Genomic DNA, 72,089 nt, shown 5'->3' with positions numbered 1-72,089 from the left:
CATGGCCATGGTGGACGGGCTGCCTGCGGGACATGTTCAGGGGTGCAGGGTAGTCCCCTGTGGTGTGGACTGCCTGCAGGGGCTGTGGAGGGGGTAGAGGGGACACCTGGGAAGACCCACACTGCCAATTCACGTGTAGGACTCCCCCGCGCACCACACTGGATACACGTAACCCGCTCTGACAGCAGATTTGCGTGTGAAAGTTCCTGCGCACCCCAGTTACACACGTACCCTGCTCGCACAGGGCCAATCACTTGTGAAAGTTCCCGCGCACCCCAGTAATACACGTACCCCGCTCGCACAGGGCCAATCGCGTGTGAAAGTACCCGTGCACCCCAGTAACACACGTACCCCGCTCGCACAGGGCCAATTGCGTGTGAAAGTTCCCGCGCACCCCAGTAACACACATACCCCGCTCGCACAGGGCCAATCGTGTGTGAAAGTTCCCGCGCACCCCAGTAACACACGTACCCCTCTCGGACAGGGCCAATCGCGTGTGAAAGTTCCCGTGCACCCCAGTAACACACGTACCCCGCTCGCACAGGGCCAATCGCGTGTGAAAGTTCCCGTGCACCCCAGTAATACACGTATCCCGCTCGCAAAGGGCCAATCGCGTGTGAAAGTACCCGCGCACCCCAGTAACACACGTACCCCGCTCGCACAGGGCCAATCGTGTGTGAAAGTTCCCACGCACCCAGTAATACACGTACCCCACTCGCACAGGGCCAATCGAGTGTGAAAGTACCCGCGCACCCCAGTAACACACATACCCCGCTCGCACAGGGCCAATCGCATGTGAAAGTTCCCGTGCACCCCAGTAATACACGTATCCCGCTCGCACAGGGCCAATCGCGTGTGAAAGTATCCGCGCACCCCAGTAACACACGTACCCCGCTCGCACAGGGCCAATCGTGTGTGAAAGTTCCCACGCACCCCAGTAATACACGTACCCCACTCGCACAGGGCCAATCGAGTGTGAAAGTACCCGCGCACCCCAGTAACACACATACCCGGCTTGCACAGGGCCAATCGCGTGTGAAAGTTCCCGCGCACCCCAGTAATATACGTACCCCGCTCGCACAGGGCCAATCGCGTCTGAAAGTACCCACGCACCCCAGTAACACACGTACCCCGCTCGCACACGGCCAATCGTGTGTCAAAGTTCCCACGCAGCCCAGTAATACACGTACCCCGCTCACACAGGGCCAATCGCGTGTGAAGGTAACCGCACAACCCAGTAACACACGTACCCCTCTCGCACAGGGCCAAAACTGGCGTTTTCGTGGTTCGGGGCCTGTGCGCCATGTACGGGATTTGTGCGCTGTGCATGGCGCACGGGGAGGGGTTGGGGGCGTAACTGGTGCTGCTGCAGGGTCGCTGCGACACTGCGCCACGGCTGGTTTTGGAGGCTAAAATCCATGAATACGCTGTGCGCGGAAATGGATTTTAGCGCATGCGGCTGGCGCAGAAAGTCACACACGCACACTGTGCGCCAGCCGCATGCACCACTTGTGTGCTGAATTCTATAAATTAACCTGTGAGTATTGTTCCAATTCCTGGGTCAAATCCCGATTGGTGTCTGTCTAGTAAGTTATTATCTGCAAGCCATCTTAAGAAACCTCGTAGTATTAGCTTTGCCATGAATTTACCTGGTGCATCTAAGAGAGCAATTGGTCTATATTTTCTCGGATCGTTCCCGTCCCCTTTTTTGAATATTGGGATGATTATTGACTCTTGCAAAGACGGAGGGATGCGACTTGAATAGATAACTTGTTTGAATAAAAATTCTAACGCAGAAGCCCATGCTTCCTGGTGCGCTTTTAAAATGGCATTGGTTAAGTTATCGGGGCCTGCCGCTCTTGACGTTCTACGTTTTTTGATTGTTAGCAGGATATCTAAAGAATCAAATTCAAATTTTGCCAGATTTGGGGTTTGAGAGTACGTCATTGGCAATATTGCCCCTGGCTTAAATAGAAGGTTTTGGAAGTGGCATGTCCTTTTTATCTCCCCTATAGGTATGAGCTCTAATGTTTTATGCGTGTTCGTGGGCGAGTTGTTGATTAATCGACAGATCTCTCCGGCAGATTTGATCATTAGGGCGTGTAACAGCTCTTCCGCGTCAGCCTGTTTTTGGAGTATTAGAATCTCTTTGATTTTATTGCTCGACTGGGTCTTCAGTTGGATCTTCTGCTTCACCTGCGTGAGCGAAAGGAAGGCGATGCAGTGCCTGGCACAGCTGTTTCTTCAGTTCATGGATAGTTGTACTAAACACATGCTTGTGTCTAAAAACAGGAGCAAAGGGGGATTCTCTTGTTTCGGAAATCTCCTGTATGTGGTCAGTATAAAATGCTTGAATAGCATTGATACTAGATGTACTGGCTATTTTAATAGATTGTTTAAAGAGTCTATTAAACAAGGGTTCCATCGTAGCCAATGTGTACCATTGTTGCGCTCCTATAGGCCCTTGTGTAGCGTATGCAGCCTCCATCGCATGTCCAGTATGCTGTGATCACTAGCAGTCTTTGGTATAACTTGAAAGGAAGCAATATACGTGTCGAGAGTGGATGAGGCGGCTCCTCTTGTCCATGTAGGGGCAGGTGGACTATGGATTATCTTCTTTTGAGGAGCCGTTTAATGTACAGGAATTTCTCGTTTCTATTAGGGCCATCCACTCCGCTACTCAGGGCTTTTGTTGCTTATTGCTTGCAATTAGACAGTTCATATTAAAATCACTGGCAATAATAGTGTTTTTTACTTGCTCATCAAGAGCAATGAGGTTGAGAATTGTTTCCAGTTTAGTAATAAACTGAGATTCATTCGAGGCTAATGGATTCCAGTAAATATTTATTGTTATAGCAATTGGAAACAATGGATGTGCAGTATTTGTGGTTGATATTTTCACAGCTTGTATTCCAGGATCTGGAGAGAGCCATGGCTCTAGATTCAGTTGAGAGTCAGATCTAACAGCTACCAGAAGACCTGCGGTCGGACGTCCTATGTTGGGTTTTAATGCCAATGTTGATGCAATTTGATGATCAGTTCACACTGGGATGGATGTTTACCAAGTTTCCTGCAGGAGTACAATATCGAAATCGTTCACAGGGGGAGTCTTTTTCATTAAAAGATGGGAAAAGCCCCTCGTATTCCAACCTGCCATTGAGCATGTTCGCGTTTCAATTTGTGACTCAAGCTATTGTGAAGGTGATATGTGTATATTATCTATTGCTTTGGAGACCCATAACCACTTGGATTTGGGTTTCTCCAGTTGTTTGCTCTCTATTTACGTCTCTTTCCCACAAATGCAGCAGGTTTGATTAGTCGGAAATACTTGACCTTGAATTTGGGTGAATTATATATTGCACTGATTATTAAGTATTAAGGGTTTCCTTGCTTCAAGAAGAACACCCTTGGCACGTAGCGAATCTTTTGCCCCCCAAACTATATTCTTGACTATCTTTGAGGGAATATTTGTTTCCACAATATCCTGATGGGCTCGTATAGGGTAGCTTATTGATTCAATGTCTCTTGACTGAATATGTTGTAAAGCTGGGATAGAATTGAATATAATTAACAGAGTTTTCCTATTGGGATAGGGATCGAAATGTTGTCTATTGAGCATTGTTATAACTATCAGCTCATTGTCTAGTTGTAGAGGGGGGATGGACTGATGGTTTGGTTAATCAGCTCTGGCATTCGGTCGGGGAGCTGCTTGCCCAGTTGTAGTCATTGAGGGACATTTAAACGTGTGCAAAGGTTGAGCAACGGGCATAATAGTCTGTTCATTCTTATTAGCTGTTGGTCTGCATAGCTCTGAACATTTTTTCATCTAAGGTCTTGAACGTCGAAAAATCTACATTCATGTTGACGCAAAACGTTTGTTTAGGTTTTTCAGAGGTTGTACATGCACCATGCAAACTTTGATGAACTACTTCTGTTATTGGTATTGAATGAGTTGAATATACAGACATGCTCATCAATTCATCGGTATTGTTATGAATAATTTCTACCACCTTGTCAACAACAGGCACATTAACAGGACTAACAATTGGCTGCACGGGATTTGTGTCCATCTCTTACCTTGGGGTGTGGCCAGACCTTGTTCAGGAGGGATTTCTGCCAAGGACGGCTGACATGGGGTGTCTTTTACTTGCACGTAGTCTTTTGCACCAGAGGCAATTTGTGTAGATTTAGGGCTGTTTAAATTTGAAATATTGGCTATAAAAGCTTTAGCCCTTGATTTACGTTTTTTTTGTTAAGTGGCTTAGCCATGTTTTTTGTTGTTTATATTATTGGATTCAATACATATCATTGAGGTACGTTTCCTGTTCCTCTTTCTTTTTTTCTTTTGGTTTTGTTCACCTAGGTGAAATACCTCGAATAATGGAATGTCCACATTCGATCCCTCAACCTCTACCAGAGCTGCAGGTCCGTTGTTAAATACTTCCTCTGTAGGTTTAATACGAGAGTGTAAAGATTCAGCAGGAGAGGGCTCGTCTTTGTGCAAGCTTTCAGTCCTGGACTTTGGCGTCCCCAAGGCATTTTGACTGTCTGGGTATAAGTTGTGGACATCAATGACTTTAGACGGGTGTACAGAATTCAACAAAGTAGTTAAATTCCATACCAGCCAATCTAATTTATGTAAAAGAGAGTGTAGAAGGTTTGATTGGGATGCAGATTTCTGATCCAGCACATCATATAATTTCGTTAAAGAAAGTATGTTTGAATTAACAGCTGTTAGGGCACTTTCTATGTTTGAGGATTGGGGGGGGGGGGGGCAAAAAGATGGACGAGGAGTAGGTTTGGAAAATGAAGCCATTCGTAGTGAATCTGCCGAGGGAAAATTGTGTTAGTTTATTTGTTCATTGGAATATAAAATTGGAGAGGTAGAGAGTCTCGTTGATGCGTCGCCTAGATTAACATGGTTGGCTGTAGGCGCTGTATGCTGTATATCGTACGGCATAGCCTGTGTAGAGTGGCTGAAGGCAGTTGGGCGGCCCTGAATTGGGATTTCAAAAGTTCTGTGTTGCGTGCTTGTCATGGTCGATGCTATGCCTGATTGCACTATTTGAGAATAGAGCGGGGGAATTGCAGAGGAATCGATGGTGTGGATCGAGACCGGCATTGGAACGCCTCTTAGGTTCTCAGTTGTACAGATCGGGACAAGATTAGTGGTGTAAAAGATGTCCGTTGGGTTGTTGGGTGAGCGCGATGAGGCATAGGTTTGCATAGTCCGGTCTGACAATATGAGATTAAAGTCACTTTCAGAGCCTGTGTTGAGAGCTGGCGAGAAGGTGACAGAAGTAACATTTGGCTTCAGAAAATGTCTATTGTCCGACTTCAGGTTTGTATTGCGCGGCAAGTCAGAGGACCCCGTTCTCACTTGCTCTAAGGCCCCGCTTTGGGCGTGGTGTTTGATGTATAATTAATTAAAGGAGGCTGCATTTCTGGCATGCCTGACGTCAAGTGATACATTGTCATAGTGCTGTGTTCCTAATTCAGATGAGCTAGCAATAAGTGGTTGAGTTGTTAGCTGGGTAACTGAGTCGGAGTACCATGAAATGAGTGGAAGTTAGAGGCTTAAGCTAACAAAACGAAACTCAGTGATGAGCTAGTTCATGAAGAAAAGAGCAGAGCAGAGTATCGAGCCGCCGAGTCTGTACTCGACGGATACTCGAGTGGGTACGCACGCGCTGGTGCGTGCAGCGAGGTGATTTTGTAGCTGTCCACGTGATAGTGGGCGTGTCTAGGTAAAAGAAAGGAAATAAATTAGTATTTGCTTCTTTTTTTTTTAAAAGAAGACAGTGAAATAAGTCCAATGTAAATTATATTGCTAGTAGCTTCTGCTGGACCTGATTTTTTCAAGTTGCCCTGGCATGGAAGTGCAGTGGTTCCAGCAGACGGCAGACAGCAGTCTGTAATCGAGCTGGTGCTGATTTCTTATGAGGACGTCTGTATGTTGTCAGTGGCACTGCACCTCTCTAATACAATAAGCTGTGTGGACATCTGTAAGTTGTAGTTTACTGGAAAGGTGCTGAGGACATCTGTAAATTGTAGTTAATTGGAGAGGTGCAGTACCACTAAGAAATGTTTTCTCCTGCTGACAACCTGTTTCCATTTCTATTTCATGTTTCCTTGATTCCTCTTTATTTTGTTGTATTTAATTATTTGGAGCATAGTAGTACCACTGACAACATACAGATGTCCTCATAAGAAATCTCAATATTACTTTGTATGAGGGTATGTGTATGTTGTCAGTCGTACTGCACCTCTCCAATCCTAATGTGATTTCTTAGGAGGATATCTGCATGTTGTCAGTGGTACTGCACCTCTCCAATCCTACTGTGATTTCTTAGGAGGATATCTGCATGTTGTCAGTGGTACTGCACCTCTCCAATCCTAATGTGATTTCTTAGGAGGATATCTGCATGTTGTCAGTGGTACTGCACCTCTCCAATCCTACTGTGATTTCTTAGGAGGATATCTGCATGTTGTCAGTGGTACTGCACCTCTCCAATCCTAATGTGATTTCTTAGGAGGATATCTGCATGTTGTCAGTGGTACTGCACCTCTCCAATCCTACTGTGATTTCTTAGGAGGATATCTACATGTTGTCAGTGGTACTGCACCTCTCCAATCCTAATGTGATTTCTTAGGAGGATATCTGCATGTTGTCAGTGGTACTGCACCTCTCCAATAAAAAATGTTGTGAGGACATATACAGGTTGTACATTGGATAGGCGCAATACCACTGACAACATACAAATGTCCTTGTAAGAAATCACATTGAGATCAAAACTACAATATAAAACAATTAAGACCAAAGGTTGCAATTATACATACAACCAACAAGAGTCACTCCCCACTTGTGCTGTTGCACCTTTACCCTTATGCTGTCCCTCCTCCCCCTTGCTCTGTTCCTCCTCCCCCTTGCACTGAACCTCTTCCCATCCCTTGTGCTGTCACTCTTTCACCCTTGGGCTGTTGCTCATTCCCCATAAGCTGTCACTCTTTCCCGCTTGTGCTGTCACTCCTTCCATTGTTCAGTCTCTCCTCTCTCCCTTGTACTGTCCATCCCCACACCCCAGCACTTACTCTCCCCCGTGCTGTCCCCATTCCGCTTTCCCACCTCCCCCTTGTGCTTTCCCTCCTTCCCCCTAGTGCTGTCCCTCTGCCTTGCGCTTCTCTCCTCCCCTTGCGCTGCCCCTCCTTCCCCCTTGTGCTGTTTCTCCTTCCCCCTCATGCTGTTGCTCCCATATGATGCACCTCCCATTTGTGCTGTCACTTCTACCCCCTTGTGCTGTCCCTGCCCCTTATACTGGCCCTTCCCCCATTGTACTGTAATTCCTTGCCCCTCTACCGCTGTCGCTGTGCCCGCCTGTGAGCTGTCAATCAACCTCCCCTTGTGCTGTTGCTCCACCCCCCTTTTGCCCTGTCACACCTTCCCCCCATTTGCACTGTCACTCCTTCCTTCAAATGTTGTACAATGCTCCTGTGTACTGTTGCTGGCCTACCTTTCATCTATTGGACTTTTGTATTCTTCTCGTGTTGCCATTTATTTCTCATTTGTCCCCCCCACAGTGCTTCTCTCACCCCCATCCCACCCATGGCACAGCCCTTCATTCCCTCTCATGCTGTCCTTTGATCGCTCTGTGATGGCTTTCCTCATTCCTTCCATCCATGCTAAATGTAAAATGCAAAAAACTACAAACACCAAAAACTATTGGCTTTGCCAATGCTTGTTAGTCGATAGTTCAAGGATTGAGCTTGTCCATGTTTTTACTTCCCATTTAATATTTCTATGTATTGGCTTTCCTCTGAACTGTCCGTTGTGCAGTGCTCCACATCATTTTTCATTTGTGTCTTGTCTGAGCCTCGCCTGTCTTATCTCTACGTGTATTTCATACTTGCCAACATGAACAGTTCCAATCTGCAGGTGCTCATCCAGTCCTGTGTTTTTTCTTTGCATTCTGGGACTTGGAGTTCTACTTTTGAATTAATAAAACTCAGACTACAAGTCCCAAAATGCAAAGAAAAAAACATGACTGGATAAGCACCTACAGATTGGAACGGGACATGTTGGAAACTTTGTATCTGGCTATTCGGGAAGTGACTTGGCAGCCATGCAGTAGGAGGCACTGCTCGAGAGCTCCTAACAGATCCTGAAACAACATCCGTGTAATCTGGCATAATTCATGGTGGGATGCCACTAAAATCATAAAAGCTAGTGTTGGAACGTTCACAGATCAACTGGGGAGCTTGCCGTGGAAAATAGGGAATCGAGGAGAAATCTGCTGGATGAGATCCCACAAGTGAGATTCAAAATGGCAGACGCAAGCTCCGAAACCAGCAGAGAAGAGCCGGCGCACTCCGGAGCCTGAGGGCAGATGCTGGGAAAGAGGGAGGTGAGGTGAAGCGCTGCCAACGGGACCCCGGCGGCAAGTGTGGTCCAAGCACGCCAGGAGCAACAAGGACTACACTAGCCCCGGGGCGAGAGTGGGACTGGGGCAGGTGGGACGAGCCTTGCCGTTGGAGGGGAGACCGCCGGAGCAAAAGTGGTGCCCAAGTTGCCGGAGCGCCAGGAGCCGGAGAAAGGAGGAGGACCGGGTGCGACCCCAGAGCTTTATGGCTGGGTCAACACGCCAGAGATCTGATCCGGTCGAGTTGCTGCAGAAGACGCGTGGAGGGAGATGCAAGATCCGCAGAGCTCCCTTTTCATTCCAGGAGGTGTGAGCGGATAACTCTGGGCGCAGCACAAGTCCACGCAGCGCCCTGTTGGGGGCTCACACTACCCTGGTGATCCTGGCGTGGGCTGGCACATTGGGAGCAGAGCCCAACAGCCCAGAAGGCGTGGGAGGAGCAGCCCGCACTGACAAGTCGTCGGGTCACCAGGATCATCCGGCCAGCTGAACCAGGGCCCTGGATAAAGTGCTGAACACTGGTTGCCTCCATTGGCTGACAGGTGTGGCCATTGCAAGTCCCATCCAGCGGAGCAGGAATGAGGCCCAGCAAGGAGCAGACCCCTACAACAGAGTGGGGGGGGAGTGAAGGTACCACAACACGCCACAGAAGACATTGAGGCATTAGAACAAACAGCTGACATGGGAGAACCACTAGCTACAAAGAGCCAAAGACGACATATCAGAAGGGGGCCACACAGCATCTAGATTGGTGTCCGGTCATCGTAAAAAAAACATTGAATGCATTTTTTTAAATGGCAAAGGGTTTAGATTAGTAAAAATTATTTTTTAAGGTTAAAAAAAGGGGGTTTGGGGTGGGAACCCCCTATAAAAAATGTTTTTAAAAATGCGTTCAATATTTTTTTTTGATTCTTTTTGTGTCAATGATATGGTTGTCGATGGTTTGGCTGTCGATGGAATCACTAGGAACCATCTAGATTATATGAACAGCTGTTGGAATCCAGCAACGCGCAAGAGCTACGGATGAGAGAACGTTGGGAAGAGGAGCTCCAAAGGTCCTTTAGCGAACCAGAATGGGCCAGAGTGCTGAGATATCCCAAACAAGTGTCCAGAAACGCACGATTCAGACAAGCACAATTATATCTTACGCACAGGGCATACCTCACGCCCAGAAGGATGACCATGATGGCATTAGGAGAACCCCGTAAATGCCCCCGCTGCTTGGAGGAAGAAGCATACATGTTGCATATGTTTTGGACTTGTTCAGCGATACAGACATTTTGGGAGGGAATCAAGGAGAAGGTGGCAGGGGGCGGAATCCAAATGCAACTATGGAATCCGGAGTTATACTTGTTGGGCCTTTTTCCCAAAGGAGGCAGACAAAGGACGCAACTGGCCAAAATGAAGGATTTGGTGTGCATATTGGCCAAACGTCGGATAGCAATGGCATGGACCTCCAGTGCTAGCCCAAGTGTAGAATCATGGTGGTCAGACCTCTGGAGATGAGCAGTGGCAGAAACAGTGGCATGGACAAGAGCGGTGCAGAGGGGGGAAGGGGAAAGTGAGCAAAAGATACTGGCATGGAACTCCCTGATGCAAGACCTATTCGGACAGGGGAAGGAGAGCAATGCAGTTGACCCCAGTAGAACGGAAGAACATTAACTAGATGAGAGACAGAGGTACGCCGTACCCCCTAAATGAGCCGGTGCGCAAAAGAGAAGGATCTGGGACTGACCAATTTGACAGCGGAAGACCATGGTAGCATCGCTGCAGAATCGCTCCATGATGGGAATGGAAAAGGCGGAATCCACGGAAAAGTGCCAGAGTGACTGTTATGTTTTGTTTGTTTGTTATTATGGTTGGTATTGTTAAAAAAGAAAATAACAAAGAGTTTTAATAAAAAATGTATCAGACCATTCAACTCACAACAGAATCATCATGCTCCTTCTATATGAATAGGCACACATGGTATTCCCACAACATTGCAGTTTTTAGGAACACTCCACCACACTGCCATGTTTTTCCTATAGGTGGATAATGAGTTGCAAATGGTATTTAACAAATTAATGATAGATCGTTCAGAGTGGAAATGTATGGCAGATCTGCACGAATAACAAAGACTGGAGCGGGGGCATGGCTTGGTGGCCATGCGGTAGGAGGCAAGGCGAGGGAGCTCCTGAGTTATCCTGAAGAACATCCGAGCAATCTGGCGTGATTTGCCATAAAACACAGCTAAAATATAAACGCAGGTGGCGGAACATCAGAGATCAGCTGGGGAGACTGCTGTGAAGAATCGGAAGAGGAATCGAAAATTCGATGTTAAGACTCCACCCGCCAAATCCAAGATGGTGGGCGCAAGCTGAGGGGTCTGCTGAGAAGTACCGTCACACGTAAGGACCTGATGGCGACCACTGGGAAGTAGGACTGCAAGAAGGAAGCCCACCAACAGAAGCTGGGTGGCGGGCCTGCTCCAGGAATACGCCGGGAGCAGCAGGTGCAGCGCTCTCCCCAGGACTGGGGGACTTGGGCCAGAGAGAGCAGCTGCATCGTCAGCGGTGTGACGGCCAGCACTGGAGTGGTGCACGGGTCGCTGGACCACCAACTGGAAAGAGGAGGCAACCCAGCAGCGGCCCCAGGCTTCGGGCGCAGCGTGCACCAGTGCTGATCTGGCTGGGGCGGCCCTGGGCTGGGCTGCCGGGAACCTCCAGCAGGAGGCAAGAAGATCTGCGATTCCCCCCCTCGGGGGAGGCTGGCTCTGGCCTGGGCAGACCCATCAGTGGAGAGCAGCAGGGCCCCCCCCTGGAGGTGAGAGTGAGAAACGCCCGACACAGGCATAAAACATCACAGCACCCGAGCGAGTGGCCCGCGTCGCATGGAAGACCCTGGTGGGGGTCCACCTATTATGAGATACTTCCTCTGGCCCGCACCGTGAGAGGGGTACAGTGCAGGGCTGCCACATAACTGGCATATACTGGCCCTGACTTGAAGGGCAGCGTAGTGCTGGACAGGGGTGCTGAGAGAGGGAGACGGGGACACCGTCATAGCGGCCCGGACCGGCAGGGAGAGGGGTGCTCACAACGGTGTGACACGAGGAGTCTGCATGGGCCCTGGCCTACTCCTGAGGCAAATTAAGCCTGCAAGCATATCCAGTGACAAGGGAAAAGCAACCTACAGTGCTGGAGAGAATAAATAACAGATTCAAGGACCTACATTCGGTAGATACATGGGAACACAACCCACAGTGTTCACACAGCGCACTGAACTATATCAACAGGACTGAGCTCAGAAACACAGAACACATGCACATAATAAATAAACACCCCATGTGAGCAGGCAGATACAGCTGCAGGAGCAATGCTGCTAAGGAGCCACCTTACAAGACACATACACATCAAACTGCCACCCTAGAGGGCTCAACAAGAAAAGAAATGAAGGTCAGTAGCTAGTTGACGTGGGAGAGCACAACCCACTCGCTGAGCAACATAGCAGGGAACTGAAGGCATGGATATTGTATGAGATATCCTGAGGTGAAGGGGACAAGGCCTGGTAAGGAGACGACCACCGCCATAGAGTTGAAAAGTGGGGGAGAGTTCCACAGGGGACTGCAATAGCACAGAACTGAAGAAGGAAGACTGCTAGACATCGGGCAAAGCAACCCACTCGAGGCGCAATGCAACAAGAGCCAGAGCAGAAGAGGGCATCTGGGCACTGCCCCTCACTGACCCAAGCCACAGAGCAGATCAGGAGAGAGTGGAGCACGCTGTGAGCACAACATTCAGGCGGGCCCAATTCTGGGGTAAGCTGGTACAGACACTGGGGCGGGGTGTGCTGGATAGCCCACAGGTCCATCACTGGGCGGACTTTCACATCCCACACAGACCCACAGACAAGGCCAACAAGGAGGGAGGATACAATCCACCTACTGCTGCGGCACATTGGTGCTGAAGGGGGTCTGGTACAAAAGGGAGGGCCAGTAGTATTCCTGAACAGGAACTGTGCGCAGGGGAGAGACATTGGAGCAGAAACACATAGGAGTGCTATAGCACCTCAACGGAAGTGGGCAACTGCAATTAGACATAAAACAAACCTCCACGCTTAAAGGCACAGAACCTAGAGCGCTGCCTTCAGGGGAACGGCGGAGAAGACAACGCTTACGCCCCAGAGAGAAGAATGCCAAATAGATCAAAAGGGGGAAGAGGCAAACAAATCACCTTTGACTCCTTCACCAGAAAGTCGGACAAAAGGCAAGACGCCCCACCGGATGCAAATATGGCTTTGACGAGTTCTACACAGCAGTTGGGCGGTGAAAGTGAGGGCACAATACTCAAAGCTATAGCAGCCCTGAAGGCATTCCTGGAAAACAAGCTGGATAGAGTCATGGTTGATATGGGCCTAATCCGGCAGTACTTACGGATCCTGACAGACCGAGTGAGTACGGCGGAACAGCAGGTACAGCAGAACACCTCTGATGTTGCCACCACTCAGACCCAAATGTCAGACATATTGCAACGAGTGAAAATTCTGGAGCATAGAGCAGAAGATGCAGAAGGGAGGGCCAAAAGGAACAACATCCGGATTGTTGGACTGCCGGAAGGAGGAGAAGGCAGGGATCCCACTAATTATGTTGAATCTCTGCTATTACAGGAGATCGGGGCTGGAGCATTGTCCCAAGGCTTCATGGTGGAGAGTGCCCACAGAGCCCTGACCAGGAAACCCCAACCGGGATCCTCCCCATGATCAATGATCACTCGGAACATGAACTTCAAAGAAAGGGAGAAGATATTGACAGTTTCCAGAGAAGGGGTCGGGGGCGATAACCATGAACTCCTCCAGAATAAACATCAACCCGGACTATACTGCCATGGTTCAGAGACAAAGGGCGCAATTTGGCCCCACAAGGAACGCCTTAGAGTGGCGGGCATACTGTACATGCTGTTATATCCGGCTAGACTGAAGGTGAAACCTGAGGGTAGATCGTCTTTCTTTGAGACGACGGTGGAGGCCCAACAAGCATGGATGGACCAGCAGGGCATCCCTCAACAGAGACCCAGGATTGCCAATAACACTGAAAACGATATGGCTTAACCCAACAAGGGGGAAAAGGTTCCGACACCACAGACATTTAGCAACCCGGAAGAGGCAATAAGGGTGCAACGAGCTTTGGTACTGCTGCAGAGGCCGACAGGACACGTAACCCCAAGAATTCAATTAGTTTGGATGTCAGTTTAAAGTGGGACGAGCCAGTCCCACTTCAGTGGGTAGAGCAAGAGAAGCAGCGGGGCTCGAGCAGGTGGAAGGTGGCTGGGCATTTGTTTTATAGTTATAGTTAGTCAGTTGTTTGGTTGGTTGGTGGAAGGCACGAATAGTGGAGGAAGCAGCATACAAAAAAGTACAAGGCACAAGTGTTAGGGAGAATTCTCCAAATGTGCTCATTTCCCTTACCTATTGAGACCCCCAGCAACTTTGCTGGATTTCTAGGATTTAATTTTTTACCTGGGAAGAGTGTGAGCCTTTTTTTCCCCCACTCTTCCATGTATTTTGTGTGTGTTTTGCTTTTGTGTTCTTTGGTTATGTAGATTTAAAACAACTCCAGTGGCATCATCTTTTTCTGTGTGTCAGACAGCACCTTCAGTGCAGTGGCACAGGGGTGTCTTTCAGACTCCCCAAGGTTTAAATACCTTCTCTGGGACTGACTACTGTCTCCCAGAATCTGAAAAGTTAAATTGACTTTACTAGTCTGTTTAAATTTACTGACCCAGCACACCCTATCTTACTATAGAGTGCTGGAGGGGTTGCCTAGCTTCCGCTGAGTCAAAAACACTCATGTAGCAGTCAAATGTTACCCTTTCCTACTTTAAATGGCTGGTGGCAGTGGTTTAGATCAACTAACGAGATGTTTCCCGACCGCTAACAACAGTAGCTAAAAATCAGGGTCAGCCATGTTTTTCAAAATGACGGCCAAGACCTATCTGTAAAAACAGACTCCGGTCATCTTTTTTCACCATTTCTTTTAGGAAAGGTCTTTCTTGTGTTTGTCTCTGCGGGCCAAACCAGGTTTGGTCACTTTGTTTGGCGGCCTTTGGCGGGCTTCAGTGCTGAAGCCCTCCTCTGGCGCCAGAGTGTCTGCGGTGGACATGATGTGAGGGAGGTGCCCAAAACTCCCTGTGCCTAGTCTCCTAGGAGACCTGAATGCACTCTGGCGTGATTGGCCGGCTGGCTGTCCGGCAAGGACAGCCACCATGCTGTGTGAGTGACAACCAGGCTGGAATGAATGAGGGAAAACTCTTTAAAAGCAGGTCTCTGGGGCTTGGGAAGCAGAGTTGACCACTGGAACGAAAGAACTGAAGAGGAAAGGAAGGAAGAGGACTGCTGCAACTCCTGGACGACCGGTGAAGCCCTGCTGCAGGTCCGAATTGCCTGAAACTCCGACGACAGAGAAGCCCTTCAAGGTTAACTTCTTCCCTTAAGTTTGGTGGGAACAACCAACTCGTAAACCGCCTGGACACCGTCCAGTCCTGGTCGAATTTTATGCAGAGTGCTGTGGAAAACCAGATAGCCAGTGGGAAGGATACCAGTTTGCGGTCTTTAAGGCACTCACACCTTAAACCGACGTTTTGCCAAGCTTGTGGCCTCATCCCTGGGCAGTGCAGGAACCTCCCGACGTCTTCCTTCTTGTCCCCACGACTGAAGCTCAGGAACAGCGAGATCTGCTCGAACTGCCAGGAACAACTGCCTCAACTACAGCTTTCTTCATTGACAAGGTACTGTGCAAACGCGGTCCGGAAATCTTTTCGGCCATCGAGAAAGTGCATGAAACTTTCCTCAACTACGAAGGCTTGTCCTTCCCTAAACATTCGTCAAACTTTTCGCCTAGCCAAATCCTTTAAAGATATGTGGCAAAGACTTAACCATTATTTACCAGAACTGTGCTATCCCATACAAGAGACTCTGAACCGTTGACTTTGACCCAGGCCTATTGAGTAGAATTGCGGGTTGTATTTAACTGAAACCCTTTGCCCTGCCTATGAATGTATTTGTGCTGTCTATTCTTATAACCTTGTCTTTTCCCTCCTTTATTAAGTATTTGAAGGGTCATTTTGCTCCTACTTCATTTTTGAGCTAAACTGGTTCAGTTACTTACCGGTTGGATTTTTGTGGTGTATTAGTGTGTGATATTGAGCTGCTTGTGCCTGCGTGATGTTTTATAACTGACTGAGTAAATACATGTATATTCTTTTACCAAGAAACCTGAGTAAGTATTTGCTTGAATCACTGTATTGGTTGGTCTTTTGTGTAACTTGTTCAACTGCTCACTTAAACTCTTGAGATAAGTCTGGCTGCTCAGCCATTGCTACCACTTTACTGTGAAGTACAGGCTTGTACCAAAGGTGAAATTGTGCTTACACTTGCAGTCCTAATTGCCTGTAGTGTTCCCAAAGGGTACTGCAGGTGATTCTGCCTAAGACTGGTGGCAGCAATGGGGTGAAGTATACTTGTTACATTTAGAGTGCTAATTTTACTTTTGTTCAAGTAATCCTCCCAAGACAAAGCAGAACTAGTAAAGCAATTCTTTATCATGACTGATATGGAAAGCTACAGACAGGAGACCCTAGTGACTTAAACTGTTGATCAATTGAGAGATATGTGTAAAGCTAGGAATCTCACTGTAAAAGGCAAAAAGGTTGAATTGATAGAAAAGTTGTTAGAATACCAAAGTCTGAGGAGGGGGTCTGAATCCCCCACACCTACAGCAAATTTGGAAAATGTTGACGAGGATGATAACGTTTCTGAGAATAACTTAAATGTTAAAGATGAGTTACATGAGAAAGAAGAGTCTTCAAATGTAGGCCCTGTTTTACCTCTACCTGCTCATAGGCCCCAACCTCTGACCACAGGGACCCCACCAGGTCCAACATTAAGTCCTGAATTTGTCTCTTTAGAAAGAATGAGACTTGAGTTAGAGTTTAAAAGAATCTAAGCTCAAACTGAATGCAAACATCAAGAACTTAAACTCAGAGAGATGGAATTGAACCATGCACTAGAGATGAAAAAGTTGTCTGTTGAAACTGGTTCTCTCCCAGAGTCTTCTAGGTCTTGCAGTCCTAAGAGTTCTTGCATGCCCAAAGATGCAGTAAGTATGTATGAGATTAAGCTTGATATTTTGGATTGGTTGGCTGCTTTTGAATATAACCATGAGATTCAAGACATTGCAGGGAATCAGTTGATTCCTTGGCTTTTTTCTAGGCTACCCCCTGTTGCAATTGATGTGATAATGTTGTTGGGGATATAGACAGAAAGGAGTATGAAACTGTGAAGCTAGCTTTGATAGCTAGATTTGGGAAGACCCCTTCTCAGTATGTTAAGAGGTTTAGAACCCTCAAAAAGCATGATGGTACCCCTTGGGCTACATGGGTGACAGAATGTTTGAAAAACCTAGATGGTTGGGTTAAGGGTTACAGATTGAACACGTATGAAGGTATGAGAATTTTTTTTATGTTGGAATCTCTTTATGATGTCTGCTCTCCTGAGCTGAGACAGCACTTGGCTGACTCTAAGGAAATTGATCCAAAGAAGTTAGCAAGGGCTGCTGACTTGTGGGTTGCCAACAGGGCTACTCACAAAGATTATGGGGCAACTCAGAAGAAGGATGAGGGAAAGCAGCACAAGAAAGATACCAAAGAGAATTCCAATACCTCAAATCCAAAAGAGGGCCACAAACATAACAAGGGTAAGCCCCAGGGAAATCTGAACCAGGCTAGTGTACCTTCTGGGGACTAACCACAAGGCGGTCAGAACAAACCCCCTTTAATAAAAACTTTTGGTAAATGTTATGCGTGTGGGTCAACTGACCATGTGAAAGGGGATCCCAGATGTAAGGGTAAACCTTCAGGGGTCCACACTGTCTCCTTAGCCTTCTCCTCAGTGGATGAAGTACCAATGGCAAGTGGAAACTTTTACTTACTGGCTGAGGAACCCATGAAAGTCTCAGCCAGTGTTTCTTTAGTGTCCCTGGGTCTGTGGGAACAACAGAATTTAGATGTGTCTAACTCTATCCCAGATAATACTAGAGAGTATTACAAAGACAGTGTTCTTGTCAATGGCCTGGAGACCCCTGCCATTCGAGACACTGGGGCCAGCATAACTATGTGCAAGCAGTGTATCTGGTGATGATGTGAGGACAGACCACTGATTCACCGCTCTCTCTGAGCATTACAGATCGCTATGTGGACCCTCCTGCTGCAGTCCGCTTTCTATTGCTCTAAGAAAACCTGAGTTCCACCTTCATATACACCGCGCATGCGCGGAGCGCTGCACGGTGTGCAAGCAGTGTCTAGTGTCGGGAGGAGCGGTAAGTAGTCCCCCCCTTCCTTTTCCCCTTGCGGACCCCCATTAAAGGAACTGTGTCATCAGCACCACCAACGTACCTAACAGTACCCCTAATTTGTACAGCCCAGTATCTAAGCAAGGACAGCTTGAAAGGGGCAATGAACTTTGTTTTTCCACCTCTCCCCCACCCCCCCTCGCCCTCCAATTTCCCGGACCAACCTAAATCAACATGGCCCCGCCTACCCCCAGCGAGGTCGAGTCGGGGAAACGCTGCTTGAGAAGCAGCAAATTGTCAACAGAAATCGGGGAAGGGAAGGGTGCACAGCCGCCACGGCCTTCAGCCACCCAGGTTCAGCCAGCAGGAACAGCAGTAGGAACAGCTTTGCCTGCCCCAGAGAACCTGGAGGTGATAAGCAAACCCCAAGCGGCATCCCCCCCAAATCCACTGTGGACCGCGGAGCTGACTGTGCCACGGACTAGACCCGTTGATGGAGCCGAGGGTGCCACGGCCCCTGTAACAACATTGGCTGAGGTCCTGGCGCCAACATTTGAACCACCAAAAGCGCTGCCTCACCAACTTGGACCATTTCCAACGCTGTCCTCAACCCCTGGCCGTTTCACCGTGTTGATGAGCGGCTCCCCGCCTAAGACTGTCAGAGGACGGCCTCAGCGGGGGTCTAAACGGCCAGGGGCTACTAATCTGCATGTTGCGACAGACGTCGGATCCACAAACTCACAACCTGCGTGCGACCTACCACCTGCCTCCAATGGGGGAGCAGATGGGGGATTAGACGGGCTGGCACAGGCCCCTCTCTTGTCATGGGACTCGACTACAGCACAGATCCATAGCAGCAAGATCTAATCTACGGGCAATCTGCCCTTGAACATTAGCATGGACATGCCTATAAGAATCAGCTCAAATGACTCCTTGAATTCTGATCAGGAAGATCAGGCGATCATACAAGAACTGCGGAGCACAGATGACGCTGTTTTTGAAACATGCGACGACGGAAAGTCCAATCATCTGGACTCCTCAGTGGAGTCAGTGGGGCTGGAGGAACAGGTTCACGATGTCGAGGAACCAGAAACGGTGAACCCACTGCAGAGCCTACCACAATGTCGGTGGCTGACCCTCCAAATGTGGCAGGCGATTTGCAGATCAATGAAAAGGGGATCTCTGCCAGCACTACAGGGAAAGTAAACCCCGCACCAAAGGGAACAAACCCAAAAGGAATTGTGAAAACAAAAATTGCATCAAACAAAATACTCATAAAAAAACCCTGCAAGGTAGGCCTCAAAATACAGGGGGGGTCAAAGTGTTTTCTGACTCCACTGATATCGTCTTCCTTAAAAGAATACTTCTTGAAACAGCATAAAAGGAAATTGGATCAAGACTCTGAGTTATCAGACGCAGAGATCTTGGAGGCCATACAAGAGCCCCCTCCGGCGAACAAATCACGCAAAACTGACCAAAGCAGCCCCAGGCAGGACTCAAACCCAAAATCTCGAGCACAGAAGGCTCCTAACGCCGAAGCCATAGCTGAAACAGCTCCCCTGAAGCATCTTTCAGATACTCGTATGCAACCAGCTGCCAACACTCGGACCCCGGAGAGCACCCCGGCCACAAACATCGAAAAGATGGAAAAAAGAACAGACCCACAACTGGCCCAGGGTGCAGTGCGCCCGTCAGTATCCAGCACACCTGTACTCGACCAGGCCAGGCCAGTAACAGGTCAGGTCCAAGTTGAGGAATGTTACACATGGACTCAACCTTATTTACAAGGAAAGGCCCGTGGAAACCCTTTAGCCCAAGTTGCGGGCACAGGCCATCTACAAGAAATAACAACACCTCAAGAGAGTATACACCAAGATAGACTCTCGTAGCAATCAAGCGATAGGGGTATACATACATCAGCCAAAAGTAGACGGCTAAGCCAAATCTCAGCATCAGCTCAAAAGGAGTCTCCTAGCAAAAAAGAGGACTTACTATCAATAATGTCAGCAGTAACAATTGCACTAAACCCGTTTGGGAAACTTTACGAGTCAATCAATGAGGCCTTAAAAGACAATACTACAATGACAGCTACAATGACTGATAAACTGACTTTCATCGAAGGCTACCTAACAGCCTTGGAATCTAATGCCAACAAGACACAGGCGGCCTTGGAGGTAGAAATCGCCAAACAAGATCAGCTTAAGGAAAGGTGCCCAATGGCACAAATCACCACTATTTCATCCTCCAAGGCTACTCAAACCACCGAAGGACTGAAAAAGAAGGACCTGGCCCCCATCTTCACAAAAATAACACCACGACAAACAGCCACAATGTTGGAACCCAGGACACAAAGAGGGTCAACTGTGTGTGAGCCTCACTAGAGGCAATCACAGAAGAAGAGAAATCAGAAGAAAAAATCAGAAACGACCAATATATCAAACCAAACATTGGAAAAGCCACCTCAAGTTCTGCTGGTACTGAGTAATTGTAGCCGGGAAGAAAAAGAAATGAGGCCGACAGAACTAATAAGAGACTTACCTGCTACTAGGGCAGCTCATCTCGGACTTGATCAATCACCCAAAACTATAGAAGTTTTCCAGGCTAACAGTGAACTGATGAATCTGTCTCAACATTTGGATACATCAGAGGAGTTATCGGCCTCATCATCAAAAAAATTAAAGACCAACAACAAGCTACCCCCGGTAGCCCCTTCAAAGAAACTGCTGCCGTGTCAACATGACGACCAGATCCAAACGGAAGGATGGGACGAGAGCCCACAACAGAGGTCCAGGCAGAACACGGCCGGAGTCGTCACTTCGGAAAAAAAAGGCACAACTAAACGAGGCCACTCAGCCAAAGAGAAGACCGAGAAAATGCACCTAGTACCGGCAGAGAACATTGACCAAATACTTATCGAGCAACAACACCCATCAAGGAACTCAGGATGAAGCCTGGTGGAAAGAAGCTGGACGAAAAATTTAAAGGAACCTCAATTTTTAAATTGGAGCAAACTTCATCTAAGGAAGGCTACACGGTGCTGAACAGAAAAATGGTGTTAAAAACCCTGGCTAAAGTCAGCACTCTTCGACATTTGACCACTGAAGATTTTCAATTGGTTGAGCCATACCATCGGGAACATAGACCCAAGGCTTACCTCCATATAAGAAATAAAGCAATACGTGAAATTTCCTCAGATGTTACAAAAGATCTGCACCATTTGGGATTCAAACTTCAACCAGTACGAAAGCCCCAATCCGATCAACCTGACCAGGAAACTCGCAAGAGGGGTTCACCGAGGAATTCCCACTGCGCATCGAGAACGGAAGCACTTTACAAACAAAACCGATGGCAAGACTCCCCAAGGTGGCGAATAGTTTGGCAACAGAACACGAAGACTCGATCTGAGGAAGCCCATAGAATGGAAGAGGTAAGGAACCACGAGCAACGTCCGAGACACATAAGCTCACGCACGATGAGCCAAAATTATACATCACACATAAGCCATCAAAGGCCTCTAGAAAGGAAATCTGACGGGCAGAATTGTTCTATGAAAAGTGAAAACTCAAAGATACACCAGACTGAAAAAACCACAAATGGTCCATGGAAGTGGCTAGCAGACACTTTTGGTCACAATCAGAAGAGTTAGCAGCTAACATCGAGTTCACAGAGTCTCGCCAATCAGGTCGAAAGATCAGCGACAAAGAACTCCAAGAATGATATGGCAATGGAGTCTTGGAACACAGAGGGTACAGACACCTAACTCGCCCCAGCAACGTCAACTTGGGAACTTTCAACATCATGTGCCTACAGGAAACCTGGCTAATTGATAAGCCCACACTGGACGGGTTCGTAATTGAACTATCTCCTGCATCTAGGTCTCTGTTGGGAAGACCGTCCTCAGGCCTATTGACAGCTATTTGTATAGGCTCAGGGATAACACAGAGAAAAAAAATGTATGGAAGCCTACAGCATGCTTGCCACTTTAACATCATGGCACCACCGTGACCTAGAACTCGACACATGGACAACATCGGACTTGGCCATAATCAACCTTTATTGGAATCCCGAGAGAACAACCACAAAACAATTCTGTAAATCTGTTGCAAATGCAATCGACGCAATTAATGTGGACCTCGACGTGGACAACATCATTATCTGTGGAGACCTGAATGCCAAATGCAGGATGACGACCACAACCACAAGTGTATCACCCCTCCGCCCCTTGGCTGACGAAAGAGGCCTGGCGTGGTCAAAACTGGAGAAATCTAGTAATGTTTACAATGTGGCAACGATACTAGAATCCGACCCCCAGATTCCTACTTGGGAAAGACAAGAAGCATCTGCCACCCTGGACTACATCTTTATAACACAAGGCTGATTCCCCACATCATTTCTTTCAAGGTATAGGAAACAATCGAAAGTGACCACAACCTTCTACTGATGTCTTGGGGGGATTCGGACCCTGAAAAGACATTCTATTCACCAGCCGTCGAATCAAACAAGCAGCAAACACGGCTTTGCCTCACTTCAGGAAACAGAAGAGCTATAAAGGAAAAACTAAGCATGGATCCAGGGTCAACACTACCAGGTACGGTCGTCAAGGGACCTCAGTATTTATCTCTACTGTCTCCCCACAGGGTGAGCTTCACAGGAAAGAAACGGAAATAGCCTCAATATAACCATACTTTCGATCGAATGGTGGTCGCGAAGCGCCGTGAAATGAGAAACTTGAAAAATGTTGAACTTCGCCACCAAACCGAAGAGGCCTGGATCGCATATGACAAGGGAACGAAGCATTACAAATCGTGGATCAAACATTACAGTTTGACTCTTTACCAAAACGACACTGAAGCCATGTTGAACACCTGGGTCTCTAGAAACACAAGAGATTTCTGGACCTTTTTGAAGAGCATAAACGGCCGGCAGAAGGCGCCTTCACTTTCAAATGCCGTCTAAGAACACAACTGGGTCACCCACTTTACTGACCTGTTTCGTCCCCCTTCAACTCCTGAAGTGAAGGAAACACTGACGAGCCATGAACCATGGATACCTCTAACAGATGTGGAACATATCATCAGAGTAATTGTCAAACTGAAGTCTTCGAGAGCCCAAGGCCCTGACAGCCTGACTAACATAGACCTCAAAAGACACCCGGAAGAATGGGCGGCAGTGATTAGCGAACTCTTCAACCACTGCCAAAAATCAAAACAATTCCAGAATCGTGGACAGAAGCAGTACTGGTCCCAATCTTCAAAAAAGAATGCAGAAAAAACCCAGCCAATTATAGGCCAATTGCCCTTCTGGACATAATTGGCAAAATTTTCACGACACTGCTGCTCTCGCACTTTCAAAAATGGGCCAGAAGCTCACCCTCTGCCGATGTGTTTCAGACAGGATTTCAGAAGGGTGCCAGTACGGCGATTAACTTACTCGTTTTAAACATCATAAAAGCTAAAGCTAAAGTGAAAGACTTCCAAAGTCTGAACCTATGGCGGCAATTCGGCGAGACTTGGGCCTGTTGTCTCTAGCATCAGTGGTGGAGCAAAGTGCAATGCAGTTGTACAGGAAAACTCTGCTGACCAATACTCTCCCAGTCTTCCAGGTGGTAGCCGATGAAATAAAGAGCGGCGGATGCAAACCACTCAACACCTGGGTAAGAAAACTCCAAGGAAAATTGGAAGAGCTAGCCTGCACAGAAGAACTCCTGATCACAAACCCAGACAGAGTGAAGAAGAAAATGGAGCAGCAAGACTGGATCATCACCAATGAAAAGGTCCTGGCCTACAAGTCATTAAAGCACCTTCCACCTGGCCATAATAAACTAAAAACGCCGTTGAACTGCTGTGAAAAATTTCCAGACAAAGAGCTGAAAAAATTCTTCATGAGAGCCCGCCTAAACTTGCTCCATACCAGGGTGTTAGGGAGAATTCTCATTTATGGCTAATTTCCCTCACCTAGTGAGTCCCCCAGCAGCTTTGCTGGACTTCTGGAGTTTATTTTTTTCCACCTGGTAAGAGTGAGAGCTTTTCCCCCACTCTTATCTGTTTTTGTGATTGTGGACTCTGAAGTACACCACTTCAGTAGCCCCCTTCTTTGTGTGTGTCAAACAACACCTTCAGTGCCGTGGCACAGGGTTGTCTTTGAGACTTCCCTCGACTCCATTTCTGAGGCGACTACTGTCCCCCAGAAAAGAGTAAAGTTAGCATTAACTTTACCTAGTCAATCTACCACAGATCCAGTACACCCCATCTTCCTGGAAAGGGTTAACTCGTATCCCTTTTTATCTGTACCTCTTAGAGCATTGTTTAGCTCTTTTAACAATTAGACTTGGCTGGTGGCAGTGGTATCTACCCTAACATTTCTACCGCGATTATATTAGATAAACGTGGTACTGTTCTTGGCTATTATATTAGCCTCGAACATAAATCTGCTTGACCAAATCGTCTTTCTTTTGGCTCTGGTTGGGTTTATTTGCCATTTCTTTTTGTTAAAGTCCTTCTTGTGTTTTACTTTGCGCGGCAAACTAGGTTCGCCTTCTTTGTTCACTGTCTTTTGGCGGGCTTCTGCCCAGAAGCCTTCCTCAAGGCGCCTGGGTGTCTAGGTGGGCTGAAATTGAGGGAGGGGTGTGGTCACCACCTGCACAGGGTATCCTAGGAAACCCAAGTCACACTTTGTCATGATTGGCCAGGGTAGTTGTCCGGGCTGGACAACCCCCCTGCTGGGTGATTGACAGCCAGGCTGCGTGAATGGGGGTTTTTCGCATAAAAGGCAGGTCTCTTGGGCTAGAAGTCAAAGAGTCGCCACTGGAACTACAAGGAACCGAAGAGAAGCAGAGAGAAAGACGGCTGCTGCAACTACCCCGTCCCTGTGAAGCCCTGCTGGAGTCCTGAGCTATCTACCCTTCAACGACTCAGAGACGATCCAGTCCGGAGTCTTCTTCCCTTGAGCTTGGTGGGGATAACCAGCTCATCTTCTACAGCCGAGGATCCTCTTCCATGGTCGAAATCGCTGCACAACGCTGTAGTGGTCCGGATAGCCACCTGAAGAGCCTCTCCTGTTTTTAAGGAGCGCACCTTTTATTCTGTGTCGCTGCTGCCGGCCTCATCCCTGTGTGGTGCAGTCCCCCTCAGACGTCCTCCTTCTCGACAAAGCTCCAGGAATCGTGGGTCTGCGGGAAACCAACAGGAACAACTGCCAGGGCACCAGCTGCACCATTGGAACAAGGTACTGTGTTCTGTTGAGGAAACTGGGTGAATCCCTTTTTCTTCATTTCCAAGGCTTGACCTTGTCTTCCCTCCTTCTTATAACTTTTGCTTTCAAACATTGACAATATCGAAGTACTTTTGGCTCTGTTGAATCGTGAACTGTTAGACCGTGTGATCTTCGGCAACTGACCCCGTGTCTTTCGACCCTGGCTCCGGCCCTTTGACTCTTGAACTCCTGTCTCTGAGTGTTTCTTGATTCTGCCTGCCTAACCAAAATATTGCCTGTGATTTTTGCCTCCAACTCTCTCTGGGTAGCTCAGGTGCTAAGTGTGTTTTTGCCCCGGTAGCATTTCATGTCACGGATACGCGTTTGTTTAGTAGACCGAACTGTCAAAAAGTGATCGCATTCATATCTGCGGCAACGTGTTTTTGTGCCTAACACCGGTTCATTCCAACACAGGGTACTTACCTTGAGACTTACTGTACAAAGTGAATTGGTTAGTTGTAGTATATTTAACGTGTGGTTTTTATTGAAGCTTAATAGAAGTGTTGTGTTTATAACGAATGGTTTAAAAATAAATGTTCTTATATTTTTCTACCTGAAACCTTGAGTCAGTGTTTGCTTGAGTCACAGTGATTGTGGTCCCTTTGTGTAATCTGTGCTTCTGCTCATATACTCTTGAGATAGGCCTGGCTGCTCCGCCACTGCTACCACTATGACATAATAGTACAGGCTTGTACCAAAGGTAAAACTTGTATCACCACCTGTATTCTTAATTGTGTGTAGTGGTCCCTAAGAGCACTTCATAGGATTCTGCCTAACACAGGGAAATCTTGGCTATTAGATCACTATCTCCCATAGCTATATGCCATCTCTGTGAAAATCACGAGCAAATAGAAACGTTAAGACACCTCCTTACAACCTGTCCTGAAATGACCAAGGAAAGAGAGGCGTACTTGGCACCACTTATATCCTACCCGTCAGTGCTAAATGAAGAAACGGGGTGGAATCGACTAATCGCAGGAGACTCAGCCAGATGGTCTCAGGCCGCAGCGAAACTCCTGGACATAGCACTGAAAAAGGCAAACTCTGCGAATGATAGCCCGTAACTGATCAAGGGCTACGTAAAAGAAAACAAAAAATGAATGGAGAAAATAAAAATGGAAGTGGTGTCTTAAGTACCATACATAAACTTTGAAAGCCGAATGTCAAAAGTTGTAAAAATCTTAAATGGTTAAACACAATAAAAAATAAATAAATAACTGTAGTTGATTAATCATTTTTCAATGTTGCTAAGGCCTCCCAGCAAACGTAAACAGGAGCAGACTAGGAAGGCCAGAGAGAGTACATTAAGTGGCTCGCCAGAGGAGATTATAGAGGAAACTATTACTCCTAGTCCACAGGATTTACTGACTGCAATTTCTAAGAAGAAGAAAAGGGGCAACCTGAAACCTCTAGGAAGAAACCAGCCAGCACTCCTGTGCTACCAACAAGGACATCCCCGAGAGGACTGTCCAAGATCACACCTGTGATCCCTCCACCAGCTGACGCTGAGTGTGTGGAACAACCTTGTGTGGTTGAGTCAACTGCTGAGGAATCAGAGCTGGAACAGGAACTTGCTCCTGTTGGAGATCTGGATCCTGCAGACCATCCTGAGCTGCAGTCTTTACTGGCAGAAGGTGGACCCTGTAGGGCAGACTTCACCAGAGGTCAAAGAAAGTGTCCTACTCTTGAAGGTCTTCGCCAACAGGCAGCTTCCCAGCTGGATGGGCAAGAGCCAGGGAAGCATAGGTTGTACTGGGAAGATGGCCTCTTCTACAGTGAACCGACTGAGTCTATCCCAGGGGACTACAGAAGACTTGTAGTGCCTCTTGAAAGCAGACTCCAGTTCCTACAGTTAGCCCATGAGATACCTTTGGCTGTTCACTTAAGCTTTAAGAAGACCAAGGAAAGGCTCTCTTTATATTTCTACTGGCCTAAGTTGGAGTCTGATGTAGATAAATTCTGTAGGAGCTGTCACACTTGCCAAACCTCTGGCAAGAGTGGAGCTAAGAATGTGGCACCCTTGGTGCCTCTCCCAGTGGTGGGAGTTCCTTTTGAGATGGTAGTAAGCGACATTGTTGGTCCCTTAGACACTCCCACATCTTCAGGAAACAGGTTTATCCTGGTTGTAGTAGTCCATACAACTAGGTATCCTGAAGCTATACCTATGAGGACTGGTACAGCTCAGACTGTTGCTAAGGCGCTAGTTGGTATTTTTACCAGAGTAGGTTTTCCTAAGGAAGTTATCTCTGACAGAGAATCCAATTTTGTGTCCCACTACATGCAGGCCATGTGGAAAAACTGTGGAGTAACTTACAAGTTCTCAACTTCTTACCATCCTCAGACAAATGGATTGGTAGAGAAGTTCAACCATACAATGAAGAGCATGATAGGTGATTTAGAGGAACCCCTTAGAAGAAAGTGGGACCTTCTACTGCCAAACCTTCCTTTTGCATATAGAGAAGTCCCTCAGGAGGGAGTTGGATTTAGTCCCTTCAAACCTCTTTATAGCCATCCGGTTAGAGGCCCTTTGGACCTAATTAAGGAGGGGTTGGAGAGTGCTCCTTCCCCCAAGCCAGTGAGAGTCACTGACTATGTGAGAATGTCACACATGATGGCAGAAGCATCAGATAACTTAAAAGCAGGTCAAGCTCTGGTCAAACATTGGCATGACCAGAAGGCCAACATGGTTCAGTTTACTCAAGACCAGCAAGTTTTAGTTATGGTACCTACAGGCAGAGGGCCTTACAGGACAAGTGGAAAGGACCGTTCAAGGTTGTGGGTAAGCTTGGAGAGGTCAACTATCTGGTGGACTAGACAATCCTAAGGAAGCTCCCAGAGTCTTGCTGTCATGGCTACTTGCCCAGGATCACAGGAGCGCACCATCAGGTGGAGGGAGCAAGGGACACCATGGTATACCCACGTCCTTTTGGGACGTTAATACTTTTGGGGCCCGATTGGACTCAGTCCTGGCGCCTTTGGTGCCAGGCTCATGGAAAGACATAAGCAAGCCTCTCTTTATTTTGGGCAGGAGTGCTTGAAACAGAAGCAGGACTCTTTCATTATGGGCAGGAGTGCTTTCAAGAACTTTCCACTTGTGTGCAATGGGCAGGAGTGCTTTCAAGAACTTTCCACTTGTGTGCAACCAGTCCGGGTCTGGCCTTCTATCTATCTTCAGCTGCACGTGCAACTTCAAGGAGTGGCAGGGTGTGGCAAGCAGGACTGAGCTAGTGGGCGTGGCCTTCAGAGCTCAGCTATAAAAGCCAGCCCATCCCCAAGGCACACGCTTCGTGTTAATCTGCATTCGCATGCAGCGTAACACTCACCGCTGCCTGGGTTACCTGGCACTTACCTTGGGATTCCAGTCTCCTGTCCCTGCTTAACTCTTGGAGTCAGCTTACACCTGCATCCATCACCTCTAAGCATGGCATCCATTCTTCATCTTCCGGATCGCAGGACTTCAGCTCTGGGCAGGACTTCTTCACCTACGGCAGCCAGACCTCCAGCTCCCGGCACCACATCACGACATCTTCTTCATCTCCGGCATGCAGAACTCCAGCTTCGGACTCCGCAGTATGACATCTTCTTCCTCCACGAAGGGGGACCCTGTAAAAGGACAAAAGACAAGATTAGACATACGAACCTGCAGTTTAAGATCGCGCTTGCAAAATTCTTTGCACTTGCCCTTAAAAGCACACTTACCACTGGCCACCAGGGGGCGCAGAGACGTCCATGCACTCTGCGTGAGCTCCGCTGCAGCCACCCCAAAAGATGGACTGAGCCCCCATTTTTTGGACCCCCCCCCGGAGATAAAGCGTGAAGCTGCTGTGTGAACATCTCCCCCAACACTGGGAAAAATCCGGACCGAAAACGGACCTGGGATCCCGACGAAATCCGACTTCCAAGCGGCGGCCGTCCGAACCGGAGAGAAACCAACCTGGCACACGTGCGCTGCAAGGCATTCTCGGGAATAGCCCACGACAGGAACTCGCGAGCGGAGCCTACGCGATTGCGGAGGATCACGGCCCTGAGTAAATACCTGACATAATCAGGTGGGTGCCCTAACCCTAAACCCACCCGAACCCTTGTTCGAGATACCTCCTCTCCCAGGCATCCACGAAGGCCCCACAACACGAGGCGAGGCCTGTTAACTACCCACCCCCCTTCGTGTGGCCGAACACGGAGTTCAGGGCTGCTCGACATCTGCACCCCACGACCCCCGGACCGCATTTGCTCCCCCCCAAGCGACCAATAGGCTACCTAACGGATCACCCGGGAACTAAGTCGAGGAGAGACTACACGGCACGCCCGGCTTCACCTCGGCAAGCGTGGTGCACTCACGGACCGGCCTCCCTGCACATTGTAGAGGGGCCCCACCGGTCGATCACAAGCACCCCTGAAACCGAGACGAGAAACCCACCGGAAGTATAGTCTGCCGAGGACCCACCAGCAGACGGGGTGAACGGACGACCCTCCGAACTACGAACCCCTAGCGAGACCCCAAATCACGGCACGTGAACCGAACAGTGCTCCGACTGAAAATACATGCGACGCATCTTCAGACCTGAGGCCCCTCCGGTGTACACCTCGCTGGCGAAACCGAAACCATACCAAACGGAGGGAAAGGCCCCTGGACACAGGGCGTGTGCCTCCTCTATCCAAAGGAACCGAGTACACACTCCCCGCCAGCATCACAGCAGTGTATTTCGAATACCCAAACCTAAAGCTGCAACCAACCCGCCACTGCCAAGAAGGAACTACCCCATGTGCCTTCTAGCGGATCGGTACAGAGGGTAAGGCACCCAAAACAGGGGCTTGTGCCTCCTCTGCCCGTCGCTTTGAAGAGAACCCCGCATGAACTTCAAGCACAAGCTCCTGCACTTCGCCTACGTCCCCACCCTTCCCGCTCTGACTGAACCAGCAATGGCAAACAACATCACTGCGGGAAATGAACTAGCGGCGGCAACGAAGGGAGACATTGCTGCCCTTCTGGGCGAGATAAAGAACTTGGGCACTAGCATAGGAGGCAAAATAGACAGGATTACCCAAAGACTCGACAGCATGGAAGACAGGCTTGAAGGGGTGGAAAATAACCAGACCTCAACCGATACGTTAGAGATACAACTCGGACAGAGAATAAAGGACCTGGAACGCAAGGAAGATGAGTTCAGACTCAAATTGGATGATTTGGAAAATAGAGAAAGAAGGAACAATATACGCATCTTTGGAATTCCTGAGAAAGAGGGGGAAACGGAGGCAGATCTCAAGGAAACACTTCACAATATTATTAAACTCCTCACAGCAGATGATGAAGTGGACGAACCGATAACGGAACGAATACACAGAGCAGGTGGCCCCACGGGTGGTCCACGATCGGTTCTTGCCCGATTCCATCGCTTCAGAGACAAAGCCAGAATTCTCGAAAAAGCCAGAAGGAGCGACGAGATCACGCTAGGAGGAACACGAATCTCAATTTACCAAGACCTTTCCTCCCTGACCCTGGCCCTAAGGAAAACATGCGGTCCGCTCACAAAGATGCTCAAAGAAAAGAATGTTCGATACAGGTGGGGCTACCCCTTCTCACTTTCATTCGAATATGATGGAACCAGGGTCAGGCTGAGATCCGAGAAAGAAATACAAACGTGCATATCTAACCTCCTTGGCACGCAGGGAGAGGAGGCCGGCCCAGGGGAGACACATGAAGGACGAGAGTGGCGAATCCAAGGCCCCAGGAGAAAGAAAGTAAAGGGGTCACGAAAATTCCGGAGAGGCAACATCTCCCCAGAAGCAGAAAATTGAATCCAAGTGACACTGGTAAGACAGTTCCAATTAAATAAGCAAATGATGTAATACGGAGATACGAACACGCACACGTTTCCCTAACTCTAATGACTAAAATTAGGGGGGAACCAAGGAGGGGCTCACTCCGGACAATGATAACATTCGGTTAAGGGGCGTGAAGTAACGGCCCCCCAAAGTGGTCCGATGCCGACCTGGAGCAACAGGCCGGGTTCGATCGGACGCCTTCAATTAGGACTGGGGAAGGGATGGAGGGAGGGTGTGGGACAGGCCACAGGGCCGAGGTGGGTCAAAGCAGCGCACATACTAAACCAAAACAAGCACAGCAGCAAGCAATCCACAAGTACAAAGCATTACCTATCACACATGAAGAGACTGTTTCCCATGCGAAAGAGCAATGACAACAGACACTAATACAAGGAAAAATGTCTCCTTGAGAGTCGGGACACTCAATGTGAAAGGACTCAATTCACTGACGAAACGGTCCCTCGTTGCCAGAGAATTCCGTAGGGCTGAAATAGACATCCTCTTCCTGCAGGAAACGAAATATATAAAAGGAGAAGAAAGACCGATCCTTGGGAAACGAGTTGGGAATGAATACTGGGGCTCTGGCCCGCTTAGAAAAGGAGGGGTGGGAATCCTCATCAGGAAAGGCATAGCATTCACTCCTACCAGGACATGGTCTGACGTGGAAGGACGAGCTCTGCTCGTGAACGGGCAAATAGGTAAGGTGAACGTAACAATTGCGACCCTGTACTCCCCGAACACGGGTCAATTGAGATTCCTCTCCAGAACGATTCCCAAGATAATACTAGAAGCCACCGGGCACATTATCTTGGGCGGAGACTTTAACCAATGGGCGGACCCGGTCAAAGACCGTAAACCTGGGAACCCCAACACGAGTCAGCAGAACAGACTTGAGCCAACTGAGCTTGCGCAAATGATGGAAATGTACAATATGATAGACGCGTGGAGGGCACATCATCCCGAAGAACACGGTTACACCTTCTATTCCGCTCCGCACAATACGTACACCCGAATTGACTACATATACTTATCCAGAGACCTCGCTGAGGCTACAGCTAAAGCAGGCATTACCCCGATTACATGGTCAGACCATGACATGGTCCTCACAGACATCCAGTGGGCAAATCTGCCGACCAGGAGTGGCAAATGGCGATGCAATGAGAGCCTCTGGAAAGACGCTGTCTTCAGAGCTGAAATGGAGATGGAAATCTCCCAATTCTTCGAAACAAATGACAATGGGGAGACGTCCAAGCAGACCGTCTGGGAGGCAGGGAAGGCTACCTGGAGGGGGATTCTGATACGAGAGGGCTCCTCAAAAAAGAGGGAACGTAACCTTATCGAACAGAGGCTACGAACAGAAATCCACCAACTGGAGAGCAAACCTGACCCAGACGCAGAAATAGACCCCATAAAAATGAGTAGAGCCAGAGAGAAAAGAAACGAACTGAAACTATTAGAACACGAACAAGTGGTGCGCAAACTGAGGTTTCTGAAACAAAAATTTTATGAAAAGGGGGACAAGTCAGATGCGCTTCTCGCTGCCAGGCTTCGAGAGCAGAGAGCGGAACGAAGAGTACTGGAAATCTCTGAGGATAACTCCCCAACGTCATACGCTCACACCACTATCCCCGAATCCTTTGCCAACTTTTACGAGGCACTCTATTCATCCGAAGCGAACCCTGAACAAATAGATACAGAAACGTACCTGTCCTCGATAATTGTCCCCCGTATACCACAACAAGAAGCCGAATTGTTAGAATCCCCTATCATAGAATCGGAAGTCCAAGCTGCCATAAAGAGGCTAACCCTAGGTAAATCCCCGGGTGAAGATGGTTACACCGCCGGATTCTATAAAACTTTCATTGCAACTCTATCTCCCTTCCTCACAACCCTTTTCAATGAGATAATGGACACGGGGAAACCCCCGGACTCCTTTACCAGGGCACTGATCACAGTGATCCCCAAGACAGGGAGGGATCCCACGAAATGTGCCTCGTACCGCCCCATCTCCCTACTTAATCTGGATGCGAAAATTTACACTAGAATCTTGGCTGCAAGGCTGGAAACGCTAATCCCACAACTCATACACCCAGACCAGGTTGGATTTGTGCTCGGGAGACAGGGGGCTGACACGATGCGCAAAACCCTCAATCTCATTCACACTTCCCAGACCCTAGATAATGACCCGGTCCTACTCTCTATCGACGCAGAAAAGGCCTTCGACAGGGTAGAATGGGGATTCCTAAAAGCGGTATTAGGTAAAGTGGGAATGGGCACGAGGTTTATGACAGCAATACAGGCAGTATACTCAGATCCTAAAGCCTCAATATTCGTGAATGGTGAATATTCCAGATGGTTTAACTTGCAGCGTGGAACTAGACAGGGATGTCCCCTCTCGGCTATTCTCTTTGCACTTTCACTAGAGCCCCTGGCAATAACGATGAGGGCCGACCCCGTCCTAGAGGGTATTCGTATGGGGTCGATGGAATATAAAATTGCCCTCTATGCAGATGACATCCTTCTCCACATTACTAACCCCCTTTCTTCCATCCCTCGAGCCCTCTGCCTGCTGGAAGAATACGGTAGACTATCCGGGTTCAAAGTAAATAAAACCAAGTCAACACTCTTTCCCCTTCAAGGCTCAGAAGATGAAAATAACACCAAATTCTCTCCCCTGGGCCTTAAAATTGAACACACAAAACTACAGTACCTTGGGATACAAATTACGAAAAAGCTGAGTGGCCTAAATGAGTCCAACTTCCCCACCTTACTAAACCAGTTCCGGTCTGACCTGGCAAGATGGGATAAGCTCACAATATCTTGGCTGGGTAGACTTAATGCAATAAAGATGGTATCCCTCCCTCGATTCCTATATCCCTTCCAAATGTTACCCATCAAGATCCCGATTGGTTTCTTTACTGAAACCAAGAGGGCCATGCTCCGATTCTTATGGCAAGGGAAGAAAGCGAGGATCCCGTACAAGATCTTAACACTCCCCAAAGACAAGGGAGGGGTCGGTCTCCCTGACCTACACAAATACTATGAAGCATCTCAACTAAGAGTACTAATCCCACATCTGCGTAATCGCACAGTCATTCAGTGGGTCAACATGGACAATCATTATTTCTCACCAGCCACGGTCTCGGAATGGCTCTGGGCCCCGAAGGAAAGAATCCGAAGAAAACTCAAAGGTCACCCCATACTGAGCACCATTTGGGATATCTGGACACAGGGAAAGAATATGCAGAACATTACCACCTGGCCAGCCCCTTTAAGCCACCTATGGTCCCCTGGAATCAACGACCACATTCCAAACGTAGGACGATATCAAGCATGGTATGAGGCAGGATTGGAAAGAGTTGGGCAACTACAAAGAAAAGACTCATTTATCCCTCTCCCAGAATTAACCGAAGCCCTCGGAATAGGCCCACTATCCACTTTCCAATATATACAAATCAAAGGCGTCTTGACGAGACCTCTGTGGAAGCCTAAATTCATGAGAGACCTCACTCCCTTTGAAAAGATACTCGACTCAAGAACTGAAATGAAGGGTCTAATATCTGACATGTACACGGCACTGATAGAAGGGGAGGGAGTGAACACGGACGCACTAAAAGGCAGATGGGAAAGAGACTTTGCTGAGGAGATCACACCGGACCTATGGAATACCATATGCCAAGTGGCCACACAAATATCCATCTCAAACCAATACAAGCTCCACGCAATCAAGTTGCTCCATAGATGGCAATACGATCCAGTCAGGCTATCCAAGATGTTCCAGACAACCAAGCCAGAATGCTGGAGAGGATGTGGGGAAAATGCAGACTATTGGCACATGTGGTGGGGGTGCCCCCGAATAAAAGTCTTCTGGTCTGAAGTGTTAGGATGGATTAAAGAAGTCGACAGCATTATCAGAACAGCTAATCCCTACCTCATGCTCTTCGGCCTCGAGAAGGATGGTGATGACTGGATCAAAATAAAGGATATAGCCCCACAACTGCTACTAGCGGCAAGAGCAACGCTGGTAATGAAATGGAAAGCCCCCACAACCCCTACGAAAAGCGAATGGACCAACGTTGCCAACAACATTTGCATAATGGAACATATCACAGCGTCACTACACGGAAGATCGTCGCAGATTGAAGCCCTCTGGATGGAATACAAGAACATACACCTACCCAACGGATGCCTCAACCATAGACTGACCACCCCAAGAACAGAAGAGAGAAACGAGGCTTAAATAATATTGAGTCCGCCACCATTAAAATGTCCTCTCAGGATTGAGGAAGTTCCCGACAACACATACTAACTCTGATTATCATAAGATTAACGCTGCAAGAACTGTACCAAACGCTGCTTGACCACGGGAGGGAGGGGGGTGGGCAACAGGGGTGGGGGGAAGTCATGTTTACAACCGATCATTATGTATGAAGATCGTGTCTGCCGGACAAACACGGAATACATGGAATTTTATGGCTTAGTTCTATTGTTATAAGATATGTACTGCTTTTCTTATTGATGTACCATGACTCACACTTGTAAAACTTAATAAAATCAAATTTACAAAAAAAAAAGCACACTTACCGCTGCCGGACTGCTGCAGAATCCTCCGCTCCTCATCAGGAGTCACTTCGGGCTCTGTTGCCCTGCTGGACCGCAATCACACCTATGTGGGGAGAAAGATAGACATTTTTACAGATCTGACAACAGGCTGAGAACATGACAATACCAATACTTCACGACAAACAGAAAACAGAAAGACACTTACCAGAAAGGCGTGGAATTGTCGCAGTTGGACTGGACACCACGTATAAAGGACCAGTGAAGGAACTCGGTCCTCATTCTTCATGCGCCCCTGCCAGAAGTAGCAGGACAGAGAGTTTGCCCTTCATAATCTACAGATGAGCCTTAATGGGACGATGCATGCTCACAACACTATGGGAGGAAGGTTTTGAGAGGGAATTCACTCGCAGGACAGTAAACTTATGCTCTCTCATATTTACGCAGGAGCAGGGTTCCAATTGATCACAGCAGCAGCAGGAGGAAGCAGATCGGGGGGTCCTACTTCCCGTGAGGGCTGCAACCGTGCCCCAATGTCTCCACAGAGACCAGGTGAGCGTAACACTTTCACACCAACCGTTTAAAGTCTTATGTCTCATGACCAGAAGTGGGAGCTTTCCTTCTAGCTTCAGCCCACGAGGAGAAGGAGAGTGAACCTCTACCTGACCTACTCAGAGGCCAGCCTTTAGATGAGAAAATAGAAGGAGTTAATCTCTCTTCTAACTTGACACCTGAACAACAGGAGCAGTACAAGTTTCTGTTAATCAGTTTGCCTCCCTGTTTTCACTATCACCAGGCTTGACCCCATGGGGCCAGCATGATATTCAAACTGGTGACTGTTTACCTGTTAAAAACAGAGGTTACAGGATGTCAGATCATGTAAGATCCCACATAAAGGAGGAGGTCAACCAGATGCTTGATCTCGGGGTAATAGAGCCCTCTACCAGTCCATGGTCTAGTCCAGTTGTTCTAGTATCAAAGGCAGGATCCAAGGAGTTGAGATTCCGTGTGAGCTATAGAGCTCTTAATGCAGTCAACAAGACTGATGCCCACCCTTTACCAAGAACAGATGAACTGGTGGACAAACTTGGGTTAGCCAGGTACCTCAGTATATTTGATCTAACTTCAGGCTATTGGCAAATAGCACTGTGAGACCATGCTAAGGAGAAAACTGCATTCTCAACCGCAGCAGGTCTCTACCATTTTAAGGTAGTGAGTGCCTTTTGGATTAAAGAATGCACCTGCTACATTCCAAAGGATGGTTAATCAGGTTCTGAATGGGATGGAGGACGTCTGCATGGCATACTTGGATGACATTGCAGTGTTCAGCCCTACTTGGAAAGAACATGTTGACCACTTAGGATATGTTTTGCAGGCTCTTGAGCAGGCCCATTTGACCATAAATGCTAGTAAATGTCAAATTGGCCAGAGTAAAGTGGTCTACATTCGAAATGAGGGAAGAGGAGCTGAAATCAGGCTATTGCCTAGCAAAGTACAAGCTGCACAAAACTGGACCGCCACTTCTACTCAAACCCAAGTGAGAGCCTTCCTAGACCTCACTGGTTACTATAGGAACTTCATAGAGAACTATGGGACCATAGCTTCTCCCTTGAATGTGGTCTCCTCTCCCAAATTCCCTAAAAAGGTCAGGTGGAATGAGGAGTGCACTCAAGCATTTGAAGGCCTAAAGAAAGCACTTTGTCAAGCTCCAGTCCTAAGAGCTCCTGACTATAACCAAACCTTCATTGTGCAGACAGATGCTTCAAATACAGGTATAGGTTCAGTCCTTAGTCAACTGGATGAGAAAGGTAGGAAGCACCCCTTTTGCTTCATCAGCAGGAAGCTAAAGGAACCAGAAACAAGGTGGGCAACCATTGAGCATGAATGCTTTGCTGTTGTGTGGTCATTGAAGAAGTTTAAACCATACTTGTATGGATCTACTTTTGTGATTCAAACTGACAACCAACCCTTGAGATGGTTGATGCAAATGAAAGGTGAAAACCCAAAACTACTGAGATGGTGAAGCAGCCTGCAAGGGTTTGATTTTACCATTGAACACAGGTCAGGATGTCACCACCAAAATGCTGATGGTCTCTCCAGGATGTGTGATCGACTGGAGTAAGGAGATTCCTCCAGGAGTGGATTTAATCCTCCTGTCCCTTAGTCTGGGGGGGTGAGTGTTAGGGAGAATCCTCCAAATGTGCTAATTTCCCTTACCCTTTGAGACCCCCAGCAACTTTGCTGGATTTCTAGGATTTAATGTTTTACCTGGGAAGAGTGTGAGCCTTTTTTCCCACTCTTCCATGTATTTTGTGTGTGTTTTACTTTTGTGTTCTTTGGTTATGGAGTTTTAAAACAACTCCAGTGGCATCATCTTTTTCTGTGTGTCACACAACACCTTCAGTGCAGTGGCACAGGGGTGTTTTTCACACTCCCCAAGGTTTAAATACCTTCTCTGGGACTGACTACTGTCTCCCAGAGTCCGTAAAGTTAAATTGACTTTACTAGTCTCTTTAAATTTACTGACCCAGCACACCCTATCTTATTATAGAGTGCTGGAGGGGTTGCCTAGATTCTCCTGAGTGAAAACACTCATGTAACAGTAAAATGTCACCCTTTCCTACTTTAAATGGCTGGTGGCAGTGGTTTAGATCAACTACCGAGATTTTTTCAGGGTCAGCCATGTTTTTCAATATGGCGCCCATGACCTATCTGTAAAAACAGATTCCGGTCATCTTTTCTCGACATTTCTTTTAGGAAAGGTCCTTCTTGTGTTTGTCTCTGCACGCCAAACCAGGTTTGGTCCCTTTGTACGGCGGCCTTTGGCGGGCTTCAGTGCTGAAGCCCTCCTCTGGCGCCAGGGTGTCTGAGGTGGACAGGACGTGAGGGAGGTGCCCGAAACTCCCTGTGCTTAATCTCCTAGGAGACCTGAATGCACTCTGTCGTGATTCGCCGGCTGGCTGTCCGGCAAGGACAGCCACCCTGCTGTATGAGTGACAGCCAGGCTGGAATGAATGGGGGAAAACTGTTTAAAAGCATGTTTCTGGGTCTTGGAAAGCAGAGTCGACCACTGTTTGTTTGTTTGTTAGTTTTATTATTTGTAATGCGCACCAGACCCGTGGGTATCAGGGCGCAACAGTTACAAGAATATGCAAAGCTTAGTTACAATGTTATAGAAAATGACATACCTTTATATAGAGTGACATATAATACAATACATACGTGGATCGATGAGGTCTAGCAGATCTAGGGTAGGTGACAAATATGACACACAGTACATGAATTTGTATTTTACAATGGATCAGGAGTAGTGCTGAATTAGTTACGTCTTAGTTGCAGAGGTGTAGAGTCACAGGTTGGAATTTACACCCACAGTTTTCCAGGTGGAAATTACACTGACAGGGTTACAGGTCGGAGGATTTAAGCCATGGGATAGTGTTTGATCTGAAATTCAGGTAGGATTGGTCTTCTCTGAGTGATGGGGGCAGGGAGTTCCAGAGTTGGGCCGCTTTTACAGGGAAGCTACAACCTCTGACCTTGGATAGTTTGAATCTGGGAACGGACAAACAGTTCAGGTTGACTAGTCTGGAGGGTCTTGCAGATGCACGTCTGTGGAATCTTTCAGAGAGGTAAGTCAGAGCAGCATTGTTTAGTGATTTGTGGGGTTGATAGCCAGTTGTTTCGTCTCCTACTTTCCGAGATGTGATCTCTTCTGGCAATGCCTATGGGCGCTTTTAAGGCATTATTTTGGAGAATTTGAAGTCTCCTGATGATGGTTTTGTTTGAACCTATGTAGAGGGCATTGCAATAATCTAGGCGGAACAGAATAAGGGCTCTGGCCAAGATGATGCAACTATTGTTAGAGAGAAAGGGTTTACCAGTTCTAATAAGTTTATACATGTACATGGTGGTAGACGCTAGTGTGTTGACCTGTTTAGAGAAGGACAAGGTGGGGTCGAGATAGAATCCTAGTGTCTTTACCTCCTTGGCCACCTTGATAAGGTTACCATCAATTATAAAGGAAGAATATTCAGGGCCTATTTTCTTTAGGTTGGTGGGAGGGCCCCAGATGATGAGTTCGGTTTTATCATCATTCAGGCATAGACTATGTGTAGCCATCCATGCCTGGATGATGAGGTACACCCTATTTACCAAAGCCAAATCCTGATCATAATCCCCTGAAAGTGGGAGGAGAATCTGAGTATCATCTGTATTATTAGTGTAGGTGATACTCAGAAGGTCCAGATCATCAAAAAGGGGCTTGGTGAAAATGTTGTACAAAGTGGGTGAGACACAGAATCCTTGAGGCACCCCACAGGTGATGGGTATAGGGTCTGCCGCTGCTGATGGCGAGAAGACCCTCATGGTTCTGTTGATTAAGAATGAGCTAGTCCATTTTATGGCCTTGTTGGAGAAATGTGCTGCTGATTCAAGATGGCTACACAATACTTCATGGTCCACCAAATCAAAAGCAGCTGAGAGGTCAAGGAGGAAAAGTAAGGCTGATTTCCTGCTGTCTCTGAGTTCATCAACCTGGGCCTTTAGATCGATAAGGGCGGTCTCCGTGCCATGTTGAGGATGGAAACCTGACTGTCTTGCCCCTCAAAGGTGGTGCAGTTACAGGTATTTTTGAATTTGCATGTATGCCACTTTATCTAATATTTTTAGTAGAAAGGGAACTGTTGCGGTTGCCCTGTAATTAGTTGGTGCTTGAGGATCTAGCTTAGGTTTTTTTTATTAAAGGAAGCACCCAGGATTCTTTAAGGTTCGTGGGAGTAGTACCGGTGGCAAAGGAAGCGTTGATAAGTTTAGAGATGAAGGGCGATAGGTCGCGCACTGCATCCTTGATGAGTTGTGCTGGGCAAAGGTCGCCCTAGCAGTTGGAAGGTTTAAGAGAGAGGATGATTTTTTCTTACTCAATAATGAGGTTTGAAATTGAAGCGGACAGGTTGGATTTCAAATGTATTGGGGGGCATTAGGTGATGTTTGGGCATTTAGAGATGCATTTTTTTTGGACTATTTTAGTTTGTAGAGTCAATACTTTATTGGCGAGTGCATGTTGGGTATCTGAGCATGTCATGATGCCTACCTCCAAGGAGCCAGGTCTGACCCAGCAACCCCAGAGGCAGGCATCATTTCCCCCAGGGGAGTGCCAGCGGGCCCAAGCTGGGGCCCTTTGGATGCAGTCCTGGCGCCTTAGGCGCCAGGCTCATGTTGGACCTCTGTCCTGGCGCCTTAGGCGCCAGGCTCATAAAGCTAGACATGTGTTCATGTGTTTTAATGTTCACTTACCTGATGCAGACCATGCTGCCACATCCAGGCCCTCTTGAGGCCTGAATAGGAACTACTTTACCTGTGGGACTACTTTCCACCCGGGTGTGGTCGGGGAAGGATACATACCTGATCGGAGGAAGGATACACACTTGAAACTTCTTCCAAAGCTATTTAAACCACACCCGATCAGCAACTCACGCTTCGCGTTGTTCTGCTCCTCGCAGCTGGATGCTCACCGTGTCAGCTCCTGCATCTGGACTTCAGCCACGCCTGTCAGCATCCTGGGTCACCTGCAAAGGGAGACAAGAGACCTACCAGCTAATCTGTACCACGGAGACATCACCGACGATCCTGAAAGGGAAGACATCATTTTTAAAAGCATTTCGTTACGATCGATGCAGCACTGCATTTCACTCACCTTTCCTGGGTTCCTCCATCTTCAGCAGCAATCATCCGGATACACATCCACTTCCCAGAGCCTAGAGAAAAAGACAAGAATAAGAGGTGAGAGAAGGAAGGGAATAGGAAAAGCTCAGTTTCCTTCTAAGACTTACCTGTTGGGTCATTCCCATTTCATTTCGGGTCTTGCTGCTTCCAAGCATTTTCCGGACCCCAGCCCCTATGGGGAAAAAAGACAAAGACATTAGATGAGCGAATGCAAAAACATTACCTGAGCGCTCATCTAGGACTTACCAGATCTTTACTGGAACTGCACGTTTCACTTCGGGTCGGCGCCATATCTCTGGCATTCCGAACCCCGGCCCCTATGGGGAAAAGACATCAACATTAGCGCTTTGTTGCAAGAAGTCTCCAAAGGAATCTTCATTCATCACCTGAAAAAAGACAATGAACATTATTATTTAAAGCTTGAACTTTTGAACTTGCAACAGAACTTTTACAGCGCCTTACCAGTATAATCAAGCTTACCTGAACTCCCATCCAACCTCAATCCAGTGAAGTAACTGGGTTCAACGCACCCCTGCGTCAGAAGCAGGATGGAGAGCTCGTCCTTTCAGACCCTAAAGTGAGACTTCACCGGGAATCGTGGAAGGGTATCGTGGAGGGTTGGAAGAGAGTGGGAGGCTTGAGCATAACTCAGTCAGTAGGTAATACTCCCTTTTCACGCACAGGGGTATATTCCTATGAGCCGGAGAAGCCAGAGTAGAGGGCCCTTCCTGTCCATCTTCAGAGTCCTGCGCTTCACCATTGAAGAAGCATCAGCACTCGAAGCCAGACCTGCGCCTCCGTGGGAACCAGGTGAGCGTTACAGAGCATCAGTTTTTGTCTTTAGTGCAGGTGTCAGGTATAGCAATTGGAGTCTCCAGTTCTTTAAGTATGGTGAATAATTCTTTCATATTGGAGTTAGCTTGGGAGATACGGTTGTAGTAGGAATCCCTTCTAGCAAGGCAAATTTCTTTTTTATAGAGAGATATGATGTTAGTAAACTTTAGTTTATTGGCTTCAGAAGGAAGTAGTCTGCATGAGGCCTCACAGTTTCTCTTTTGTTGTCATAAGTTTTTTAGGAAGGGTGTGAACTATTTGTTCAAATGTTTGTTAGGCTTATTTGGTCCCAATTTAAGGGAGGCGATCTGATCTAGGGAGGAGGCCATCATTTTGTTGTAATCCTCGACTAATGTTTCAGGGTTGGTACTCTCTGGGAGTGAGTTGAGGGTGGGGAGAATAGCAGGGATGAGTCTTTCCGCTGTAAAGTTTTTTTTGTTCCTGGTGAGTGTAGGTGAGGCAATGGGGCAAGTATGGGTGGGGGCCTGTTTGTGGCGAGCGTAAATGAAAGGAGAGAGTGATCCGTCGAAGCTAGAGGGGAGATGGAAAGGATGTGCTTTTGAGGTTATTGGATAGTATTGTATAGATATGTTCCTCAAAGGTCCCAATTGGACCTGGGGGATGGTAAATCAAGTGAATATTAAGGGGCTGGGAACTAGGCAAAGGCGGTTTGAATGTGATGACTTCACATGATTGTATATCGTATTGGGGGGCCAGTCTGATAGATAGGCTGCATTTAAAGATTATGGCGATACCTCCGCCTCTAGTCTCTTGTCTGTCTTTTCTTAGAATTGTATAGCCGTCTGGCACAGCTAGCATAAGCATGGGGCCTGCTGCCGCATGCAGCCATGTCTTGGTGATAGCGAGAAGGTCTAGGTTGTCACTCTGAATCAGATCAGCAATCTCTGAAGCATGATCTACCAGAGACCTGCCATTTATTAATGCTCCTTTGATAAGCGGGCAAGTAGTGTTTGTGGCTGGTAAGTGAGGCATTGTGCGTTCTTTACGTTTGGGCTGCTGGCCATTCCGGTATTTGGTGCTAATTAGGCGGTTGGCCGATGGCTTTTTGTTGGTCGGAGTTTGGAGTGGCAAGGTCTGTGGGACCAAGATCCTGTTGGAGGTAGGTGCCAAATGTCTAGGTGGTCCCTATGTTTTGGCTAGTCTAGCTCGCAGTCGGGAGTTCCTAGACTCTGTTGTGCAGGGAGTGCCTGGGATTGTGCGCAGGGTGTCATTGGCCGCTGGGGTCATGATAGTAGGAGTGCTGTTAAGCAGATTAGGGTTTGTCATGCTCACGCGGTCGCAAGGAGCCAATGCGACAGGTCTAGTAGAGCATAGTAAGAGGCTCAAGGTAATTAATGAGATATGAGTACTCTGGTTGGTGACTATGGTGAATATGCTGATTTAGAGTTACAATGGTTTTCGGACTACAATGGGGAGACCAGCTTCCAGGGCACTGGAACAAAAGAACCGTAGAGGAGAGGAAGGAAGAGGACTGCTGCAACTCCTAGACAACCGGTGAAGCCCTGCTGCAGGATCCGAATTGCCTGAAACTCCGGTGACAGAGAAGCCCTTCAAGGTTAACTTCTTCCCTTGAGTTTGGTAGGAACAACCAACTCGCAAGCCACCTGGACACTGTCCTATTCTGGTCGAATTTTCTTCAGAGTGCTGTTGAAAACCGTAAAGCCAGAGGGAAGGAAACCAGGGGGACTTTAAGGCACTCACACCTTAAACCGACATCTTGCTACAGCTTTTGGCCTCTTCCCTGGGCAGCGCAGGAACCTTCGCCTCAGCTACAGCTTTCTCCATTGACAAGGTACTGTGCAAACGCGGTCTGGAAATCTTTTCGGCAATCGAGAAAGTGCATGAAACATTCCTCAACTACGAAGGCTTGTCCTTCCCTAAACATTCATCATACTTTTCACCTAGCCAAATCCCTTAAAAATCTGTGGCAAAAACTTAACCGTTATCTACCAGAACTCTGCTTTCCTATACAAGAGACTCTGAACCATTGACTTTGGCCCCGGCCTATTGAGAAGAATTACTGGTTGTATTTAACTGAAACCCTTTGCCCTGCCTATGAATGTATTTGGGCTGTCTATTCTTATAACCAGTGCTGGACTGGCCCACCAGGACTTTCGCCGGTGGGCCTGGAGACATAGGGCCTCTTTTTCTGCTTGGTGGAAGGATACATAATGGGAATATCATCCATGATCCGGCCCAGCCTGGGTGGTTTCACTTCAGCAGGCTGCTTCATTTCTCCCCCGGACATGCCGGCTGTGCGGCTCACGTCTGCGCATTTTGGTTGCTGCCTGGGGCCAGGCAAGAAGCAAACCACACGTGCCCTGAAAGGACTAGCATTGGGACTTGTGACTCGCGCTTTATGCCCAGTCCTCTTAGCAGGGAAGGACTTTTTAAGTGCTACTAAATTAAAAGGCAGCATCAGACAGAGACCATCAGGAGGCGCAGCAAGCGACATAGCTCGTTAATCTGTCCGGTCCCCTGTTCAGGAGCATTTTAAGCCCTTCCTGGGCTTTCTACATGGTTTGTGAGTGGAGTTTTGCCTTTGTATTGAAGGTGTGCCGTGTGCGGCCTCTGTGTGCACTGCCAAGCCAGGAAAAAGGATTTCAGTCCTTGATGGAGATTTCATTGTGGAGGCCTGGCCGGTGGATGCAGAGCGTGATCCATGCTGTTCTGAGGACAGGGCCACAGTATGGATACAGCGATATTCCGCCTTTGAGCTTATCTAGATATCACATCGTAAAAGTTTGTGTGCAACGTAGATTGGGAAGTCAATAAGTGGACTTCGTTTACAGGTAAGAGCTGCAGCCCTGGACAAGGGCTCCACAGAGAGGTGATACCTTGGCCCTGTGTGAGAGTGTGTGTGGTTTGCTCGCCTTTGGACTCTTTCAACGTGAGTTCTCCCCAGTAGATGGATTTTCATAGCCTCAACACATGTAGCGCCCCAGCGAAGTGACACAGTCATTTTTAAATATACATGATTGCCATTGCAGAACCTTGCATTGTCACGAAAGGCTCACAGGCTGACCATCAGCTTGCTTCTTAAAGGTGACAAAGAATTTGAATTCTGTTTTCATCATTATGGTGTGCAGAACTCCAATACAGTGGTTTTCCTGGACACACTTTTGCATTTACAGTGCAACAGTTTGTTTTTTAATGTGTTTGTGCCTTTCGATCACACTGGGAATCTTGCTTTTTTCAAAGCACTATTGTTTGACATTCCAGGTTTGTTTGCAATTATTACATCTAGTGGATTAACCGGTCACCTGCGCCACTACCTTAAAACTTGATGCACTATATAATAACAATAGTTAGTATTCTAGATTCAGACAGAATTTATGATGTTGTACGCTTTGTTTGTACAGCCAGCTAACACATGTTTTGACCTTGGCAAGGAGCAAGACTTGGGGTTTAAAGGGCTGGCGCTTAGGGCGATAAACAGAAACTTTTTTACATATTCTACAGGGGCAAGGAATTGGGCCACGCATTTCAATTGGCAGCGGGAGGCAGAGAACAAAATGCAATTGGAAACCATTGGGATGGAAAGCAAAGTGATTGTCCAAGAAGGCCTAGGTACTTTCAACTGTAGGCAAGTGGAAGAGGCCCCATGTTGGCAGTCATTGGCCTGGTGCCACTGCGCAATATTCTTGCATGGATGATTTACTGTGTACAGGCAAGAGTCTTCACAGGGAGCGGTGTGTTCTGTGCAGGGAATTACAATTCGGGAGTGTGCGGCATGCAATGCATCGATTTGTCTGCTGTGTACCATGAGTCACTGGGCTGTGGAGACTGATGGAGTGAGTAATGTAATAACCCACTAGAGTGGACCTAGCATATGTGCACATGGTTTGTATGCTGAGTTGTCTGACTTAGTAAATAGTTATGTTTGTGCTAGGCCTAACTTTATTAAAGTATTCTTGCAGCTTTTGACATCACTGTCCTCTCTCGCTGCTTTTGTAGTTGGTGAAATGATATGATATGATATAGCATTTATAACGCGCCTATACACAAGTGTCTCAAAGCGCGACGAGGCAAAGGAGGGGGAACAGAGGGAAGACAGAAAACGATCCTACTAGGCCAGGTGTCATTCAGATCGCGCAAGTGCATGGGAAGGGGAAGGAGGAAAGCGCAGAGGGGGAGGTGGGAGGGGACAGTGCAGTACATGGGATAATAAGATAAATAAACAAAGTGAAAGTGTGGCCAGCAGGTGGCAAGTGCAAGGGTAAGTGCAGACATCGGGTGTCAAGTGCTGGTAGTGGGAATGTAGGGATACCGAAAAACAGCCCCCAAGTGTGGGGTTGCCAGGAAGGCAGTGCAGGAGTGGGACTGGCGGGGGAGGGGGCTTGGGCCCAAGATCAGAGGGTGGACAGGTAACCAGTGCAGTTTCAGTATCAGCCAGGAAGTCAGCAGGGGAGAGGAGGAGAACAAGCAGAAGCAAAGAAAAAGGTTTTGAGGTGCTTTTGGAACCGGAGATGATTATCCTCCAGTTTCAGGGAGGCAGGGAGGCTGTTCCAGAGGGAGGACCCAGCCAAAGAAAGAGATCTACCACCAACGTGTTGCTTGGAGAAGCATCTGACCCTGAGGGAGTTGGAGGCGGATGAGGGAAGAGCTCGAGAAGTATTATAGAGTTGAAGATATTGAGGCCCCAGAAGACCTTATGGACAATGCAGAGGGTTTTGAACTTAATCCTCACTTAATCCTCCCAGCCACTGGGAGCCAATGAAGAGATTTCAGTCCTGGAGAGATACGATCCATGGGCTTGAGGCAAAGGACAAGTCTCGCAGTCCTGTTCTGGATGAGTTGCAGAGGGCGGAGAGTAGAAGCAGGCAGATTTAGAAAGAGGCTGTTGCAATAGTCCAGCCTTGAGAGAAACAGAACTCTGGAGACAGTGAGCTTCTGAGGGAAGGAGAGGCAAGGAAGAAAGCGTCTGAGGAGGTGCAGCTGGTAGTGAGACTTCTTAGAGACGTCAGATATGTGAGGAGAGAAGGAGAGTGTGGAGTCGAAGATTACCCCGAGGTTTTTGGCCTCACAGGGGGGAGCAGGCTAAATATAGAAAAAGGCAGAATAGAGTGGACTTGAAGCTACGACCACAAACCAGGATGTCCTGTGTGACAGTCTGCCAAAACATTAATTTCTTGTAATGAAAAATGTAGCTATTGTTCGAATGTGGGGTTTGTGGTCAGCAAGCTCTCACATTTTGTGCCGTCCACCTGCTGGGAGGCGAGAGCGACCTCGTATTGGACCTTTTGACTCATCACCTTGGTTTGTGCATCTGACCTTTCTACACCACTCGTTCCACCGGAGGTCGGAGCAGCTTTGTACTTTTCCCGCTAGTGACAAAACGACTACTGCCCTGCAGAAGTACAAGGATGAGTAGTGTCTAGCCTGTCTACTCAGTCCTCTCACTTCTACAAAACAAAAGTGATCCAAATCAAAATGGTGAAACGGGCACATGTAAGAAATACACCCCTTTTGCCGCATTCATGGTGCTAAATGAGGCCCCAAACTCTCAATATGGCTTTTACCTTAACCAAAAGTGCAACATGCAAACACGGTGTCATTCGCGAAGTGGAGCCAGCGAAAAGCGAACCACTATGGTTGAAGGCACAGGTGCCAAACCACTCTTTGTCGGAACATTGTGGGCACTACATTGGCATGACTCACTGATCTCATACGAAGTCAACCTTTTTTGTTAGTTTTGGCTAAAGTGCCACCTATAAGCTGAAACTATTGCATTAGAGTACAGCTAAGGAGAAATAGCATGTGAGGCGGGACACAAAGCTTGTACATGTTGTTTGGTTATTTACCCACCCATTGACTGCCCATGGCTGTAGAAATCCCTATGGCCATGTCTACCTGCTTTCTGCCCCTCTCCACCCAAAAAACGTCCTCCTAGGATGTATTTGAGCTAGTTTTATGAAGCCTTAACATCAAACTGTGTGCCTAACGTGCCTGCCAGTGTTTTCTCAAAGCAGTCTTCTGAGAGTTAATGACTTTATTGGAACTGTAAAAATGCTACTGGTGAAATAAAAAGTACTATGCCTGTCCTTCACTGAAGTCCTGTGAAAAAACAAGCATTGGTAAAGCCAACAGTTTGAGCTTGTGTATCAATATTAGGCATTCACCAGGCCGTGCTATTATATGCCGAGGTACTCTCATCAATTTGCAGCTGCTACTATCAATGGACAGTTAGTAACACTACGGAAGTGCCTGGCAAATGCCTTTCCCATGCCTACACCAAAGCCAAAACTGATGGAATTGCCAATGCTCGTTTAAGAATGTTTGTTTGTTTGTTTGTTTTTTTTTTTTATTATTTATAATGCGCGAGCGTACCCGGGGGTATCAGGGCGCAGCCTTTACACGAATATTCGAAACTTAGTTACAGTGCACAGAATATACATAATACAAGAATAAAGTACACCAGTGTTATATACAAATCAGTAATAGGCCAGCAGGCCATTATATACAGGTAATTATATACAGGTAAATGGGAGGCACACAGGCAGGTAAGCAAGAGGGCACAAGTGGTTTCAGTATGTGCAGGGGCGCTAGGCGCTTCAACGTCTATTGGGTCTCACGTTTCAGCCATGAGATTACCAGTGAGCGGAAATTCTGGTAGGGCATGTCAATTCTAAGGTTTGGAGGCAGGGAGTTCCACAACAAAGCAGTTTTTACTGGGAAGTTGTTGCCCCCTATGGTGGCCCGTTTGTAATGGGGAACAGATAGACGGTTTCTGTATGCGGTTCTGGTGGGTCTTAGTGATGACTGTCGGTGGAATCTGTTGATCAGGTAAGTTGGGGAGGCATTGTTCAAGGACTTATGAGTGAGTGATGCCGTTTTTAAAAGGATTTTATCTTTGGTGGCTAGCCAATTGTTCTGTTGGCTGAGATTTGTAATGTGTTCTCTTCTGAAAATGGCCAAAGCTGCTCTTCAGGCATTGTTCTGAAGGGTTTGCAATTTGCTAGTGGTAGCCTTGGTAGATCCCAGATAAAGGGCACTGCAGTAGTCAAGGCAAGACAAAATAAGAGCTCTGGCGAGTGTCAGGCAACTAGAGTCCGACAGGAAAGGTTTGGCTGCGTGGATTAATTTGCATGTGTGGGCCGTGGAGGATGCAAGGGAGCTCAGTTGTCTTTGGAAGGAGAAATTGGAGTCTAGGTAGAATCCCAGTGTTTTGACCTCCTGTCCAACTTTGATGTTTTTTCCGTCAATCGTGAAGGAATTGTAGGCCGGGCCAAGTTTCTTTATATTGAGTGTGGTACCCAGGATAATGAGTTCTGTTTTATCATCATTCAGGCATAGTCCATGAGTGGCCATCCATGCCTGGATGATGATATACACCCTATTTAACAAGGCCAAAGCGGAAGGAGGATCTGAGTATCATCTGCATAATTAGTTTAGGTGATACCGAGATGATCCAAATCATCGAAAAGGGGCTTGGTAAATATGTTGTAGAGTGTGGGGGAGACACAGGAGCCCTGGGGAACGCCGCAGGTGATAGGTATGGGGTATGTCTTTTATCTGTGTGCAATTCCCAGCCCAGGAATAGGGTGAAATGGGTTATGGATGCATGTTGTCTGGGCACCTTTAATACCAGAAGAATTCGATTTTCTTATCTGCAAAATGTGTAATGTCCCAGGTCCCTCTATCATTGAAGATCTACTTTGAGAGATCATTAACTTATTTAAAACAGACTTTTTAATCCATATAACTTAAAACATGCTTTAAATGCACTCATTTTGACTAATTTTATTCAAAATGGTCTTGGAGGATACTCCCAATACCCTCATAGAAGGGTTGGGCTCACACACTGTGCTCCCTCGTTCAGCAGAATATGGGTCCACTTTGAAAAAAAATTCCAGGGCCACAGTTCGTTCCCAGTCCGGCCCTGCTTATAACCTTGTCTTTTCCCTCCTTTATTAAGTATCTGAAGTGCCATTTTGCTCCTACTGTTGTTTGGTCCTTTTTGTAACTTGTTCTACTGCTCACTTACACTCTTGAGATAAGTCTGGCTGCTCAGCCATCGCTACCACTTTACTGTGTAGTACAGGCTTGTACCAAAGGTGAAATTGTGCTTACACTTGTAATCCTAATTGCCTGGAGTGTTCCCAAAGGGTACTACAGGTGATTCTGCCTAACAACAACATGAGTGGCGCTGGAATTGGCAAGAAGCAAATGAAGACAGCCCAGGGAAACCTCCCCGGTCGGTGGTCCCGGAGATATCGGTACAGAATGGCACTGATGAAGGGAAGAACAAAATGCGCCCAAGGGGTGGCAAGACAGCACAGACTGGGGCAAGAATAAAAGGAATCAGGCGGGCAGGCTCGCAGAAGGACAAGGGTAAGGCCGGCCCACAGGGCACATTACAGAAATGGGTGTGGACAAGGTCACAATTGCAACCTGGAATATCAGAGGTCTCAACACTTATGTCAATAGACTTAAGGTATATGACTGGCTGAACAGGATGAAGGTTAAATTGGCACTGCTACAAGAAACTCCCTTAACGCCTGAAAAGCAAACCAAAGTGGCCAAGAAATGGGGTGGACAAATGTATGGCTCGACGTACTCCAATTATGCCAGAGGAGTTCTAATATGGGTCGCCCCGATGGGTCCCGTTCCAACTGCTAAAGCAGGAAAGCGATCCAGGAAGGCAGACTTGTGATATTACACAGAATGCTGGAAAACAAAGAAATATGCTTGATAAACACATACGCTCTGAACCATGATGCAACGGAGTTCTTCAGGAGAATCGTGCCTAAGATGGCTCAATACAGAGAGGCAAGGTTTATCTGGGCAGGCGACTTTGACTGCACCCTGGACCTGCTTATGCACAGATCTGATGACAAATATAGGAAACCAGCACCGCCAGCAAAAGTTCTCGCTAACGATCCTGACCCAACTGCACCTGAAGGACGTCCATAGGAAGGTACGTGGACAAGGGAGAGGGCATACACACTGTAGCGCTCTCCATGGGACATTCACATGCATAGATTACCTATTCACAGGCACCGAATCTCTGGGGGAATTCACAGGAATAAACATTAAGGCAAGAACACTATCAGACAACGCACCACTGGTAGCAACATGGGCACATACTCATAGGAAGGCACCTATACCAATGTGGCAGCTGAGGGCAGAGGCATAGAAAGAGGGTGAGTTTCAGGAATATATGCAAGCTACGTTAGAGGAATACTTTGAGCATAACGTGGGAAGCGTAGAGGGTGAAGGGACAATATGGGATAGCTTTAAAGTGGTGATAAGGGGGGCAGCAATCAGGAAAACAGGGGGACTAAGAGGAAGCGCCCTGGTGGATCTTGGTGAGGTGGAAAGGGAGATAGAAGTAGCCGAACAGCAAGTGGGTATAACTGGTGAGGAACCTGGGGAACTCACGAGGTTGAGACTGAAATGTGTCGACATCTGGGAGAGATTGGGGAGACTGGATTATGGGAAGTATATACAGAGGCTGCACGCAGAAGGGGACAAGTCCAGCAGTCTCCTGGCCTGGCTCACCAAGCAGGAGAACAGTAGAGAACCCACTAATGCAATAAGAGATGATGCAGGGGCGGATGTTAAAACCCAAAAGGGAATCAAGATTCTCACAATTCTATGAGCAATTGTATACTCCCAACCCGGCTGTAGAGACGGGTGATATAGCAAATGCCCTTGCAGAGATCAGACTACCAAAGCTAGCGGAAGAGCAGGCCCAAATATTGGATGCTCCCCTCACGGTGGTAGAGCTGGAGCCCGTAATTACAGAACTCCCATCTGGCAAAGCCCCGGGACCGGACGGGCTCCCGGGCGAGTTTTATAAGGGGCACAAGGGAATCTTGGCATCGAGACTGTTAGAAACATATCAAGAGGTACTAGAGAAGGGGCAGTTGGCAGACAGCATGTCGGAATTGGTCATTACACCTATCCTGAAAGCAGGGAAATCACAGCTAGATTGCGCCTCCTTTGGGCCGATCTCCCTGATCAACCAAGACTTCAAAATCCTTACAGCAGTGCTCACCAACCGACTGAAACAGGTGATACCCATGCTAATCCACTCGGACCAAACGGGCTACATCCGGGAAAGGAACACGACATGGAATTTTCAAAGTCTCCACCATGTGGTAGACTGACGAACTAGAGATGGGGTGAATGCGCCATAGCGTCGCTAGACACTGTCAAAGCCTTATACTCCGTGAACTGTGAGTGGCTCTTCAGTGTTCTTTCCCACTTTGGAATGGGGGAGGGCTTCCTCCGCTGGGTGCTGCGTTAGGCTGCTTTATAAAAATCCCAGAGCGAGGGTTAGAACTGGGTGGCACATTTCAGAGGTTTGGAGGATATATAGAGGTACAAAGCAGGGATGCCCACTGTTGCCAATGTTGTATATATTGTCCCTCGAACCGCTGGCGGTCTTCCTGAGGGCCGAATACGGGGACTGATATAGCAGATTTAATCAACACAGGAGACCTGGGCTTCCTAGCCATACCAGAGACCTGGCTACACAAGGCTGCAGGACCATCCTTATTATTAGCCATACCCGACAGCTACACCATTGTGAGAGCTGACAGACTTACCTCAAAAGGTGGAGGCATCGCCTTCATCGCCAAATTGAGCCTAGGACTCAGAGCAACCACCTCGCCTGCTGTCAAGTCAGTTAAACTCACCACGTCTAAAAAAGTACCTTAACCATGAACTTAATCTATAGACCTCCCGGCCCTATTGGCTCCTTCGAAGAAGATGTCAAAACCATATTTTCAGATAACACTAAACCCATGTCACAAATCCTACGGCTAGGGGATTTCAATTTGGGCTATCACGACCCCAACAATCTTCAGGCCAAGGCACTCTCTAACGTCTCAACTGAACTAGGCCTCACACAAAGAGTTAATCAACCCACCCATGAGAAAGGTAGAATATTTGATTGGCTAGCGAACCTCAACGCTGAGACATCCATCTCATTTATCCTACCCCTATCCTGGACGGATTACCATATCATTTCCTTCACCACTCACGAACGATAAAGTATGGTGCACCGACATTCAAAATGCCTTGTCAAACAAAATCACAACCTCCAAAAGAAGATTGCAGCGAAAAGAACTAATCTAACGAAACCAGACTCAGCCCAAGAAGCTGAAAAGCACCACCCCAAATGCACCCCTGAATTTAAATTCTCACAAGTCACTACTGCAGAAGTGCGAAAAATCATTGCATCTCTTAAGCCTTCAAAATGCCAAGGCGACATATGCCCCGCCCAGATAAGTAAAGAGGCCACTAGAGACCTTGCTCCATTTATCGCTAAATTAATAAATGCCTCCTTCCGCACCTGCAAAGTTCCCACCAACCTTAAGGACGCTTGGGTCTTAACTCTGCTAAAAAAAGCTTCACTAGATCCCTCGATCCCCACCAACTACAGGCCCATCATAATGGTCCCATTCCTCCTTAAAATACTAGACAAGACGGCATACTTACAGATCCAGCAATATCTAGAGTCAAACAATCTCCTAGGAATCAGACAAACTGGCTTCAGACCATTTCATGGTACTGAAACAGCACTGATCGACTTGAAAATGTAAATTGACTCACTCATGGACAAAAGGCAATGCACCTTGCTCCTCCTTTTAGACTTATCGGCTGCCTTCGATTTGGTAGACCACACCATTCTCTGCAAGCACCTATCATCAGCGGGCAACTTTTCACAAGAAGCGACAGACTTGATCCAATCCTTTATCAACAATAGGTCAATGAGGTTCTTCTCATAGTCGGCAGCGGCTGAACAAACTCCAATCACATGTGGGGTACCGCAGGGATCATGCGTGACCCCCCACTATGTACAACATATTCACAAAACCTCTATTTGACAAACTGGACCATCTGGGGATCATCTACGCCAACTACGCAGATGATACCCAGATAATCCTGCCGCTCTCTGGCAACTATGACCAAGACCTAGCTTTGTTGAACAAAATATACCAAGTCATTCAGGCATGGATGGCGGTCCATGGATTATGCCTGAATGATGATAAAACTGAAATTCTAATCCTAGGTGCCACAGCCCACCTCAAGAAACTTGACGCGCAATACACAGCATTTATCATTGATGGTATCAGTATCAGTGTTGCTAAAAGAGACCAAAACATTTGGTTTTTACTTAGACTCTACCCTGAATATGCGCAAGTGAATTCTACGTCATCCGCTACAGCATACACATGCAAACTGATTCATGCTTGCAAACCCTACCTATTCACCAAAAGTTGCACCATCCTAGCAAGAGCGTTAATACTATCAAAACTCGACTACTGCAATGCACTCTATACAGGAGCCAGCAAACAGATAATGAATAAACTTCAAATTCTACAAAACAATGCGCAGAGATCTGCATTAAATATTCCCAAGAGAGAACACATCTCTGCGACCAGAAGAAAAACCAAATGGCTTTCTATTAAAGATAGGATCCTACCCAAACTAGTTTCAATCACTCACAAATGCCTAAACAATGCTACCCCTCAAGAAAAAATCACCAGAAATGTTTCCTCTCGCCCCTCGAGAGCCGCACAATCTTGCTGCATCACAGTTGCTAGGTTCAACCTGAAAGGAGCAGGAGGGAATAGCTTCCCAGTCCAAGCAGCCCAATCTTGGAACACACTACCACTACACCTCCGAATAGACCAAACGTTCCTTAGCTTCAGGAAAAATACAAAAATGTGGCTAGTCTCAAGTGACCGCTACATATAACCTCCTTGCTTCTTTCAACGTGTACCATATTGCATAATGCCCTAGAACTTCTATATTTCCTCTCTTTGTATTTTACAATGCCTCTAACTGTAATTCTCCTCTTTGCACTGTAAATAACTATCTTACCTGTAACATCATGTACTGCATAAAAATGTATAATCTTGTCACGGCCAGATACCCCCGGGTGAGGAGCGCATTACAAATAATAAACAACAAACAACAACACTGGGATAGACATAGATGGGGTCATACACCTAACCTCGCTATACGCAGATGACATGCTCCTCTTCGTGGAGAACCCGCGAGAGAACCTAGCATGCCTACTAGAAGCAATAGATGCGTACACCAGGCTTTCAGGAATGGCCAGCAATAAAGAAAAGTACTCACTTTTCCCCCTGGCCGATTTAAGAGAGGTCCCCCCGAACCAACTGGCAGACCTGGGGATCACATGGGTATCGCACTCCTTCCGCTATCTGGGGATAGATGTGCACCACAATACCAATGACACACACAAATTCAATGCACGGGTAGCCTTGATAAAACACAGAGGGCCATGACCTTCTGGAGGACACTTCCGCTGGGGATGTTGGCGAAGGCTGCCCTGCTGAAGATTACTGTATTACCACGCATGCTATAGTACTTCACGAACATCCCGCACATTATCCCTAAGTTTTTTTTTAACACAATTGAACACAATGGCACGAGAATTCCTATGGGGGGTAACAGGATTGTGCTGGACACTCTGTAGCGAGACTATGAAGCAGGAGGTATCAGATTGCCGGACTTTGAATGATATTACCTCGCAGGGCAACTGCAATTCGTGGTTCGATGGCAGGGGGTGAGACATCAATAGTCGCACGACTCCTCCAGCCGGCGCTGAAGCAATATTACCTAAGGGAAATGCTATGCATCAACATGCCCCTGTCCAGGACCCTTCCCAACATGGTCAAACTGGGCCTGACCCTGTGTAGCAAAGCATAGAAACTCCAGGGGGCACAGATCCCCGACCCAGCGCAGATCCCCCTGGCGGGATTTGTGGGTGTGGACAAGGGGACCCTCACAATATACAGATCCCATTGGGAAGCCAAGTGTAGAGGAGGTCCCAGATAAGACCTGCACCCATGCCCCCCATTGCGAGTTGCCAGTAAGGTACTCGCCAAGGTATGTGACATACGAGGAGCAGCTGAACCAACAAAGGGCTGCAATGGGCCTCTGCCCTGTGTACATCAGAAGATCAATACCTGTTGAGATGCCCATAACCAGGCAACCTTGGGCAGCACGGTACCCAATCAGACAACCGTACCTGCCATTGGTACGAAACAATGAGTATTTACAGACTGTCCACGAGGAGACCTCGAAGGCCTTAATGGAAGGCCAATGGAAATAGACTAAGGGCATAGGCAGCCCCGAGAACAACCAGAAGTGGCTACTGAGAGCTATGCATACCAGTACCGACAACTGCAAGGAGAATTGTAATGGACGAAGGGGAGAGACACTGTGAAAACGTATGAGAATGGTGCCATGAGACAAGATGGAAGCAACCGCCTTATTGAACGTGTGTAAATAAGCTTGAAACAAAAGATGCTAAGTAATAGATACCGCCTGCAACGCTTAAGTAGAAGAATAGAGCGGCATGCGCCAACTATATATGTCTACCTCAATACAGCACAATGTACACGTGCGACTCCATTTTTTTGAGCAGAAGGATGGCCAGGCGGCCCAGGCCCAACTGGCTGAGTTTCACATCTAGGTCCAAGCTAAGGAAAAGAGCGGGATCGAAACTTAACAAAGGATGGCTCATGCCGGGGAAATCGAGGTCAACCAGAGAAGGGGAGGTGAGCATGAGCTCACGAGGCTCCAACTTCAGAGCATGCCAGCCCGCCCGTGAAGGTCAAGATAAGAGAGGCCCATGCAGGTGGCCAAGGTGGCCAAGCGAACACAGAATCAAATGCACGAAAAGACTGAGAACTGAAGCAGATTCACGGTGGACCAACACGTGACCAGACAGGCCACCACCTGATGTCATCCAGAACCAGAGGGTGCCATAACTTTTCCTCATAAGAGACTGCAGATCCGAGGCCATACCCAGCCAACTAATTGACACATAGCCCTAAACCACTGATTGATGGAAGGGAGGCAGGGTGAATCTTGGGACACCAGGCACCAGGGTGTCTATTCTGCATGCTGCTAATTAAAGTGGAGATTTATGTTTAGGGGTGTAACTTGCCCAATCACAATGGACCATGTAATCTAGGGTCCTATAGAAACTGTAACCAATAGGACGTCGTACTTTTAGTGACGTCAGTCACGTGTGTTGTAGAGGGATAGGCGTAGACGCCCACCCGATAAGAGTTATCCAATCTGTATGCCTTATTTTTATATACAGATATAACACCTATACTTAAGTTACCTTTCCCAACCAATTACATTGCATGATGATTTTTTATAGAAGTGCACGTCAATGATGACGAAGTTTGCCCATAAAAGAGGCTGTTGTACTGAAGTTCGGGGAAGTCGGGCGAGACAGGTGTTCGTGATGCTGCTGATTTCCACAAGCTGATGTATGTATCATTAAACAGACTTCCCCTTCCCTTTGCCAACTTACTGAGTCCCTAGTATTGATTTGTGCTGGAGTATGTAAGTCCTCCACCCTGTCCTCACACTGTGCAGCTATCTTGTACTACAAGTTTTCGAGGGTGAGTGCGGACCAATGGGCCCGTCAGTAATTACCTCTCCTCGTCAACACAAGGGCGTAGCTTAGATAGGAGATCTGAGGAAGGAAGGACAATGGGTGGAATTCCGAAAGCTGATGGAGGAGCACGACATGCACAGCGGGCAGTTTGTACTATACAATAGTATGATTCAGACAATTAAGAAGAGATGGCCAGTACTGTCAGATGAGAAGGACCCGAGGGGTGGGGAGGATGCTAGATGCGTGGTACGATGTATCTGAAGGGGTACATACGGTCTTTAGACTAGGGATGTAACGGTATAACAGTATACCGTTAAAGATACTGTGAACAACTTAATTGAACAATAATAACCGTCATCGTTGTTTATACCGGTATACCGTTTATACCAGGATGCATGGTACGAAGTATCTGAAGGGGGACATACGGTCTCTAGACTAGGGATGTAACGGTATAACAGTATACCGTTAAAGATACCGTGAACAACTTAAATGAACAATAATAACTGTCACGTTGTTTATACCAGTATACAGTTTATACCGTTAAATGTGCTTTTCAATTTGATTTGGAAAGGCTGCAGTAAGCAAGTGCTGCACAGTCATGGTCTTACACTGTTGGATGTGCCGTCTGCCAAGGGGGCCTTGTTTGGCAGACAAGAACATAAGGAAAGTGAGGCCACATTAGTAAATGCAGCTTTGCTGCTGTGACCGCTCTTTCTCTGTGATCAGTAGAGTCGGGTCAAAGATCAGCCGACTTTGTGCAAATTGTCTTGAAAGCTGCCCAGTGCCTGAACCTTTGTGTTCCCCATGCAAAGCTTGTAACGATGAGCTGACTGACTGGCTCTATAAGCATACCGGAGACTCCAATTCATAGACTCCGCCAGACCTGGATTTCATGGGCAAACTAGAACAAAGTTATTTTGTTGCAGGTATTATTTATTTGAAATGCAGCATACAGATTTTAAACGTTTTCACATAGTCATGCTGCTCCGCGCTACAAGTCAGATCTTCTATGGTGATTGTCCCGATTTTCAATTTGCAATTAGCAAGACCACAGGGACATCACGAGGGTGAGCTGAGGGCCTGAACTGAAAGTGAGCATTTTATTTTTCCTTATGTTTGTATGTAAACAAATGTAATAAAATGTTAAGTGGCTTGCAAAACAGTGGAGCCAGGAGCACTTTGCTTAGCAACCACTCAGCCAGCAGGAGCAGAAATGTATCTATTCAGCATGGCCCGGCATCATGTGCCATTAGTTCAGTAAGTTAAGGTCCTACTGCACTGAGCAAACACACATTGGAACAGCTCTTGCTCTGGCTGTGCAAATTGTAAAATAAAGGACAGCCAGTGAAGTCATGCATATTCAATTACTCTCCCCAAGGTTTAGATTCAAAGAACTTAAGTTTCTCATTGTCATGGATCGGATAGCCATCCAGTTCTGTTTTAGTTTAGAATTCTGGGATTTGTAGTTTTCCCACCCATTTGAAAGATGGGAAACTACACATCCCAGAATTCAAAGGAGGAATGAACTGGATGCCCTTCTGATGCATGTCCACAAACAACTTTAGCTCTGTAGACCAGGCATGGACTCGCCTTTAGGGCAATAGGCCCATGGCTGAACCAAAACGTGAAATGCATGTGTGGGACAGTTTTTTGAGTTCAAAGTGGGGCACTTTTTTGGCCAAAGTGGGCCAGTTTGATGAGTGACTTTGCTATGCGGCTAATAGTTTTGACCACTGTTGCTGAATAAATATTCTTTTAAATTTACAATTTGCGTCACATTTTATCAAAAATCTCCCTTTTGGGTACTATTCAAACAGTGTTCCAAAAGGAATGAATTCCCATTTGCAACTGTGGGCCACTTTTATGTTGGTGCCCGAGGCAATTTTATGCCCCAGTCCGACCCTGCTGCAGACTGTGTGAACACTGGGCCTATCAGTGCTTCTGCTAGTAAATAGACTGCCTCCCACCACTGTGCTCTGTGTAGATTTGCACATTGGCACTGGAGTTGTTGTTTCACTTGATCCTTCACCTACCTGCCTTCTGCATACGGCACTGGACTCAACCAGGCAGGGCAGATTCTACATTCAATTTGAAGTATCCAGAGAAATGGGGGTAAAATATTTCTTACATCTATTCTCAATTTGTGACACCATCTATGAAAGCATTCCTCCTTCTGAACTCCCATCACAGGGCTCCTAATGCACTCAGATCTGGGGAAAACGGTAATGATGAGGTTGTGGTTAGGTGGTGATCTAGACCGTATTTGTGCCGATATGTATTTTAACTTTGCCATTTTCAAAGTTTTTTTTGCCACTATCTTTAAGAAGGTAAATAAACATGTATTGCACGAATCAAGAAAGAAATCAATAGCGCCCACTGAACGCTGTCCCTTTAGGATTACTTGGTCAGCGGTGACTCCGACATCAGACCTTCATAATACACCAGGCAGATGGTAAACAAGCTATAATGATTAGATCACTGTGCAACCTTTTGTTGTGTCTGTGTTGGCTATGACGTTTTGGCAAAAGAAACACAATGACATGGGCTTTCAGACTGCAAATGAGTGACTTTTCTCCCTTTAATGGGATAAAGAGTTGTCAAAACAAACTTTTTGTCGCAGCAAGGGGTCATGATGCCCATGCCATGTGGTTAAAAAAAATGCAAGTCGAGGTCAATTTCCAAAGCGATGACCTGTGACTGAGCAGCAAGCTCATTGCTCAAAATGTGCATTATAACACTTCCACCAGTCTCTCTTTCATTTAAGGCGATCAACGAGTGAGCGCCATGAAAGACCAATTCTGCAGCCTGGAGGATCAGCTAAATATGTGCAGAGACAAGTTTCAAAATGCCACCTTGCTACAGCTGGAAAATCTTGCCTGCGTAAATTGACTAAAAAGCATTGACTTAATGGTAAGTTAAAGAACTTCAAATGCAAAAAGGCAAAGTAAAAAAAAAGTTCATTTTTTTGGTACAAGTAGTTTCAGGTGGAGCAGTTTTTAATACCATTCCGTAAACCACAAGTACCTGACACAAAATTAATATGTTAGAAATAGTGCCAAGAAGGAAAGGGATTTACTTTGGTTTGGCGGCTGTGGGGTTTATATATTTATAATGGATAATGTTTTCTAAACATATAACAATGGGGTATTTCCCTGGTTCTGTCATTGAATTTACATATAACAAGTCACACTGCAAAATTCACTCATCTCTGCGGGTGTTCCCTGCTGCCATACCAATGGGTAACGTGTTCGTGACTACTGAACATCTTTTGGCCAGCCTGGCACTGCTGCATGGCACTGCTGCATGTGAGTCCATTCAAGCATGTGCCACATCAATGGTGTCTGGTGTCTGTGTTGCAATGCGTGATGCGCACCGGCATGTAACGACGTGTACATGTTTGTATGTCAACATCATGAACATGCATTGTGTACATGTGCATGTGTCTGAGTAGTGAGTGTGTGACTGGGCAACACTCTGGGATGTATGTTACTAGAGTTTTTGATTGTGTGATTGCCTCACGCTGCCAATTTGACCTCGAGTGCACTCTGACATGATAGCTCCATGGCCTGCTTGCTGACTGTCAGGTGATGTGTGTGAATGAGATGTATATGACCCATGATGTGTGTGAGCTGGAAGCACAATTTAGAGGTGCTGCCAGTGCCTTGTACAGGGATGTGAATGTCTGTTGTGAATGACAGATATGATTGTGAATGTGTGTGAATAGCACTTCCCTGTGTGTAGTGGACAGTGATTATGGTTGTGACCACTGACAGTGCCACTGATGTACATTAGCATTGTGACAAACACACATAATAATAAAATAATAATGAATGTGTTCAGTACCCTGATGTTTGTGTACTATATTTCCCTATCCACAGCCACGATGGAAGAAGAGGGCAGAGAAGGCACTGTGGAGCACAGAAGCAGGGATGCATCCACCAGGCGTAGGTGCAAGACCCAGTCATCCTCCCAGGTACTGCCATCTTCCAGGAGTGAGGAGACTGGTGCCACGTCAGAGTCAACGGCCACAGATGCTGAAGGTAGGTCCAATAGGGCGAAGGTGGTGGAGGACTCCTCAGCAGTGGGAGGGACAGGTGAGCCCGCACAGGGGCAAGACGCTGCGGAAGACAGTGGGGAGGCATCAGGTTGGCAGTCGAGGGAGAGGAGGAGGAGGCCACATCAGCCCAGCCTATGGGGCCCGGCTGGGGTGATGTCGTAGGTGTGACTGGTACAGTCCAGGATCTGGGGCTGGAGGCAGTGCAGATAGCCATGGAGGTGCCTGTGCCTAATCCTGTCCCTGGGACTGCGACTGCACCTGTATGCGCCAGACCCATCCTCAGGTGGCAGATGTATCCACGTAAACGGATACAGCAATACCTCCGGATGAAGCAATTCGTGACAGGGTGGAACCATTGCTAGCCGGTATCAAGAGGCGTACAGACAACATTGGTGATGATGTGCAGGCTTCCGATTGGGGGCTTGCACATCATCACAATGAGGTCTGTCGCCTCATTAACTGGGTAGCTCAGTTCCTGGTCATGAATTGGGTAAGGGTGCTGGACACTGCTGGGACCCCCTCCTCGTCTGCCTCCTCTGTGCCCCAGTCATCCTCCCTGCCGTCTTCCGGCCCAGATACCACCAGGGCCCCCTGTGCACCTGTCCAAACCCCGGCGGCCAGTCTGGTGGAGATTACATTCCTGCCAGAGTCAGGAGTCGAATGAGGATAAGCAGAGGTGGTCACCACGGAGATCCATCCGGCAACAGGACATGTGGCAATGGAGGAAGAGCAGGCACCAAGCAGCAGGGCACGTGCACGACAGCCCCGGGTGTTGTCATCATCCCGGAGTCTGTCCTTGAGGCGCATGCACCGGGCTACTCGGCAGCAGCAGGCTCAGTGTAGTAGGCGACAGGACTCGGGGCTTCCAATGGAAGAGAGGCGGGTATCTGCCATTGGGCAGGAGCAAAACGTGGTCCTTACAACAAGGATGTCTTCCATGTTGGAGCGTTTTGGCCAGCAAATCGGAGCAGAGAGGCAGCGGGCACAGGAGGCTAGATTCACCATTGACAGGGTGGAGAATACAATGCGGTGGGCAGAGAGGCGGGCAGAGGTCCTCGAGGAGACTTGCAGGGAATTTCTGAGTAGCATGTAGGAGTCCCTGGAAGCCCAGGGTTGGTTTCTACACACCCACAGTAACCGTAGACTGGTCCCCTATCCTACCAGGAAAATAATTTCTTTTGAACTAATTTAGAGCCATAAGAAAGCAATCTTCCAGGCGAGAGAATTGAAGAAAAAAAAAACGTTCTAACCTGACGCTGGCAGGATGGAACTTTGTGGGTGGTCAATTCACTTGTTTCTATGTACTTTACATCATATAGGCAAAACTATGTTTCTTTGCTGAGCATGTTTACAAGAAAAATGTTGCTTGCCTTAAAACCTGTTGTTTTTGCATATTTGTAGCACATTTTGTTCACAACTGCAATCCACATTTGTGTCTGGGGCATTATTTTTTGCCAGGTTTTTTGTTTCACTTATGATCGTATGAATTTGTATGCACAAATGCCATTTACTTAGAAAAAAAAGTTTACATCCAAAAAAGGTTGTTTGATTAAATAGAGGCTACTAAGCCAAACAGTGGCCCATCAGAGTTGTTGCTTTTCCCCTTATTGGTGCTTTCGACTCCAATCAGGTCAGCCAGGGTTATAGATTTTTGAATATCCAGAGCTGTTTGTGGGTTCAACATTTGTTGGTCCTGAAGGCTAAATTGATAAGAGCCTCCCCCACAGTTGATGCAACCACACTGTAATTAGAAGTGAGTCAACAAATCTGCTTGGGAAGGTCAGACCGCACTTGTCTACTAGTTATTGATGCCCTTCTTAGGGCCTTGCCAGATTATAGGGCTGCCCCTTTCATTTACCAGCCCTGGAGGGGAGAGCTGAGGACCGCCTAGGGGAAGTGGACGCAGTATTCGATGATGCCCTGGTGGAGACTTTGAGGGAACCTATTACATGTGTATACTCAGTACATCATATACTTTTAACAACACTTACTAGGGGGCCATCCCTCAGAAAGGGTATGGCACCACTATTACAAATGAAAGAATGGCGGTGACTAATTCCAATTCGGAGCTTAGTGGAACCCTTTTTTATATCGCACTGGTGCGCCTACTTTGCGCAAAAGAATAGAAAATATTTGAAAAACTTACTATCTTTCCTACTCTTTTTTCTTGTTTGTTAGCAAATGGTAAAGTCTCAAAAGATGAGCTCAGAATTCATGGGCATGTCTAGCGGCCCTAACAGGCACATGCCCCAATGTTCTGGTGTATCTAAACAGATGGAGAGTGAAGTGATAAATGCTTCTGTACAGATTGACAGTCTCTCATCATTGGACATTTTACAATGACACTGATTATACATTGTGTTATGAATGTCATTGATAATGCTTTGTTAACAAAGGTATTAATAATGCATAGCAGGCAGTCACAAAACAGATCCCACACAGAAAGTTAGGAATGGGGGAAAAAAAGGGGGGGGAAGGGAATGAGTCCACCGACCCTATTTCTTAGAAAGTTCACTTCTCAGATGATACCATACCATCTCAATGTCCAAAGAGGATACACTTACCCATAAATGCATTTTACAGGGTTTTAACAAGAAATACATTATGTTCACCAATTGTGCACATATGGCAACCCAGGGGATCAGTTACTATCGTTGTGGGTCCCTCTCATCTGAGAACTGTGGCGACTACTATATCAAAGGGTCAAAGACTTATGAATATCCACAGGAATTATAGTGACACTATTGATGGATCAACGTGGGAGAACTGCCAGCTCATTCCATTGGATTTGTTCATTCAGACCACTTTTATGCGTGTTTAGTCTAAAAATCCAATTTTGTTCCCTCCTCAAGAGAATGTTATGACAAAAGATAAGCCTCTGGCAGGTACCGCACCCCGGCCCCTATGGGGAAAGGACAAAAGACATTACTGGGGAATTATAAAGACATTTAGAGGGGTCGCCCTCATCATTGACTCACCTGATTTACCCCGGCAATTTAACCCCTCAACGCATCGCCTTTCTTCTGCATCTGAAATAAAGGACAGAAAAAGACATATAAAAGGAGGCTCACACTTGAACTTTTGCATCTTCATACTTACGGCGTATCGCTCAGTAAAGTCAAGTGGATTTGCCAACGCCATTCTAAAACCAGTGAAGTAACTGGACGAACGCGCGCCCCTGCACCATAAGCAGGATGGAGTGTTCATCCTTCCAAACCATAAGGTGAGCTTAAACCGGGGGTTTTGGAGGAAGTCAGAGGAGAACGAAGGGGGAAAGGGGGGAGCAAGCACATTATTCAGCAGACAGTTAATCCCCTTTCTCATCTGCAGAAGGATATTCCTACGGGCCAGACAAGCAAGATTTGGGGGGTCCAGTTCAATCGGTGGTCCGAAGTGATTGTAACAAAGGAAAGAGCTGATGACCTGGCTAGACAGCTTTTGCAAGGTCAAGCTGGACAAACTCCTTTACCCGGTTCCGGAGGGAACCCCGCTCCTGTGCTTTCCAGTAACCCGGTGCAGATTAATCTACTTGGAAACATGCCGCTGGCCCCACCCGAACGCTTTGCTGGGGACCCCAAACGATTCGCCGTATTCATGAATCAGTGTCGTTTGCATTTCCTGTGCAGACCTGGGGCCTTCCCAAATGACCAGACCAAGGTAGCCTTTGTATTGTCATATCTCAGCGGCAGTGCTGCCGATTGGTCAGTTCCACTGGTAACTCAAGATGACCCGATTCTTCGTGATTTTCAAAGATTTCAAGCAAGCATGGAAAGGTTATTTGCTCGTAACTCCCAGGGACAGGCTCTAGATGACGAACTTCTATCTCTGCGACAGGGCAATCAAGACCTCCTTTCCTACATTGCAACCTTTAATAGACTAATTGTGGAAACTGGGTGGCCAGAGGATAAAAGAATCACGTTATTTTATCGAGGTCTACGCGGAGAACTTAAAGATGTCCTGGCCCAAGTTGTAAATCCGCCCCAAGAGTGCTCTGAATATATAGACTTAGTGGTCCAATTGGATCACAGACTGCAAAACAGAAAAGCAGATCGGTCCAAGTTTGAGACCCGGGTGTTAGTCAAGACCCACGCTAACCTCAAGGGGGCTGAAGCCTCAGAGCCAATGCAAATCGGAGGAGTTAAAGGACCTTTAACGCAAAAGGAACGTGAAAGAAGATGGCAGATGCACTTATGTCTTTATTGTGGATCCTCTGGACACTTTCTACGAGATTGCCTGGCAAGGCCGCCCAGGAAGGTGGTAGGAGCCGCTGAAAAAAATCCATGAAACCTCTGTATCGGGAAACGACCCCGCCCGATAAGCGGAGGGGTCCGCTTGCCGAGCTTGAAAACGAACTCTCAGACCTCGCATTTCACTGTGCCAATGGTCCTCGTAGATCCCGAACAGCCTAAGCGGTTGCATGCAATAAAGGCATACATCGATAGTGGGGCTATAGGAAACTACGTGGATCGTGATTTGGTCTCCAGGAATAACCTCCCCCTGCGTCCTAAAACCAGCAAAGATGTCATCACCACAGTCGATGGAACCGAAATTGCCTCGAGACCGGTAACACATTCCACAGCTGAGGTAACACTTGTAGGTCCGGACGGCCATCGGGAGGCAGTTGTGTTTGATGTAATCAAGGCTCCACAGTTTCAGGTTATACTCGGAATCCCTTGGTTAGAGACACATAATCCTCGAATTGATTGGCGAGCAAAGAGAATAACCTTTCCGGAGTGTGCACGAACCTGCTACCTAGAAAATCTGAAGGTCAGTCTAGCATCAGTAACCTCTGTCTCCATGCAACAACCTCCGGAATACCAAGACTTCCAGGACGTCTTCCAAAAGGAACAGGCCAACACGTTACCTCCTCACAGATCGTACGATTGCCAAATCTATCTGGTGCCCGGTGCACAACCCCTTGTAGCAGGATTTATGCCCTTACTGAGCTGGAGAATCTGCATTTGAGACAATATTTAGATCAATACCTAGCCAATGGTTTAATTCGCCCGTCAAAATCTCCGGCATCCTCGGCTTTGTTCTTCGTGCCAAAAAAGAAGGCGACCTTAGAACTTGTATCGATTACCGCGCATTGAACCAGATAACTGTTAAAAATCGTTACCCTCTGCCTTTGATCCCTGAACTCCTTGACCAGTTGAAGGACGCTTGCATATACACCAAGTTAGATCTCCGGGGGGCTTATCATCTGGTACGAGTTAAAGAAGGCGACGAATGGAAAACGGCCTTCCGTACAAAATATGGACTATTCGAATACCAGGTGAAGCCTTTCGGGTTGTGCAACGCGCCTGCTGCCTTCCAATTCTTCATGAACGATGTCCTTCGGGAACTCATCGACGTCTGTGTTGTCGTGTATATCGATGACATTCTGGTGTACTCCTCTTCGGAATCTGATCACAGAAAACATGTCAGGGCCGTCCTTGAGAAATTGCGCCAGCACAAACTGTTTGCAAAGCTGGAAAAATGCGTTTTCCATACCACCGAGGTTGAATTTCTTGGATTTATCCTGACACCTAAAGGGGTTCGAATGGACTCACGGAAAGTGGATGCCATCCTCAAATGGCCATCACCTAGTTCGGTGAAAGGTGTCCAAAGCATGCTTGGTTTTGCCAATTTTTATCGCAGGTTTATCCCAGAATTTTCACGGGTGGTGCAACCCATCACTGCACTCTTGCGGAAGAATAAATGTTTTGAATGGACCGAGGAAGCTGAACAGGCCTTTCAGGAATTAAAAGCTAAATTTACGTCCGCACCTATTTTGAAACATCCACGTCCTGATCTCCCATATATAGTCGAAACCGATGCATCCAGCTTAGCCATGGGAGCTGTCCTGTCTCAGAGAGACCCCGAAACCAACCAACTGCACCCCGTAGCATTTTGGTCCAGAAAGTTCTCGCCGCCGGAGATAAATTATGCAATCACCGATAAGGAATTATTAGCCATTAAGTCCGCCATTAAGGCTTGGCGGCATTATCTTCTTGGCGCCAGGCATACCATCAAAGTGATCACTGATCACCGAAATTTACAATATTTAAAAACTGCCAAGGCTCAGTCTTCACGACAGCTCCGATGGGCTTTATTCTTTGCTGAGTTCGATTTTGTAATCACCTACCGTCCTGGCTGTAAGAATGGCAAAGCGGACGCGCTATCACGAATTGGAATGGGAGAAATGGACACAAACTCAGAACCTGTGCCGAGAATTCCCGAACAAAGAATCTTGGGGATAACCACTTTACAAACCCTTGAAGACATTCAAGCACGGGTGAAACTATTCCTGGACTCTTCAGCCTTGCAGGATTGGATCAAAAGGGGGTCTGCCTTTTCAATCAACGATGGCTTACCTTACTTCCAAGGACGTTTATTTTTGCCAGAAAAGGAATTGCAAGAACTGGTTATTTCCCGTCATCACGATACTCTGATGGAAGGACATCCTGGCATTGCCAAAACAGAGGAAAAAATTAAACGACAATTCTGGTGGCCGTCCTGGCGAAAGGATATTAAATTTTTCGTGATGTCCTGTGGAGTTTGCGCCCAAAACAAAGGTCAAAAAACAAAATCCGCCGGTCTTCTTCAACCCTTAGACATTCCACCAGCACCTTGGCACACCTTGTCACTAGATTTTATCACGGACCTGCCCTCTTGTAATGGATACGATACTATTCTGGTTGTGGTGGATTTATTTTCCAAGATGGCCCATTTTATTCCGGTGAAAGGATTACCTTCAGCTTTTGTTCTTGCCAAGGAATTCCTCGAAAATGTCATCCGCCTGCATGGATTCCCGTCCATACCAATCTCCAATCGGGGAAGCCAGTTCATTTCTCGTTTTTGGAAAAAGTGTTGTCAACTGGCACAAATCGACGTAAGACTCTTAACCAGTCACCAACCACAGACCGATGGTCAGACGGAGAGAACGAACCAGACCCTTGAACAATATCTACGATGTATGTTGCACCAATCGGAGGGTAATTGGAAGGACATTTTATGGGTGGCTGAATATGCATACAATAACTCGATACACTCTGGAACTGGTCAGAGCCCCTTTTATACCCTATATGGACATCACCCTCGTACTTCAGACCTGGACTCACCTTTGAGCCTCGAAATGCCCGCAGTCGACCATTTGCATTCTACGAATACTCAAGCCTTCAAGGATGCTACTGCTCACTTACAACATGCGAAAGAGAAATACAAAAAGAATGCGGATCTGCATCGCTAGGAGGCGCCTCCATACCAAATAGGGGATCAAGTATGGTTGGCTACCAAACACTTATCACTCAAGGGACCTCGGACTTTTAATCCAAGGTATTTCGGCCCTTACTCGTTCAAAGCTATAATTAACCCAGTGGCAGTCAAGCTAGATCTACCAGCTAACATGTGGATTCATCCCGTCTTTCATGTGTCGCTTTTGAAACCAGTGCAACCAGGAACCAGATTAATAAAGCCACCAGAACCAATCCAGATAGATGGGGAGCCTGAATTCGAGGTGAAGAACATTTTGGACTCTAAAATCTCAAAATCAAAACTTTTCTATCTAATTGATTGGAAGGGGTACGGGCCTCAGGAAAGATCTTGGGAACCCAGCGACCACGTACATGCACCTCGACTAGTAAAAAGGTTCCATCGGAATTTCCCGAACAAACCGAAACCTCCTGGGGAAAAGGCCTTGGGAGGGCCTTGGGGGGGGAGTGCTGTCATGATGCCTACCCCCGGAGCACCAGGCCAGGCCCAGCACCCCCGGGAGCAGGCATCACTCCCCCGGGTAAAAGCCCAGCGGCCCTTTATAGGGGCTCTTTGGACTCTGTCCTGGCGCCGTTGGCGCCAGGCTCATGTTGGACATCATTCCTGGCGCCATAGGCGCCAGGCTCATAAAGGGAAGTGTTTGGTGCACTTACCTGAAGCAGACCATGCTGCACACTCACCTGATGCAGATCATGCTGCATGAAGAACCAAGCCAAATGAGGCTTAGGAGGGACTATTTTTCTGAAGGAACTATTTTGTTACTTGGGTGGGGCTGTGGAAGAATACTCACCTGGAACTTCTTCCAAGGCTATTTAAGCCACACCCGGACAGCCACACGTGCTTCGCGTTGTTCTGCATCCCAGCAGCTGAATGCTCACCGTGTCTGCTCCTGCACCTGGACTCCAGTCACACCCGCCTCGAACCTGGAACACCTGTAAGGGAATAAGAGAAGAGAAAGGTGAAAACCAAGAACTATTTCAACCTTCTTACCTGCATCCGGAATCTTCACGCCAGCATTCCTGAAGGAAGACTTCCATTTAAAAGCACCGCGTTGCTCGCTGCAGCGCCGCGCTTCACTCACCTGTTCCCGAGACGCCACCCGGCTCCATCGCGGCTCTCAGTGCCGGTCGCCACATCCCTGCACCGCACCTAAGGGAGAGAAGAAGAGACAAAAGGTGAGCAAGGGAACACAAGAGGAAAGCCGGATTTTCAGCCATATTACTTACCGGCTATTCTTGGTGAACCATTCCACATCTCGGGTCGGCGCCACATCTCTGCAGGTACCGCACCGCGGCCCCTATGGGGAAAGGACAAAAGACATTACTGGGGAATTATAAAGACATTTAGAGGGGTCGCCCTCATCATTGACTCACCTGATTTACCCCGTCAATTTAACCCCTCAACGCATCGCCTTTGTTCCGCATCTGAAATAAAGGACAGAAAAAGACAACATAAAAGGAGGCTCACACTTGAACTTTTGCATCTTCATACTTACGGCGTATCGCTCAGTAAAGTCAAGTGGATTTGCCAACGCCATTCTAAAACCAGTGAAGTAACTGGACGAACGCGCGCCCCTGCACCAGAAGCAGGATGGAGAGTTCATCCTTCCAAACCATAAGGTGAGCTTAAACTGGGGGTTTTGGAGGAAGTCAGAGGAGAACGAAGGGGGAAAGGGGGGAGCAAGCACATTATTCAGCAGACAGTTAATTCCCTTTCTCATCTGCAGAAGGATATTCCTACGGGCCAGACAAGCAAGATTTGGGAGGTCCAGTTCAATCGGTGGTCCGAATTCTGCGCATCACGCTTGAAGAGGCCACAGCAACCCAGACCAGACCAGCGCCTCCGTGGGAGCCAGGTGAGCGTTACAGGAGTCAACCCCCCCTTCAAATCAACATCCTGAAGAAGATGACCTAAACAAGTGTGGTTATGAAACCGGTCGACCCCGTTATAGTATGAGCTGGTCTCATGCTTTTTTATGACCTATGTAATAAAGCAATCTGACATAGTCCAAAGAATTTAATGAGACCTGAGTTGCGTATTAGGTCTGTTTTATGAAGTTTATATGTAAATAAGGACCTTATTGTTAAGGATCCTTATGAGTGTGTTATATCAGTAATAGGTGTTAGATTTTTCTAGTAGCTAGCACAACGTTTTTTAATTAAATATAACAGAACACAACGTTATGCATAGAAAGCACTAAAAAAATCTAGAACTGGGCATTGCCTAATGTAAAATGTCCCATTTTTTCTAGCTGTTGTTTCTAGCTGTTATTAAAACACTAAGGCCCTCATTACGACCCTGGCGGATTTTTTCCGCCATCGACGGACTTTTCCGCCATGGCGTAAAGTCCGTTTACGCCATGGCGGATGGCGGACTTACCGCCCCATTCCGAGGTTGGCGGGGCGGTAAGTCCCCATTGACCCATTTACCCTTCCCCATTCCCATTTCGGCCCCATAGGGCTCAATGGGAGTGGGGAAGGCGTTAATTAACACCAAGGTCCCATAGCGCCATGGATTTTTACGCCCGCAAAAAGCGGGCGTAAAAGTGACCATGGTGCTTTGGGAACTCGTAGTTGGCGGTAAGGGGTCGGCGCAGCTAACGCTGGCGTAAACCCCTTACCGCCAGGGTCCTAATGAGGGCCTAAATCTGATTTTTAACAATTTTGTTTTGTTTTCTCTGTAAGAATTGGAATTAGTCACCGCCATTCTTTCCTCTGTATTAGTGGTGCCATGGCCTTTCTGAGGGATGGCCCCCTAGTAAGTGTTTTTAAAAGTATATGATGTACTGAGTATACACATGTAATAGGTTCATTAGAATAACTTCTCCATAGTCTGTGATAGAGTGTTAACATGTATTTTGAATACACGGTAGGAATGTAAGGTTGACCTTCTATAGGTCCAAAAAAAGAGAAAACACCCATTGTGTTACAGGAGACTTTGAGGGGACATGGTGAGTCGAAGGACTAGCCCGCTGCCATTGTATATAGTTCTTTAGGTGTAGGTTTCATTTATTTATTTTTTGATTTGGAGTTATTGGACTTTGCTCCACTTTTTTTACATAGTTCTTCTTTGATTTTATACATCTGGATTTTTGCACATGGTTTGGGACAATGGAACCTGGTTGTTTGTATATAGTTCTCTTTTTCACAGTATTTTATGTTCACCATGAAGTAATGGTTTTCTTTTCATTTGTGTTTTCATTTGGACCTGCATTCATGGACATGGACCACATCTTTGATTTCATTTTCAGTTTGTTCACATCCAATGTTTTTGCTTTTTGACACTCTTATTTATTGACTCATGTCATGGTGCTTTCATTTCATTTTTCATATGAGTATGACTTAAATACTGTTTTTAATATATATTTTTTTCATGGTAAATCAAAGTGGTGTCTGGTCTGGATGGTTTAGCCCAAGTTTCACT

This window comes from Ambystoma mexicanum, chromosome 1p (assembly GCF_040938575.1).
Source record: "Ambystoma mexicanum isolate Mex_15411 chromosome 1p, UKY_AmexF1_1, whole genome shotgun sequence".
NCBI classification, from domain to species: domain Eukaryota; kingdom Metazoa; phylum Chordata; class Amphibia; order Caudata; family Ambystomatidae; genus Ambystoma; species Ambystoma mexicanum.
The sequence above is the reverse complement of the archived record's forward strand: the minus strand, read 5'-3'. Positions refer to the sequence as shown.